The 72089-nt window shown below is 42.0% G+C and overlaps 2 long non-coding RNA genes across 6 annotated transcripts in view; both read right to left on the bottom strand.

Annotated features, from left to right (window-relative positions):
- Positions 1-33909: 33909 nt before the first annotated feature.
- Positions 33910-39169, bottom strand: LOC138809319 (uncharacterized). The gene is made up of 3 exons (XR_011366804.1): positions 39054-39169; positions 35405-35625; positions 33910-34353 (listed from the first exon to the last, which is right to left on the bottom strand). It is a non-coding gene; the product is annotated as an uncharacterized lncRNA (long non-coding RNA).
- Positions 39170-53595: 14426 nt separating this feature from the next.
- Positions 53596-72089, bottom strand: part of LOC138809318 (uncharacterized) — a 21439-nt gene continuing 2945 nt past the window's right edge. Inside the window, exons 4-9 of one of the 5 annotated variants that reach the window (XR_011366801.1) lie at positions 68651-68772; positions 67087-67125; positions 60688-60754; positions 60324-60427; positions 57506-57670; positions 53596-53749 (exon numbers count right to left, since the gene is read on the bottom strand). This is a non-coding gene — a long non-coding RNA (uncharacterized lncRNA). Of the gene's footprint in view, positions 53750-54275; positions 54873-57505; positions 57671-59615; positions 59703-60323; positions 60428-60687; positions 60755-67086; positions 67126-68650; positions 68773-72089 lie in introns of those variants that run through there. The other 4 variants (XR_011366800.1, XR_011366803.1, XR_011366799.1 and 1 more) reach the window with 4 other exon arrangements.

The following is a 72089-nucleotide window of genomic DNA, read 5'->3' as shown; positions in this document are numbered from 1 at the left end:
TTACAGATATGAGGTACCAGAATATAGCTTGAAGACTGTACTTCATATACCCCCTTCCCCCAGTTATGTATTAAAAGCTACTGATCCTGTCTATATTTCTGAAGAAGGGCTGAAGTGCTGTCTTCCCCCCTGTCTACAAGGTAATAAATTTCCTTTCTCTCATCTTCACTGTGTGTCTTTATTTGGTTTATAAGGACAAGAGGCTGCAGCTGGTTTGTGGAATAGCTGGAAATTGGACCTAGGGTCTCCTATGCAGTAGTACACCAGCAATTCCTTCTACCATCAGGCTGTAACTTGAATGATATACCTGAGGGACAACCACATATGTCAAATGTCAGGTTTCTGAATGGAAGATTATTTTGAATTTTCTTTTGCAGGTTTTGTTTGTGGAGATGGCTGTAGTGGCATGCATGACCAGTTAAATTTCCTAGAGGACAAATGGGTAAGAGTGAATGGGGGAGGGGAGACAAGGAAGAGATGGAGGTCACTGGATTCAATTATATGGGAATAGTTTGCAAGATACAGAGAAGCCACATCTTGAGAGGTCAAATTGGGAATCTTTTTTTTTTCTTTTGGTCAGTTGTGGGGCTTGAACTCTGGACCTGAGCACTGTCCCTCAGCTCTTCAACTTAAGATGAGTGCTCTACCACTTGAGCCACAGTGACAGGGTCACGGAATTTCCTGCCTGGGCTAGCTTTGAACTGTGATCTTCAGATCTCAGCCTCCTTAGTAGCTAAGATTATAGGTGTGAGCCATCAGCGCTTGGCTGGGAGTCTTTAGTAAAATATCGGTGACTACAGGTAGACTCCTGTCCCAAAGACCTGCAGCCCAGAACAGAGCTTGCACAAAGCTTTTAAAGGCAAAAACCATGTTGTGGGTGGGGACAAAGCTCACCACAAGCTAACCATATAGGATAACAATCAGGGGTGAGCATTCTCTATAGCAAAACTTTCCTGGGGCTAAACAGGATGACATGTATGTAACCCAAAAAGTGGCCTGTCTCACCTCAAGGCTTTTCAAGAAGGTTCCCCTAACGAGTTCTCTTTTGGTTGTTGTTGTTGTTGTTGTTGTCAGTCATGGGTGCTGTCCCTTGAGCTTTTTTGCTCAAGGGTAGCACTCTACCTCTTTTGGGTTTTTTTGGTCGGGTCATGCGGCCTGAACTCTGGGCCTGGGCGCTGTCCCTCAGCTCTTCAGCTCAAGGCTAGCACTCTACCACTTGAGCCACAATACCACTTCTGGCTTTTTTTTCTTTTAGCTTATATGGTGCTGAGGAATCGAACCCAGGGCCTCATGCATGCAAGGCAAGTGCTCTACCACTGAGCCACCTTCCCAGCCCCCACTCTACCTTTTTGATTCAGTTTTTCTGATTGTTAATTCGAGATGATATAAATCTCACAGACTTTCCTGTTCAGTCTGGTTTTGAACCACAGTTCCCAGATCTCAGCCTCTTGAGTAGCTACATTTGCAGGTGTGAGTCACCAGTGCCCAGCTTGTATCTAACTCTTGAGTGTTTTTTGTCATCTGCTTGTCACTGTATGCTCAAATCAGCCATCAAAATTGAGAACAATAGCATTAGGTGTGCTCAGAAAAAGAGCCTGTTCTCCTGTGAGTGATTTCATGACTTTCCCCAGGGGTGGCCAGACCTGTACTCAGTCCACAGAGACACCATGGCCTTCTTCTGATGGACTCTAAAGCTTGAAGAGGGAGCCCCATCACCGGCTGCACTTTGTGGACATTATTGCCCATGTGTCCAGAGTCACATAGGATACCCTGCTCCCTGGGAAAGAAAGGGAGGGAAACTCCAACACTTGGCAACTAGAAAATTGAGACTCAGAACTGCATTTAGTTGGATATAGAGCAATGAACGGCTTGGCTATTTCTTACACTTAAAGATGGGGAACCAAATCCATATTGATTACACACAAACTAGTCTCTACTCTGTAGTTCAGAATCATTCATCGGATAGCCACACTGCAAGCTCCAAGATTTCTTCTCCCAATTCTCTCTTCAGAGGCCTTGATTGGAAACAGTTCCATGCATATTTGATGTGAACAGAAAGGCAGTGGCTCCCACCTGTAATCCTAGCTACTCAGGAGGCTGAGGTCTAAGTATACTGGTTTGAAGCCAGCCCAGATAGAAAAATCTATGGGATTCTTATCTCCAACTAATGAGCAAAAAGCTAAAAGTAGAGTTTACTCAAGTGGTAAAATGCTAGCCTTGGGGAAAAAAAAACTAAAGGACAGCCAGACCATGGAGTTCAGTCTCTGTACTGGAATAAAAAGAAAAGGAAGGAAGGACAGGGAGGAAGGAAGGAAGTAAAGAAGAGGGAGGAAGTAAAGATGAGGGAGGAAGGAAGAAGGAAAAAGAAAAAGGGTAGGAGGAAAGAAGAGGGGGTTAGAGGGAGAGAAGAAGGGAAGGAAACCTAGTCTCATATGTATCACTATGGTTCTATCTCTAGCCAAGTAATTGCTTCGTTCAGAGACCTGGAGGAAGTTAATACTCTTTAAAGGTCCTGGGAATGTAAATGCTTACACCTTTACAAATGCAATTCCATTCTGCTGAAGAGAAAGAGTCTGTGCAGGAGCTCTGAGTGTAGATGGAATGGATGCAGTCCTTCTCTGCAAACATCATTTCTACTTTGAGGTTCACTGGAGACCTCAGTAGTTACAGCCATTTAAAGTGAGTTGGCAAAGAGAGAAATCCAATAATACAACTGGCATGAGAAAGTAATCTACATGTTAATACTTTCACATCCCAGACTCCTCTGGGCCCAGGGTTTGAAAGAACTGTAGCCGACTGCAATGTTAGCAGAGGGAATTGCTAGTCAAGGGCACCCTGAGAAGAGATGAAGATCTCGTTCCTGATAGGATAGAATTCAATTAGAAACTGGTCACACCCCACCCAAGTTTTTCAAAGCAAACCAGCCTATGGACTTTCCTTGATGCCTATGCCCAACGTCCAACAGAGACAGACATGTGGCATTTTCTGTTTCTTTTTGGAGTCCCAGGTTGGGAAAAGCATGTACTCAGATAGGACAATGGGAGAACTGAGCATCTACATCAGGATACCACTAAAAAAATGTATACCAAAAACTAATGGACAACAAATCAAAAGAGCTGTTTTACTAGTACTCTGCTGCTGCTGCTGCTGTTCTGTTCTGTTCTGTTGCTCTAGCTACTGAGCCAGTATGGTGGAGTGGGGATTTTGCTGATTGGCTGTCTCCCTTTTCATGGACCATGTTGATGGGTTGTCTCTCTTACAGACCATGGTTGGAAAGTTGCATACATGGGGAATATCTTGGGAGCATCTTCCACTTAGTCCATTTCTTGCTCTTGGTGCACCTGGTCATTTTCTCCTGGCTATTGTGATTTCTCTGTCCACCACGTTTCCTTAAATGGGGTCTGCACACTGGCTTCCATCTGACAGCTATAGAAACACATGTTTCTCAATTGGGAATGTTTTCCTAAGTCTACCTGTCCATCAATGGGAACCAGTGAACCTGGTTAGCTCTGAAAGTGAGTCGAAGGAATCTGTACTCAAATACTCATGGCAATGAGAGGAGTTGTTACCATTTGGGAGTGAATTTCATACATGCAATTGCAAAACCCTGTTTTCCCTAACTTCAAGAAACATGTTTAAGCATGATTGCAAATGAGAAACAGTTGTAGTGAAAATCAAATTCAAGAACATATGTTGCTTTTTTTTAATCAAATGTTATTTTATTTAAAGATATAAGTAAAGCAGGTGTTAGTACAATGTCAAGGACACTGAAGACACAGTAGTTTAAAAAGATCCCTTATGAACCCCACACTATGGTGAAAAGATGGATATTAATCAAATTGTACTAATGAAAGTGCACTGAGGGTTCTTCAAAAAATAACCATCTCATTCCTGTCATCCTAGCTAAACAGGAGGCTGAGATCTAAGGATCATGGTTCAAAGCCAGCTACAGCAGGGAAATCTATAATGTTCTTATCTCCAATCAACCAGGAAAGAGCTGGAAGTGGTTCAAGTGACAGAGTACTAGCCTTGAGTAAAAAATGCTAAGAGATAGCACCCGGACCTGAGTTCAAATCTTAGTACCAGCAAAAAAGAAAAGAAAAGAGATGGAGAGAGGGATTGGAGAAAGGAGAAGGAGTGTGGGGAAGGAGGGACGGAGAAAAAAGAGAAAGCGGAGCTTTATTGTGTTTGAGTGATATGTGACCTAAAATGACACATGATAGGAAAGTAGCCCTGTAAAAGAAAGGGAGGGAAAGGGGAGGGGTGTAATAAAGAGTTTTGCCGGACTGGGAAAGTGGCTCAGTGTTAGAGTGCTTGCCTTGCATGCATGAAACCCTGGGTTCAATTCCCCAGCACCACTTAAGCAAAAAGAAAAAGCCGGAAGTGGCACTGTGGCTCAAGTGGTAGAGTGCTAGCCTTGAGCTGAAGAGCTGAGGGACAGCACCCAGGCCCAGAGTTCAGGCCCCATGACCAGATCAAAAAAAAAGAGTTTTGCTGTATTTGAGCCATGTAAATGACTTAGTAATGACCTGGTCAAGGGCCCTTGAAATGGGACAGGAAAAGCAAATGCTTTGTTCTCTGCAGCAGTTTCAGAGCTGATAAGCAGCTAGCTGGACCTAAAGCTATTCTATGAGGTCATAAAAGTACTATAGGCCAGGTGTATGGTGGCTCATGCCTGTAATCCTACCTACTCTGAAGGCTGAGATCTCAGGATCAAAGCCAGCTTGCACAGGAAAATCCTTTAAGACTCTTATCTCCAATAAACTGCTCAGAAAAACCAGGATTTGTGCTGTGGCTCAAGTGGCAGAGCACTAGCCTTGAGCATAAAGAAGCTTAGGGTCAGGGCCCAGGTCCTGAGTTCAAGCCCCGGGACTGGAAAAAAAAAACTATACACAGTGAAAACTGTTCTCAAAGGGAGGCAATAACAGCCTAAACAACCTTGCCTGGAAACAGGGGATAGAACTGGGTGGGCCCAAGTGTATGTTTCTAGAAAATTCTGACACATGATAAACTCAAAGTAAGAGCAATTGCTATTTCAAGAGGGAAATATGCAAGGTACCATAAACATCAAGAAGTTCTCATAGAAGTGTTTTAACCTTAGACTTAAAGCTACAAGGCCAGTTCTAGCCACGTGAATATTGACAGCCTAGAACATTGACTTTTCTTACCTGCTGTTTCCTTCATAGCCAGAGAGGCCCAATTATGTCACCGCCTTCAGTCCAGCAACAAACCATGCCTGCTAATGCTTTCACCCCACCAGTGGCCACCACTAGAGCTGCAGCAAATCCTTATCTTGCTGTGTCACTGCCTGGAGAACTCAAGGAATGAAATCCACAGCAAGGAGTAAGTGTTAAAAGTTTTTAATTTATGCATGTGAGAAGAGGAGAGAGAAAACATTCTTGCTGGGTGAGAGGGGCCATGATAGCGGTTTGCCAACTAACTGGTTTAATCTGTGGTGGGTTCTTTTCTTTTAATCTATATAGGTGTCATTTAACTTTTATGCTAAAGATTTGCTGGAAGGTGACTTGCTCATTGGTCACGACCCATGATATTTTTAATTGGTCATTCCCTTTTAGCTATTGGGGCATGGAATTACCTAACGACATTTAAGACTATCCTACTTTCATTTTATCCAACCTATCTGGGTCAAAGGGAAGTTAGAATGCTTGGGAAGTTTTCTCAGATCATCCTATCTCTCTCTCTCTCTCTCTCTCTCTCTCTCTCTCTCTCTCTCTCTCTCTCTCTCTCTCTCTCTCTCTCTCTCTCTCTCTCTCTCTCTCTCTCTCTCTCTCTCTCTCTCCTTTTTATTTATTTTTTGATGGTTGTGGGGCCTAACTCTGGGCCTGGGTGCTATCCCTCAGCTCTTCAGCTCAAGAGTAGCACTCTACCACTTGAGCCACAGCACCACTTCTGGCCTTTTCTGCTTATGGGTGTTGAGGAATCAAACCCAGAATCTCATGCATGCAAGGCAAGCACTCTACCACTAAGCCACCTTCCCAGCCCTATTTTTCTTTTTTTTTTAAAGAGAAATCTTGCAGGCTTATTCCTGATTTCTTCTGCCTGACTAATCTACCTATTCCAAGATATCTCTTTCTTTCTTTCTTTCTTTCTTTTTTCTTTTTTGTCAGTCCTGGGGCTTGAACTCAGGGCCTCAGGATTGTCCTTGAGCTCTTTTGCTCAATATGAGTGCTCTACCACTTGCAGCGACAGTGCCACTTCCAGTTTTCTGGTGGTTAAATGGAGATAAGCGTCTCACAGAACTGAGCTGGCTTTGAGCATTGATCCTTAGATCTCAATTTCCTGAGTAGCTACGATTACAGGCGTACCAGCTCCCAATACAACAGTTCTTTACATCCACAGCACTTGTGTGAGTGTAACATACTACATACAGTATAGTCTATGTGCTTTCTATTCCTGGGCATAAGGCCTGCTAATGGATTTACTACCTTGGAAATGGCCTACGGTAGACTTTTGTGATTGAATGTTAGGCCCATTTCTCACAAATCCATTTTCTTCCCTTCTTTTTTCAAATATGTAAGCAACACCAAGTTTTTATTTTCTCACATGTTGCTCATCCAGTACGGGCTTTGTAGGTGCCTCCTCTAGTCACCTTCTCCTTTACCCAGTACATCTGAACATCACCCCTGAAAGCTATAAGGTCTGGAAGGAACAGCTGGCTGCTCCTTTATATTTGAGCTTAAGTGAATTAGAATGATTCCATCTCTGATCAGTCAATTCCAGGTGAGGCCTAATGTGGAAGAAAGAGCCTTCCTCCAGGATTTATTTATTTATCTATCTTTAAGTAGTTGTACAAAGAGGTTTCAATTCAACACATCAGTTTAGAAGCACAGGGCATCTTTTGAAAATAAAATTTGGTTTTTGGTTTGAACTCAGAGCCTAGTCGCTGTCCCTAGCTCCTTTACCCAAGGCTAGCCCTCTGCCACTTTGAGCTACAGCTCCCGTGCTGGTTTTTTTGTAGTTATTTGGAGATAATCTCATGGAATTTCCTGCTCAGGCCAGTTTGGAACCTTTATCCTCAAATCTCAGCCTCCTGAGTAGCTAGGATTATGGGCAAGAGCCACCAGCTATCAGCTGTATAATGCATCTTGATCCACGCCATTCCTTCCATCATTCTTCCCATCTCTCAACCCCACCCAAGTTACCTAGTTCCATTTTCACAGATGTACATTGAATATGATGATTGCATTCTCCCACCCTTTCTCTCTCCATCCCGCCACATCATACCACCTCATCCACCTACCCCCACCTCAAGTTCTAGCTTCCTGTTATCCATTTTGTTATAGTTTTTCAAAGAATTCTCCCCTGCATATACCACGTTATTTCCGTTAATGATATACCATATACTTTAGTTAATTCTTTTGTAGTATGTATCTCTCTCTAGTTAATTCTTTTGTAGTATGTATCTCTGTGTGTGTGTGTGTGTGTGTGTGTGTGTGTGTGTGTATGCACATGACCTAGTGTGTGCTTATATATATTTATAAATGAGGTCTGTCTTCCATCTATGAGAAAGAACATGTGATCTTTTGTCTTTCTGGACCAGAGTTACTTCCTTTAACATAATTTTTTAGCCTGACACCAGTGGCTTACACCTGTAATCCTAGCTACTTAGGAGGCTGAGATCTGAGGATCATGGCCCAAAGCCAGCCTAGGCAGGAGGGTCCATGTGACTCTTATCCTCAATGAACCACCAGAAAACTGGAAGTGTCACTATGGCTCAAAGGCTAGCCTTGAGCAGAAAAAGCTCAGGGACAGCACTCAGACCCCAAGTTCAAGCCCTCAATCCAACAGAAACAAAAACAACAATAATTTTCCCCAGGCCCATTCATTTCTAGAGAGCTTCCTTTTCTCCCTGTATAGGCATTTGCAATTGCTGGCTACAGAAAAAGCTATTTTAACTCAAAAAAGTCTGGTACCACACAGGGCTAAGGGGAGGGGTGAAATGATATAGACAGATCTTTCATGATATTATTAAAATGCAGAATCCTGCTAGCCTTGAAATTCATTTAAATGCTATACTTGCCAGGTCTATGAGCCTATAAATCCCCTTTATTGTTTAAATCAATTTGAACTGTACTTTTTTCGATTTGTAACTCTAATGCGCCCCAAATGCTATTGACCATTCCATTAAGGATAGCAATTTGACATGTTCAAAAGTCTTAAAAGTGTGTATTACCCTCCAAGTCAGTACTTCCTTATCTCAGAATTTATCCTAGGTAAACAGTTGAGTGGCTATGAAGATATTTACATGCTTAAGCCCATACATAATGTTTCTCAGAACAGCTAAATACTGAAAGTTATGTAAATTGAAATATAAAGACACTGCCAAACACTGTCCAGCTCATGGATTATGATAAATGAAATAACTACACATAGTTGACAGTGAAAGCTAGACTTCACTGATTAACTGGTTTTGATAATCTACTCTTATTTAAAAATATAGAACAACGATGATGTATTAAAAAAAAAACCTTTTAAGTATGAAGGTCATTACTTCAGAGCTTCTCATCCCTGTCTATATCTAGGAAAAACACTTAAAATTAGGCTCTCTGGGGAGATGCATTTGAGTGGTTCAAGTGTACAGTGAAAGGTAAAAAATATTATTTTTTTAACCAGTAACTGGGCTTGAATTTGCTGCTTATGGCTAGGTGCACTACTGTATGAACCATTTCTCCAGCCTTGCTTTTTGTTGGTTATTTTGGTGATGGATTTTTGCAGACATTTTTGCCCAGTCAGGCCTCAAACTACAATCCTCTCAGTCTTAGTCTCTTGAATAGCTAGGATTTCAGACACAAGCCATTAGTGCCCACCTTACTACTTCTTTAATCCTCAGTTTTGCAGTTTTGACAATTCTTCTAAATATTACTAGTGTCACCTGCCTTGTGAGGATGATCAGATCTCAGATAACTTGTTAGTGGCTTGTTAGGGTCTAGACTGTATGCAGAGAAATTTGATTTTAAAAGCCATCATGTTGACAGTAACATTGAATTGTCTTTTAGTGCATGAGGATCAACATGAGAGGAATTCTGGAGCAAAGAAAAACGACTGAAGCTAGGTACCAGTGGTTCATGCCTGTAATCTTAGCTACTCAGGAGGCTGAGATTTGAAGATTGCAGTTCAAAACAGAAAAGTCAGAAAAGTTCAGAGCAGAAAAGTCCATGAGACTCTGATCTCCAATAAACTACTAAGAAATTGCCAGAAATGGTTCTGTAGCTCAAGAGGTAGAGCACTACCTTTCATCAGAAAAAGCTTTATTTATTCAAGGATGTGGGCTGAATATTGAGCTAGCCAGCAAGAATTAGATTGGCTACAGAAGGAAAGTAAGGTAGTTCAGAACCATTAACGGTAGGAGGATCAACTAGCTTCTAGGTACGGTTACATTTAGAACTCGTGTTTCTTACTGGTCATTATATGGAAAACTCTAGAAAGTGTCAGACAGAAGGTGGTGTTCTGTCTTTGTGTGAAACCCTGAAGAGCCTCAGAAGGAGATGGAATACTTGTGTGTGCGTGTGTGTGTGTGTGCGCATGTGCGCATACATGAACAGACCTAGGGTTTGAACTCTCGGCCTAGATGCAGTGTCTGAGCTTTTTTTTTTTTGCTCAAGGCTGGCACTCTACCACTTGAGCCACAGCTCCATTTCTGCCTTTTTTTCTTGGTAGTTATTTGGAGATGAGAATCTCAGAGGCTTTCCTGCTTGGGCTGACTTTGAACCACAATCCTACCACTACTCAGCCTCCTGAGTAGCTTGGGTGACAGTTGTGAGCCGCTGGCAGCTGGCAAAGGATTGTTTTGAATAGTCTAGAACTTTGGTTGGGAGAGGGGAAATGGTGGTAATTATTGGCTGTAAATACTTGGAGAACTAAGATATGAAAATAGAATAGATACTTTTATGTGCAGCAGAGAAGATAAGACCAGAACCAGTGCAAAACTGGGAACTGGTGGCTCACACCTATAATCCCAGCTACTCACTAGGCTGATATCTGAAGAGAGTGGTTTGTAGATAGCCCAGGTAGGAAAGTCTGTGAGACTCATCTCCAATTAACCGACAAAAAGCTAGAAGTAGTACTGTGGCTCAAAGTGGTTGAGCACCAACATTGAGAAAAAAATTAAAAAAATCAAAAGCTAGGGGACAGTGTCCAGGCCCTGAGTTCTAGCATAATTCCAGTATGCATGTGCACGTGGTCTGTGTGTGTGTGTGTGTGTGTGTGGTGTGCTGTTCGCGTGTGTGCACACACACATGCATATAGACACAATTTTTTAAAAAAAGATCAATGCACAATTAAAGAAAAAAAGATCAAGAAACAGCTTTTAGCTTAATTTAGGTTGGTCCCAAATAGAACGCATACACTTGTATAGAAGGAGGTTGTCCAGTCCTGGGAATGTTCATGTTATTCTGTTTCATAGGATAGAATGCTTTCTAAATGGATTATCTAATTTGATCTCCCTAGGGGGGAAAATACGTTTAGCCCCATTTCGTGGATGAGTGTCCAGACCTCAGGAATCCTACTTTCTCTGCCCAAAACAAAACAGTGGTGTATGGGTCACAGTCATTCACACACTCCTTTTCCAGGTTTTTCATTCATCTTGTTGCTACAGAGATGGGGGATAGGTAGATTCCAGTTTCTTTCTGAGTTTTCTCTTTTCTGAGAGTCCAGGGTATAGCATCTCTGCTTTTCACTTACAGCTTCTACACATGTAGTGCAGTGACTGACCGCCTGCTTCCTGCTGAGTCTTAGGTGGCTAATCTAAGTTTTTGAAAGGCCAATTATACAGTGTGTATACCTGGAAAATTTCAACTTTGTATTTCCTTCCAGTCTACGAGAATCTTCTCTTTCTCCTCCTCCTCCTCTTCCTTCTTTTGTACCAATCCTGGGGCTTAAACTTAGGGCCATGGTGCTGTTCTCGAGCTTTCTGGGGCAAGGCTAGTACTCTAAAACTTGAGCTGCACTTCTGACTTTTTTATTTAGTCGTTTATTGGAGATAAGAGTCTCATAGGCTTTCCTGTTCAGGCTGGTTTTGAACCTTGATCCTTAGATCTTAGCTCCTGAGTAGGTAGGATTATAAGAGTGAACCACTGGTGCCTGGTTTTAGTATTCTCTTTATACACAGTTGTAGTCTGTCTCTCAAGGTGCAGCTCAAATCTCATCACCCCCTAGAGCCTTCTTAGGGAATGAAATTTGGGACTTCTTTGAGCACCTGTAGTATGTATCCTGTGTCCTGTTTGTCTCAAGTCATGGAAATTCTGCTCTCCATGCTTTACATATGCCAGCCATAGCTTCTTGCTTGTGCTGTGGAATCCTCTATGGTGTATTTTCTTCTCTTTTTCTGGGGAACTGCACACCACCCATGGCAAAGCTGGAGTTGACCCAAAAAAGGTAAGCAACTACTTGATGATTTTTTGTTTATCTCCGTGGTGTTTTGATCTTCTTATTAATAACATCTTACAATATGCCCCAAAACATTATAGAACTTCAACTCCAGCACTCAACCATCTTGTGTTTGACTTGTGGCTCTGCTACTTTCTATAAATGTGATCTTTTTTTGTCAGTCATGGGGTTTTAACTCAGGCTCTGGGTCATGTCCCTGAGCTTTTTTGCTCAAGGGTAGCACTCTACCACTCTGAGTCACAGTTCCACTTCCTGTTTTTTGGGGGTATTCTCATGGGAGTTTGGCATAAGACAAAGAACTGTACACCCTGGCTAGTTTCTTAGGACTGGGTCACCAGGGCATTTCATTTTCCTTAGAAGATACTGGAGCCTCAGCAGTTTGCTTACTGAGAGGCTAGGATTACAGGCATGAGCCAGTGGCACCTAACAACGACCCTCACCTAAGTGAGGCCCTATGAAATCACATTTCCCATTAATAAATAAGGGTTCAGTAGCCATCTTGCAGGCCTGTGAAGTAATGTAGGTAGAGGAAAGGCTGCAACTTGAACTTGAATTCAAGGCCTTAGTGATGTCCTTTTGATGCTCAGTGCTAGCACTCTACCCTTTGAGCCACAGGTCCAATTCTGTCCTTTTGCTGATTAATTGAAGATGAGTGGCTTTAGAGTTTACTGACTAGACTGGCTTCCAACTGTGATTCTCAGATATCAGACTCCTGATTAGCTAGGATTACAGGCATTTACTTTGGACAGATGCATACAAGCCTCTTCACAGAATTTTCACAGAATTGTAGAGACATATCTCATCAGTTTCTCCGTCACTTTTATACTACCATGTAGGACTTAGCCAGTCCCATAGGTGTCCTCTTAGTTCAGAAAAGGAGAACCATAGAGTTGACTTCCTTCTCTCTTCCTATTGGTACAGCTCCCTTCACCATAACTGGGAGGAAGATGAACAAGTAAACCAGTAAGTGGATGTTGACACAAAAAGAAGTTCTGTTCCTGAAAACTGGGTATCTTTGAGGCTTCTGAACCAAAGTACAAGTTTGTTTGTCTACCACTTATGAGGGTTGAGGCTTGGCACTTCAGTGAATGCCAAATGACACAGTTGTGAATGTGGTTGCAATTGTGGATTCTAGTGGATGACAGGGAAAGCAGTGTGCAAAAATCAGATCCTGTGCAGAAACAACATTCTCACTGCCTATCACAGGGTGAATTTTGGAGAATTGTCTTTCAGAAGCTCCTGGAAGTGTGTTGTGATGATCATTCTGCTCCCAGGAGTCTCCTTCCTTTCTCAACAGGCAAGTCTGCATATATGATGGACAGCCACAGCATGAGTCCTGGCAGAAAGGGGCTGTGGTAGAAGGCTCAGGATTGGGAGGTCAGGCTCTCACTTTCCTTGTCACCAATCTGCCCACAGCAGCATTTGTTTCATCTTCACTGTGTGGATGGACTTATACAATGATGAATTCTATGAGCGTAAGGACCATGACACCCTGAAAGAACTTACACAGTATGTCAAATTCAACTTGCCTTCTTCAGACTGGTCTTCCCCTTACATATTCTTCTTGACAAGCTGGAGGAGCGTGTGACCAGTGAGTCCAAGAAAAAGGGAAGAAGTCCTTGTTTAGATGCCTCAAAGCCAGTGAATAGGGATGGAACCTGGGTGTCTAGGGATGGGCCTGAATGGCCAAGAGCCCCTAGTACTACCTGGCTTGGCAAAATGTTCTTTTATGGATATTCTCTGCCAGGTAATTTTTCTTTTTGAAAATACATGAACATAGCCACTCATCAGTGTTCAGTCCAAGTTCAAACTATACTGATCCCCCATTAGATCCTCATGGAAGTTTAGTTGCACCTTAACTTCTAGAGTCCACTTTAAAATCCTGTGCCTATTTCCATTCTCAGGTTAGCATTACTGTAGAGAAGCTTCTCTTGAACTCCAGATAAGGAATCTATTAGTGATGTTGGTGATGGTGACCAATGGAGATCTGGAGCCATCCCTGCACTCCAGAAAGCATGTGAACATAGAGGGGTTTGTTCCATTTGTAGCAAAGCCCAAACAGGTTTTGAGTCCTGTGCACATTCCAGTGCTTCTGAACCCCACATGTGATGCAGCTGTACCTGCATGAACCACCAAGGAAGAACTTGATCCAGAATGACTTCCATTGATGTTTAGAATCCACCTAGATCGGCTCCAAACTAGTCAAATCAGCACTTGTTTTGTTGTGCAGGATAAAGTATTACCCATGGGGCTAATGGAAAATGCCCCCAGTCTATGTTCAGGGGAATCAATAAGTGCCCAGCCAGTGATATTTGGAAAAATCTGAGTTTCTACAAAATCATATAACGAGGTCCTAGAAAAGTTTTGAAGCCTGACTTAAATGTGACAAGCAAAGAAATTTGCCAGTTTGAGGCAATTTAATATCCTGGGTGGTATTTATTGTCATTTTGGGAGTAGAAATCAGACATTTATGACCTACCAAAGTAATGTTCAATTGTGCTATAGGCTCTGAGTCCAGAGATTCAAATTTCTTTTTTTTTAATTTATTATGAAAATACTGTACAGAGGGGTTACAATTACATGGGCAAGATTTCTATAACATATTAGCTCTCCATCATCTATACCTCCATTTCCAAGGAACACAAAGTTTTACAGGACTTCTACATTTCTACTTCTGTTTCCACAACTGTTCCATTTATATAATTGTTGGTTTGTAAATCTGGTAGTAGAGCTGCATAGTGATAATCAACCACAGCTTTTGAAAAGGCAAATCTGAATGCCATCCCAGGGCAAAAACTGAACACCTCGTCTGAAAATTAACTGAAAACCACCTGCCTAGGGCAGGGGTCAAGTAATAGAATACTTGCCTAGTCAACTTAAACTTCTGAGCTCTATGCCAGGACAGCTTATTATTTTTTTTCTCTCTCTCAGTGATTCCCAAATTGAGAACACAAAATTCCTTACATCATTGGATATTTTTTCCACAGTGTTTTTGTCCAGGATCAAAACAATCTGAAGATAATTTCTCCTACATCAGAACAAATAATAAAAGTATTACACACCTCTAGCCTCTAGCTTCTTGGCTTCAGCATACCTGCTCACTTGGCTTAGTCTTCCAACTCTTCTAAAACTGAATCTTTCAAACTATTATTCCAGCCAGGTGCTTGTGGTTCACACCTGCAGTCTTAGATACCAGGATGAGCTCTGAAGATTACAATTGAAAGCCAGCCTGGGCAGAAATAATCTGCTCTAACCATCCAAAAAAAAAGCTGGAAGTGGAGCTGTGGTTTAAGGACTAGAGTGCTTGTCTTGAGCAAAAAAGCTAATGGACGGCACACAGGCATTGAGTACAAGTCCTTGGTCCGAAGAAAACACAAAACCCCATTATTCATAAAAATATCTTTTTCTTGTTCAAACTGCTATAATTTTGTTTAAATGTTAATTTCAGATTTTAGTCCTTTATTTTTGTATTATTTCCTTAGCTCCAGTTCTGTCTCAATTTTCCTAATTCAGTCTGTTTACCCTTGAGTCTGGATAAGCATCGTCTGGACTAAATACACATTACCAACTTAGGTTATTAATTGTCAGGACTATTTTGGTAATAGAAAATGGTTTTTGTAGATGTTGTTGCTCTGGTACTGGGATTAGAACTCAAGTCTTGGATGCTCACAAAATGCTCCCAACTCCATAATTGCAGAGGTCAGCATATATTACTTTTCTTATAAGATTCTTCTTCGGTTTACAGTACTTTTTTTTTTTTTTACAATTTGGCTATTGCTCCATTTCCTGTTTTTTGACTGATTAAGTGAATATGATGGAGTTATACAGGCTTTTCTGTCCTGGCTGACTTTGAATCCTAGCATCCTCAGAACTTAGATTACAGGTGAGTCTCCAGCATACATTAAATTGATTTTTTGAAGTTGTCCCTCACTATCATTTCTAAAATAGTTACATTGCATGTCATATCTGTAAAATTTAGGAAAATGAATGATTGATATCAAGAGGTCCACCAGAAAAGCGGTTGGACAGACTCCAGATGGACAAAAGTAGGGAACTAACAGTGAAATCAGAGGTAATGGCAGGTACAGGGCAGGGAGAGGATAGAAAGGGGGATTAAAATGGAAACATTCAATACAATTCACATTTTAAAGGATATGTATGCCTATGTACATATAGACAGACACATATGTACACACACCTACCCAATGGAACATATACATATATTTCTGCCCTTTTTCTTCCTTTCCATTTCTTTATTATGCTTCTGAGTAATGAACTAAGGGTCTTTTACATACTAAACACATCTGAGCTTCCCTTCTGTCATTAAAGAATGACAATCCAAATGTTTTCCTTCCATGTCAGTCTTGAGTAGCTAGGAGTACAGGTGTGAGCCACAAGTACCTACTCTGAACAAATTCTGGTTTATCAAATTGTTAATGGAGAAGATTCATACACATGAATTTTTTTTTTAAAAAGGAGATTGATGATGAATACTTGCTTGTCTGACACAAGGCATGGATTTAGACTAGAATAGCTGAATTCTAAATTCGTGATTGTTTTCTGTTTGGGTAGTGCCTGTAAGTGTTGATTCCAATATATTAAGTCTCTAAAGATTTTGGGGAAAAAAGGCATGGGTTGTTGAGGTTTGGGTTGTGGAGGTTTTTTTCTTTCCACAAGCTCCCATTCTTCCTTTTTCTATTATTTTGTTTTTATCATCATCCTAGTTGTATATTTTAATTATTGAAACTTTGTAACTCACCAATGTGAATTTTGCAAGCCTTATTATAATAATGTATTTCCTGACAACAGTAAAATAGATTTAGATTTAGACAATTATCATTGTCTACATGGTTCCATAATTAATCAGGAAGGAAATCCATAATTAAAATAGTTATATGTAAATACATGTTATATTCTTTACACTATATTATATATAATATATTATATAAGATTGAATATGATTTTTTCAAACTATGAGAGCATTTAACATTTTTAGTCTCAAGGGTATTTTTTCACAAACTAGTGTAAAACATTATTGGGGAAAGTGGTGATATAACTTTGATTATAATTATATAAATATATATTTGTGTGTGTAGATATAACACTGTTTATAAACAGATGAATAAATACATGTGTATATACATTTGTGCATCTATCTATGAAGAGAATATAATTAAGTTGACCACATTATGTACCAAAAAAGGGCTATGAGTTGTATGTACAAGGTCCAGGCCTATAACCCTAGTTGTATAGGAAGGTGGGTTCTGAGTTTTAGCCTCTTTTACCATCATGACATTAGACTTTGAGAGGAAGTCTGGGTCCCTCCAGGATAGCAAACACAGGGATCACCCTCCCTGACCCCAGAGGAAAGTCAGTAGAAATTAGGACAAGCTTCTTATCCTATGACAATCTACTCAATTCCTGTACCAAGATGGCCACCTGTGGATGGAAAGCTAGCATTCCCTCCAAAAGGGTCTCAAAAGAGCCTTCTGAACTATAGTCTCTGACTATGCTGAATTAAAGCTTATTTTTGTTCCCAAGCTGCAAACACATATAAATATGCCAATGGCTCCAGAGATGGACAAAGTCTTACAAATACTCACATAAAATTATATACTATGTTTCAATAATTCTGTGACAAATCACCAAAGGCATGTCTTGAATTTTTCTTTTCTTTTTTTTTTAAAGAATGGAAACACACTGAGTGCATCAGGGGGTGAGGGATGGTTTGGTTGTTGAACTTTTGAATGTACTCCTGGGCATGGGAGATCCCTGTCTGGGTGACCTTTTATGGGGGTGGGTGTCCTCACAGCTTCACAAAACAATGGCCATAACTTCTATGACATCACAGATACTTTTGCCATGGCAGCAGATAAATTTCAGGCACTGATCTGGCCCTGAGGTGGACTCAGCTACACAGAGAGGCACAAAGCATGAGAGGAAATGACTGCTAGACACCAGGCTACAGCTTGATGAGCTGTCCTGACTGGTAACTAGGATTACTTGAGCTGGGTCAGGCTCATTCCCATGCTAAGGCTCCTGAGCACTAAAGACCAGGCACTGTTGCAGGGGTTGGAGAAAAAGAAGTGAATGTGGCTGCCTCCATGCCTATTTCATGCTGAGAAGAAAACCAGAAATCATAATCACAATTTCTATAAATCAGAGGCATGCCATTGGTGGTATTGTGGGTACAACTTCACAGTGGGGATAGGAAGAGACATCCCTGAGGAGGGGACATTTGATCTGAAAGCAGGGCCATCATCCATGCAATTTTCTAGGAGCAGATGTTCCAGGTAGCAAGAACAGCAAGTACATCCCCAATGGTGGGAACGGACCTGACTTGTTTAAGAAAAGGAAGACAGCCCTGACATGCTGAGGTTCATGGAACAAGGAAGGACTGGTACAATGAAGAAGAAAGAGATCAGAGATGAAGGCAGGAATAAATTAGATATTGTGTGCTACTTGTTACAGGAAGAAAAGTTCTGATTTTATTCTAAATCTGTCATGACCCACCAGAACCAATGTTCTCAAATTGTAACCAGACACACCAGACTAACCTAGAGAATACTTTTAAAATGTGACTTTAGCCGGTACTGGTGGCTCATACCTGGAATGGAATCCTAACTACCCCCAAGGCCAATATCTGAGGATGAGGTTTGAAGCAAGCCCAAAGAGGAAATTTGGTAATACTGACTTTCAATTAACCACCAAAAATCTGAAAGTGATGCTGTGGTTCAAGAGGTAGAACATTAGCCTAGAACAAAAAACACTAAGGGACAGTACCCAGGCTCAAAATTTAAATCTTCACAAGAAAAACCAACAAACAAAATGTGCCCCGTTGTTCATCATTGGGCAATCTAGTTCAATATATTTGGTATGAGCCTTGGAAATTATATCCTTAACAAATGCTCTCCTCTGAAATTCTGCTTCATAGCCAGTTTTCAGAGCTCCAGCATCACCACTGTCTCCTCCCAGTTAGCACAGCAGCTTCCCACTGGAAATTTGAAGAAATCTTTTTAGTAATCATAAGAAATCTGATCATTTGTCCACATACATCAAATCAGTAGTTGCCACATTCCACTATTCTGAATGTATTTAATCCCTTTTTGAGTTAATAAGCCTTAAGGATTAAAATCTATAGAATAATTACTAAATTAATTCAACAATCACCATTCTTCCACCCAATCTTATAAGTTTATAAAAGCAGAGACTGCCGGGCACTTGTGGCTCACGCCTGTAATCCTAGCTACTTAGGAGGCTGAGATCTGGGGATCATGGTTTAAAACCAGCCTGGGAAGGTAGCTCCGTGAAACTCTTATCTCCAATAAACCATCAGAAAACTGGAAGTGGTGCTGTAGCTCAAGAGGTGGAGCACTAGCCTTGAGCTGAAGAGCTTCCGGAAAGCGCTTAGGCCCAGAGTTCAAGCCCCATGACTGACCTAAATAAATAAATCAATAAATCAATAAAAAGCATAGACTACACTGAAGTGTGTATATGATAATTTCTAACTATAATACTCTCATGAAATTGGGTTTTACAGAAACATCTCGATTGCTTTGCCAAAGCAAAGGATAAATGATTTAAATAAGCTACCTAACATCTCAGAAGGAAAATGGGTTTAGATCAACTTCATATATCCAGTACTGAGGAAATAAGTTTCAGAAATGGCAGAGGCAAAGTATTATAAAAATCACTTTATCATGAGGTACAACCAGGCTGCCTACATCAACCTTGCAGGAAAAAAGGGATGAATGAAAAGCAACTAAGGCTTCTAAAATGAGCCAGTTGGTGGTGCTTTATGCTTGTAATCCTCAGAAGCCTGAAAGCAGAGGGTATGGATTCAAAGCCTGCCCAGGAAGAAAACCTCTTTCTCTGAAACCAGCAGATTGGAAACATCAGCTCTGTGCTCACAGCCCAGCTGGATGCCTTCTTCACACAGAGCTTCAGACAACCAAGACCCCTCATCTGAAATATTGTCAAATATATTAAAATATTATCTCCTGTTTGGGAGATGATATTTGGAAGATATATCAAAAACATTTCACTGACTTCTAAAGAAAGAGTGAAAGAGGAAATATGTGCTCACTAAAGGATGTTACCTACCAAAATGATATTAATATGGCTAGATGCCCATTTGGAAACGTATCTACTCAGTCATCTTTCCTCACATCTTGTCAGTTAGCCTGAACTGTCAGATTTTTGGATGCAAGGGATGTGTATGAGTATGTAGGCTGTAAAAGTAATAATGAAAAGCTAGACACTGGAGGCTCAGGCCTGTAATCCTAGCTACTCAGAAGGCTGAGATCTTAGGATCCCAGTTTAAAGCCAACCCATGCAAAAAGATCCTTACCTCCAATTAACCAGCAAAAGACAGAAAGCTGAGCTGTGGTTCAAAAGGCAGACTACCAGCCTTGCAACAACAACAAAAGTTAAGGGACAACATCCAGGCCCTGAATCCAAGCCCCGGTAGTGGTGCTCACACACAAAAAATAACCATAATACCACCACAGGATGTGCATATCTTAGGGAAGGATGCAGATGGATGGGATGATGACTGTATTGTAACCCAGTCTGTGAAAAACCCTAGGTGAAATCTTTCCTCAATACATCTTCATTTCCCTCTACACATTTAAAATCACACACACACACACACACACACACACACACACACACACACACACACACACACACACACACACACAAACTTACATGGTTATATTTTTCTATATAATTATGTAAAATACATATCATTCACACTTGCTTCAGAATTTTGTCCATCTTTTGGTTTTATAGGTACTACAATATATCCAGGGTTTGGCTCATACTTGTAATTTCAGCTGCTCATGAAGGTGGGATCTGAAGATCACAGTTTGATGCCAACCCAAGGAAACAAATCCTCAAGATTCTTATTTCAATTAAGTAGCAAAAAGCCAGAAGTGGAAATCTGACTTAAATGACACAGTGACTGCATTGAACAAAATAATCTAAGCAAGATACCAGACCTCCGTTCAAGCCTACATACTGGCCCACTAGCACTCCAAAAGCCAAAATCCCCAAAAGACCAAACCAAAAACATGTCAAAATATTTTATAACTTTTGAAGAAAAATCCAATGAGGCAACGTAGTTTGTTGAAGATTTGGTGGTAAAATGTTGAAAACCCCCAAATTCCACATGTGTTTAAATGATGCAACAGACAAGCAACCAAGTAAAAATTTCCCAATAATGTTCCTTAGTATTCACTGGGACCCTTGACAAAGATTTTTTTCTATGCTTTTCAAAAAATCAGTTAATTTTCAGTAGTATAAATCTTTATTATAAGTTATAGAAGTTTTTTAAAGTTCCAAAGTGAATTGAATGTAAAACAAAAAGCACTTAATATTACCAGTTTCTATGCCTCTGGTAGAAAACGTGTAATACTGTGGCCTTTATGAAGGAGGAGAGGGAAGACTGGTCATGAAAAGTTGGGAAGAAGAGTTTCCATTTGACTGTTTGAAACCCACTCTTCTGCCCCCCACCCCAACAGGCAGAGGCTTGAACTCCGGGACTAGGTGCTGTCCTTGAACTTCTTCTGCTCAAAGCTAGCATTCTACCACCGAGCCATGGCACCACTGCTAGACTTTTCTGAGAAGTTTGTTAGAGCTGAGAGACTTGTGAACTTTTATGTTTGGGATTGGCTTCACACCTCAGTCTCCTGAGTAGCTAGAATTATAGCTGTGAGCTTCCCATGCCTGGCTTACATTCCACACTATTGAACACATAAAATTCAATTAGGAGGCTAAGATCTGGAGAATGGTGATTCAAAGCCAGGCCAGGCAGAAAAGTCTGCAACTCCATCTTCAACAAGCAAAGAGCTGGACTTGAGCAGTGGTTCAAGTAAGGTGAGTATGAGACCCTGATTTCAAATACCATTATGTGTAAAAACAAAACAAAATAAAGCAATGCCCCAAATTAAAATAATAAAATTGCTCAATACCAAAAGAATGGTCATTAAATAATGGTTTGAAAAGTAGAAAACAAATACACCCCTCCATAAATCCACATATAAAAATCTTCCAGCCAGATACCAGTGGCTCAAGCCTGCAATCCTAGCTACTCAAGAGGTTGAGATCTGAGGATCATGGTTCAAAGCCAGCCCAGGCAGGAAAGTCCCTGAGACTCTTATCTCAATAAACTACTCAGAAAACCAGAAGTGGCACTATGGCTCAAGTGGTAGAGTGCTAACCTTGAGCTGAAAAACGAGGGACGGTGCTTAGGCCCAGAATTAAAGTCCCATGACTGACAAAACAAAAAACAAAATCCAAAAAACAAAAAACAATAAACAAAAAAGAAACTTCCACAAAATATTTGAAATGGGTGAATTTTCAATAAGGAAACAACATTTTTCTTTCCTTTTTTTTCTTGCAACAGCAAAAGAGATGGTTTATTGTACATGTGTCACACTTGGCCACAACTGTGAACAGAACTAGTCCAGAATGTCACAGGTCCGGGGCACAGGACCATCAGGGGATGCTTGGTTATGAGCAAGGTGTGTCTTTCAGAGATGATCTTGGCAATGAAAGTTCTGGATCCACTGGGAAATCACAGCGGCATGCAGTCCAACATCTCAGCATCCCAGCCTATGGCATTCCTTATTCGTCCTGCTCCTCTGGCCTCGATGGGTGCACAGACTGATTTACTTAGACCTCTGCCTCATCTTTCTTCTTTTGCCCTTCAGCCTGCGCATTCGCTTCCTCTACTTGGCTCTCATGGTGCTGTTTTTTCTAGGAAGATGGTGCTAAGGCAAAGAGCAGGAAACAACATTTTTCTACCTAAAGATATCTGTGGGGAGAACAGTGGAAGAAATAGATTTATTCCCAGATATTTATACCAACATGCCAATTCTGACATATCTATGATGATAGAGACTAGCTTTAGAATGATAAAAATAAACCAAAGGACTACATCCCAAAGTATTGGACAAGGCTAACAAAGCAGAGTAGGGCATCAGGGTATAGGGTAAGAGCTATGTAGAAAAACTAGTTGTTCCTACAATGAAAAGTATTACCAGGCCTAGCAATTCAAGTTCGCCATACCAAGTAGATTTTGAAAAATAGTCTGTTACTTATTATATTAAAGAAAAATTTAAACTTGTAGGCTCTTCAACTTTATATCAGACAACCTAAACTTTGCTCAGGGGACATGGTACTTAATATTTGGATCATCAAGTGCCAATTACAAATTTAATTATACAAATAATAACTCTACTAATAGTGAATGTTAATGGTTTCTTATAGATGGAGCTGAAGGTAAAACTGCTAGGACTTTTCCCACGGAAGAGACTATTCTTATTACACCTCTTCCCATGGTCTTCCAACTGCCTCAGTTCATTCATTTTTTTTTAACAAAACTCGAATATTTCCACTTTATTCACCCAGATATCTTTTTAACACTTCAAAGGCTGTTTTTGAGAAATAATAAAATTTTCAAAAGCACAAAAAATGCCGCCCAAGTTAAGAAGTTTTGAGATCAAGCAGATGAAAGGGAAAATTTGAGTAAGGAGCAAGTTTAGTGTCCTAGCCATGACAAAATCCTAAGAGTTAGTGAGTGAACACATGACTCTGCACATATCCACAGAATTGAGGTCACATGATGATTCTAGCTCCTGGTCCTCCTCTTTGCCTTCCTGGTCTGACACACCATTCTCTGGGATGCTGAGCTCTTCTTTAGGCTTTCTTCATTCCCCTCAAGTAACTCCTGCCTTATAGGCTTGCACAAGATAGGCTTTTTCTTCATTTTGACATTTTGTTTAGGTTGAGAAAGCCATTTTTTTCTCCAATTCAATGCTGTTTGCCTATAAAAAATCACAATAAGAAAAACCCAACTAAGACAAGCATCCTTGGTTAAAGGCATTCTAGGTTGTAATCTCTGAACTCTTAGGACCTACTTTACTCTTGGCTTTGACTGTCTTTTGTCTTCCTTCTCAATCAAACTCCCCCCATCCCCACTCCTAGGGCTTGAACTCAGGGCTTAGAATCTGTTCTTGTTTGCTCTTTTTCCCCCTCAAGGTTAGTGATTTTCCACTTGAGCTGCAGCTCCACTTCCATCTTTTTGGTGATTAATTGGAGATAACTGAACCATGATGCTCAGATCTCAGCCTTCTGAGTAGCTAGGATTGCTCAATGAATTTTCAGGAAGAGGCATCATGATGTTAAGGGATTTCATGAAGTCATAAATATGATGATACCCAAAACCTTGAACAAGGACATTCTCAACTTCACCCCAGCATAACCATTGAAGTGAGGGATTTTAAACACTTATACATTAGTACTGCTCATACTCCCCTCAGACTTCAGGATCACACATCACTTTTGACTATCAAGCCTCACTGGTTACCTGGAACTCCCAACAACAGTTTCTGCTTTCCTTTTACTTGGAGACCTGAAACTTGAAGATTAGGATTTACTTTGTTCAATTTTGAGTCTCCTCGGTATTTTTCTTTAATTTTTGTTAATCAGTTTTTAACTTGAAGTGATATTCTGCTAAGATCAAGGCAACCTAAGATATACCATATCATTTTTAATTATCTCTTTGCTTAGTTTACTTTAATCAAGGGATTAAGAAAGCTATTATAAGGTTTTTGGTGGGGGTAGCATTGAGGGGAAGGGCAAATGGACAAATGTGGTCGAAGTACTTTATGTGCTCCTACAAAAGTAAACAATGAAGGTGGGGGAAAGTGGCTCACAACTTTAATCCTATCTATTCAGAAGGTTGTAAGCAGGAAAAATCAGTGAGTCTTATCTCCAAAAAACTACCAAAAGAAAGGAAATGGATTGTAGCTCATGTGGTAGCATGCTAAGATTAAGCAAAAGGAGCATAGATATGGTACTCAGGCCCCGAGTTCAAGACCTAGAATAAGCACAAAACAAACTAACAAAACCTGCTGAAATTGCTTTAAGAAGGGTCTATGAGAGAAAAATGGTTAGGGTAGATTTGATTTGGGAACATTTGGTATCTGTCACAGTATATGCGAATAGATCCACTACAGGTTGCTCTGGAAATATTATTCCTTGTTCCATTATGAGCTATTTGGATTCACTATTTCAGTGTGAAGTGATATTTCTTGAGAGAAAATTGTCAGTTGGGAGCCCAGCACTGCTGGATCATGCCTATAGCCTTAGCTGCTCAGGAGGTGGAGATCTGAGGACCAATGTTTGAAGCCAGCCCATGAAAGAAAGTCCATGAGACTCATCTCCAAAAAACTACTAAAACACTCCTGGAAGTGGTGCTGTGACTCAAGTGGCACAGCACTAGTCTTGAGCAAAATTAGCTCAAAGACAGCACCCAAGCCCTCAGTTGTAACCCCAGGATCAGCATATACACAGAAAAATTTTAGTATGACTTCTGAACGAGGTTTTGTACCATTTTTCCATGAGTTCATTTTCAGACAGCACTATGTCCTGGGGGAGGCTTATGTGTTCTGGCTTACATGGCATTTCTATTAGATGATATGTAATAGGCATCTACACAAAATTCCCTCACTCAAATTATATTCTTCAGTTAACAATCTAACAAAAAGAATTGAATTTCCCCATTTGTTTAAGTACTCAATGAATTTAACAGTATAAATTTGTAGATTCTATTTAAGTTAGATTCAATTTCTATTAATTTACTCTTTTAAAGTTCTTATTCTTAGTTTATGTAAGTATGTATGTATGTATGTATGTATGTATGTATGTATGTATGTATGTATTTTGTTGGCCATGGGGTCTGAACAAATGGCCTGGGAGCTGTCCCTCAACTTTTCAGCTCAAGGCTAGTGCTCTACCACTTGAGCCACAGTACCACTTTCTGCTTTTCTGCTTATGTGGTTCTGAGGAATTGAACCCAGGGCCTCATGCATGTGAGGCAAGCACTCTACCATTCAGACACCTTCCCAGCCCCTCGTTGTTTAGTTTTAAAGTGCCTTTAATGACCTTTCTTATTATAAGATGATATAATTCTATAACTATATCTAGTTTTTTTAATAGGTTGATGATTTCCCATAGATTCACAGCCATCAAAAGATACAAAGTATTTCCTTCACCCTTAAAAGAACAGCCAACTTCTGTTTCCTCAGAAGTTGCACAGAGGTTCTTCCTGCAGAGTATCCCATACTTATATCTAACACCATGTGACAGAACAGACAATAACAATGTCTTCTTATTCTGTTATCCTCAGAAAATAAAATGCTATTCAAAAAGACTTTGGACCTTTGTTTCTGTAAGGTCCGCTCCTGGATGGCCAGTGGACTCCACCCTCCTCGCAGCAAAGTCTCCACCCAGTACCTGCGTTACCTAGGCAACTAGGATACCTGGAAGGGGTCACATCTGCATCCACTGAGGTCACATCTGAATTTGATGTGGCCACACCTTTCCCCGCCCATACCCTACATAAGGCCTAACCCAGGCCCAGACGCTCTCTTGCTCCTGCTCCTGCTCCTGCCCCTGCTCCTGCTCCTGCTCCTGCTCCTGCTCCTGCTCCTGCTCCTGCTCCTGCTCCTGCTCCTGCTCTTGCTCTTGCTCTTGCTCTTTTCTTGCTCTCTCTCTTTCCCAGCCACGTGGAGTGCCAACCTTGCCTGGTCCCAGCAGGTCTACCCCTTAACCTGAATACCACGTGAGTGCTCCTGTTCTTACCCCTCTCTCTGCTCTTTTCTGGCTCTTTTCTCTCTCTCTTTCCTCTCTTCCCAGCTCTCTCTCATTCCCAGGCCTTTCCCAGCCACGTGGAGTGCCAACCTTGCCTGGTCCCAGCAGGGCTACTACTATATACCACGTGCGTGCTGGTGCTGTTCTTACTCGGCTTACCTCTTTTTAGAAACCTAACATAAATGGTACCGTGACTCAGATAAAGGCTTATAGTCAGGATAGCTGGGATTTCTCTGTTTTTTGCTTCTTTTTTCATTTTTTTTGTTCTTCCCTTTTTGCTCTGATGGCCTTTTGCAAACCCGTCTGTCTGCGGCGGAATCAATGCATTGATACCATTGCTGCCTTCACATCCACGTCCACACCACTTCTCTACTCTGGTGAGTGGAGCTACTCTCTACGGTTCTCTGTTGCTCTCTCTAGAGGGCTCTGGGGGATGTCGGGACGCCGCTTCTGCCTGGTCAGCTCTCCCTCACTCACCAGACTGACTCTCCTACTCATTAATCGGGTGCTGCGAATCACGCCCAAGCCGTGAAGCCCCTTTGAAATGTCTCCTGCGCTCCCTGGAAAGCCAGAGAGCCTCATTTTTATGCCGTTCTCAGAAGTACACAGTTTTTGCTACTGCAATGGTAAATGATCAGAAGTCTGTTTACTTTCGGGCTCTCTTTGCTCTCTCTCTGCCATTCATGGGCAACTTTCTACCCTTTTTTTTTTTTTATAACTTTTTGGCCTGTGTCTTGAAGAGTGCGACGCAGGCTGGGTCCCAGGGACCCCCCCCCTCTAGGTTCCCTCTCAAACGCTAGCCAATGTAGGCTTAATCTATTCAGGCTTTCTTTGCATTCTTTCAGAGATTCGCCATCTTGAATTCGCCATCTTGGCCATGTGGTGGCTTAAGGGTTTGGCCCCATCTGACCCTTCACCTTCCACTAAGTTTACTACTCCATCTATTCTAAGGTGCCTTGCTAACAAGTTGCTCTTTTCACAGGCCCTGGTAATGGACGCCCAACCAGCTGATATGCTTTGTTAGCAAAGATGTCTAAATGTTGTCGAAATTTTAGGTTTTAAGTTTTGCCTTTTTTGTTTTGTGTTGTGTATTCTACTACTGACTACGTGGTTCTAAAATACTGGGTATAAAATGTCATGTCAAAACCAACTTTACAATGTCGGTGTGGGGGGGAGGGGGGTATAATTGGGTGGGGGGAGGGGGGAGGCTGGGAAGGGAGGTGAAGGGTAAACAAAGGAGGAGGCTGCAATGCTTGGTAAGAAATGTATGCATTATCCTGCCCATGTAATTGTCGCCCCTCTGTACAGTATGTTCTCAAATAAAATAAAATTAAAATTAAATAAAATAAAATACTGGGTATATCTGTGCTAAAATTCTCATCACATCTAATGAGTTTTGTCATTTCAGAATATTTGTTGGCAATTCTTGATAAGAACCAGGTAAGCTCTACTTATTCTACTTGAAATCCTTGTTGCTTTAATTGGAAATAATAAAGGGCTTTTGTGGCAAAGATTTCAGTTCAAAGCCAGCTTGGGCTAAAAAATTCCTAAGACTCTGTCTCCCAGCTAAACTCTGCAAGTGGTACTATAACTCAAAGTGGTTCCCTGCTAGCCTTGAGCAGAAGTGCTCAGGGACAGTGCCCAGGCCTTGAGTTCAAACCTCCTTGAATACTAGTGGTACTATAACTCAAAGTGGTTCAGTGCTAGCCTTGAGCAGAAGTGCTCAGGGACAGTGCCCAGGCCTTGAGTTCAAATCTTGAATACCAACTGGGACAAGCCATCCCAGCAACGAGCACCTAGACTCAGCCAGTCTGGGGAACAAGGGAACGTGGAAAGGAGTAAGAGGAGATGATGTCACATCACCTACTTTGTGCCTGCCCTTTCAAAATTAACCTGAGCCTGGAGGTCAGTAGAAGTAAGAAGCCTACCCAGCCAGTGTCTATACCTGTCTACCTATTAACTGAACAGGAATTTATATTCTTGCCTTTGTCACTTGACTTCTCTACCTAGTCGCCAGATGTCAGAAGTAACTAGGGACATTTCTAACAACATTTTCAGCCCAAGTCCTTCCCCTTGCCATTTATTTGCTCTCTAGTATTTTTTTCCAGCCCCTCAATGCTCATGAGACTTCTCCAGATTTCATCTAAGGACTCACGCCACCAAGGGACAGCTGCTGCTCACTGTCTTCTCTGGGAGGAGACCAAATTCCAGCCTTTTACCCCTATTGTCGACGCCCCTTGTCAGCAGGAAGTAGCCAGAGAGAATCCTCGCCCTATTTCATGATTATTAAAAGGCTGGAATGTAAGGTCCGCTCCTGGATGGCCAGCAGACTCCACTCTCCTCGCAGCAAAGTCTCCACCCAGTACCTGCGTTACCTAGGCAACTGGGATACCTGGAAGAGGTCACATCTGCATCCGCTGAGGTCACATCTGAATTTGATGTGGCCACACCTTTCCCCGCCCATACCCTACATAAGGCCTAACCCAGGCCCAGACGCTCTCTTGCTCTTGCTCTTGCTCTTGCTCTTCTTCTCTTCCTCTTGCTGCTCTTTTCTTGCTCTCTCTCTCTTTCCCAGCCACGTGGATTGCCAACCTTGCCTGGTCCCAGCAGGTCTACCCCTTAACCTGAATACCATGTGAGTGCTACTGTTCTTACCCCTCTCTCTGCTCTTTTCTGGCTCTTTTCTCTCTCTCTTTCCTCTTTTCCCAGCTCTCTCTCATTCCCAGGCCTTTCCCAGCCACGTGGAGTGCCAACCTTGCCTGGTCCCAGCAGGTCTACTACCCCTTACCTGAATACCACGTGCGTGCTGGTGCAGTTCTTACTCGGCTACCTCTTTTTAAAAACCTAACAGTTTCCTCATGTTATTTATAATTTAAGGAAGCTCAATGCCAGACATTACTATTTTCTGTAGTTGTATGTTACAAGATCTACATTCATTCCCATGGAATGTTTTATTTTTGTTGGGTGTGGTGGTCCTTGTACTAGGGCTTCAACTCAGGACCTGGTAATGTCATTTCAGTTTTTTGCTCAAGGCTGGGACCCTTCCACTTGAGCTACCTCACTGCTTCTGGCTTTTTCGTGTTAACTGGAAATAAGACTGGGTAGGTTATGGAGGGGGTATGACTGTGATACATTGTATACATGTATGGGAACTTCACAACCTCCTTCTTGTACAACCAATACTTGCTAATAAAAAGAAAGATAATTAGAGGTCTAATTGTTCACAGTAAGTTTCTTGTAATTTCCCTTCTTAAATCTTTCTCATTTTTTTCATGCTAGCATGTGCTCAGTGCTGACCCTTAGCTCTTTTTCTTATGGCTAGTAAGTACTTCAGCCACAGCTCTAGTTCCAGTTTTTGCTAGTTAATTGGAAGAAAGTAACTATCTGATATTTGTGCCTAGGTTGTCTCTGAACCTCAGTACTCAGATCACAGCATCCTGAGTAGCTAGGATTACAGGTGAGAGCTACTCAGATCCTTGTTGTCTCCTAAATTATCCCATGTCCATTTCACAATGGCAGTCCATTTCCATGGTTCCCAGCTTTGCAGCAAGCGCTTAATTATAATCCAACACCAAGTCTAACCTCCACCACAGATGCTATTTTTTGTGTCATACTCTGACTATAGACACCCTTCTCCTGGCTGATGCATTGCATCAACCTAGATGGCTCTCATACTAGGCCACAAGGATAGAAAGCCAGGAAACACTAGCTTAGAAGCTGTTAAATCAGAGGAGCAAAAAGATATCATAGTGCATTCTGCTGTGATATTATTCTGACTTAAACAGCCTTGTCATCTATTACCGTAGCTTTGACATCACATTCTGAGTAGTGACTGGGTGTAAGCTGGTGTGTCAGAGCTGACTATAGTATTGTCCTGAGCCTGTGCAGACTGAATAGACAAGCCAGTGCCAGTAGCACACACATTGGAATAACAAAGCAACCTATAGTTAGGCATTGCCATTCTTTGTTCTAGAGTAATGAATGAATGACTCTCTAATTTCTTGACAAGAAATTCCTGCAGACCCATATGCAGCTGCCTCATCAGAGCAAGTAAAGAGCCTGGTGCTGCCTGGAGGAAACACTGTGAGAAGCTGCCAGAAAGCATCTGTTTACTGGACTCATGGGGCTCCTCTGTCCTCTAGAATTAATGACAAATAAGGAGCAAACACCTCCCCCTCTAGGCAGACATACACAGGAAGAGCATTGCCACGGCACAACAGGGGACTCCCAAGACATACACCTGATCTGTGCTGTCAGAACTGAGAGGGTTTTTTTTTGGGGGGGGAGGGTCCGGTTGTGGGGCCTGAACTCTGGGCCTGTGCCCTGTCCCTCAGCTCTTCAGCTCAAGGCTAGTGCTCTACCACTTGAGCCAGAGCGCCACTTCCGGCTTATTCTATTTTGCTTATGTGGTGCTGAAGAATCGAACCCAGGGCCTCAGGCATGCAAGGCAAGCGCTCTACCACTGAGCCAACTTCCCAGCCCCAGAGCTGAGAGTTTTTAATGACACTTCATCCCACAGTGCTCTCTAAAACCCTCATCCCAACCCTGCTCATTTCATGTCCCTGACAATGTTTATAGGCATCCCACATCCAGACTGAAGATGTTCCTTCATGTTTGGAGTAAGTCTGATCAGACTTTATATGGATCCACTGCTCAGTCAGGACTCTCGATCCCTCCCATCCCCTTTTTGATACTGTCTGTCTCTTGACCTATTCCTGTCTTCTCTTTTCAAGATTCAGTCAGGGCCGGGTACAGGTGGCTCACACCTGTAATCCTAGCTACTTAGAAGTCTGAGATCTGAGGATCGTGGTTCAAAGCCAGCCCAGGGTGGAAAGTCCGTGAGACTCCTATCTCCAATAAACCAGCAGAAAACCAGAAGTGGCTCTGTGGCTCAAGTCATAGAGTGTTAGCCTTGAGTTGAAAAGCTCAGGGACATCACCCAAGCCAAGCCCAGAGATCAAGGCCCATGACTCAAAATAAATAAATAAATAAATAAAAGAATGCAAAAACATATAAAGCTCAGAATGGCAAGCAGCTGAAAACAGGATGGGATAAACCAACATTATCTATGACAGTTTTCAGATTATGCAGAGAAATGTCTGCATTGTTGGAGCCCAAGCCCATCTGATAGCTGAGTTTTAGCTGGCTGGCATGCCCATGATGCCAGGTAATGGTATTCACAAGTTTTGTGATATTATTGGATGACACCAATAGGCTTCAAGTTGGGAACCTGAAATTTTTCTATTGATCTAAGAGGAGAAATATATCAGGACAAGAAATGGGATTAACACAATGCCAAAAGCAAAAGGCCATCCAATCCAAGGAAGACAGAATAACTCTGTCTCTGAAAAGATGATTCTCTCAAAGGAATCCTGAGCTGAGCATGGTGGTCTATGTTTGCAATCTCTGAATTTAGGAGGCTGAGTCAGAAGTTAGGTCGAGACTAGCCTAAGTTCCATGCCAAGAGAAGAACACAAAACCAAACCTCATCTTACAAAATAAAAGAAGGACTGGGAATGTGGCTTAGTAATGAAGTGCTGGCCTAGCACATACATGAAGTCCTGGGTTTGGTTCCTCAGTACCACATAAAGAGAAAAGGCTGGAAGTGGTACTGAGGCTTGAGTGGCAGAGTGCTAGTCTTGAGCAAAAGAAACTCAAAATGAATGGTGTTAGGAAAAATGTAAAATTAATGAAATAACATCTCTCTCCCTCCCCTATATCCCTTCCTGCTTTCCTCCCTCCCTCCTTTTCTCAGTACTAGGGTTTATACAAAGGATTTCATGCTTAGGCAGGTGTTTAACTCTTAATCCACACCACGGCCTTTTTGTACTTTAGTTTTTAAGTTAGGGCATCCTGTTTTCTTCCCATCCCAGGACCAGCCTCCCATCTAGCTGAGATTATTGGAATCAGCCCAGCTTGATGATTGTGATCAGATCTCACTTTTTGCCTGGGTTGGTCTTGGATTGCAGTCCTCTCAATCTATGCCTCCCAAGTCGATGGTACTACAGGAGTGATCTATCATGCTTAGCCTTTAAAATGATCACTTAGAGCTGGGCGCAAGTGGCTCCTGCCTGTAATCCTAGCCACTCAGGAAGCTGAGATCTGGTTCAAAGCCAACCAGTGCAGGAAAGACCATGAGACTCTTATCTCCAATAAACCACCAAAAAACCTAAGTGGTCCTGTGGCTCAAGTGGTAGAGTGCTAGCTTTTAGCTGAAGAGCTAAGGGACAGCAGCACCCAGGCCCAGAGTTCAAGTCCCAAGACAGACAAAAAAAATCACTTAGGAAGATAAAAAAAAAAACCTCCTGAATTCTCACATTTATTTAAATAGCGGCTGCCAGTCATATTTTATAAAGCACTTATGGGGCCCATGAAGTCTTTTATTTTTAAAATACAATAAAATAGTACTAGAGCAGTTGGGATATTGTTCTGCCAGTAACACTACTGTAAGAGCCTCGGAGGGAGCAAGCAAGCCGGCTACAGGCCAGCGCCGCCACCGCCGCTTCTTCTGAGCAACAGTGAGAAGCAGCAAGCAGCCATGGCTGGGGCACAGGCTCCTCAGGCCAGACCCTGCAGTCAGGGAAGCCCCTCCAAATCCCTCCAGTGGCTGACCTCAGGCCTCAAAGGCTCCAGCGCCGAGCTTCCTGGGCTCATCCCTAGGCTGGAGGTGCAGTGTGAAACAGCAAAGGAGCCAGCGAGACTCCTCCAGTGTCAGGGCAACCAGGCAGGAGTAGAGCCAAATGGCCAAACTTGCAGCAGCGACTGCAGCAGTTGTTGCTGCCTCGTGCAGCATGGGCCAGGGCTCCTGCAGCTGCTCAGGCACAGCCAGAGGCGGAGAAAAACTCCAGGATTGACACAACCCCCTTCCACCCAATCGGCCTAAGATCTGGGAGCTGGATCTGGAGCAAAAGGAGAGGGGTTCAGATGGGTGTTGGAGGCATAGGCCTACAAAACCCCATCTGAGCACCTGTGTGCCCTGAGGGTGCATGCAGGCATGCATTCTTTCCTTCCAATTTATTTATTTTTGTTGGTCGTGGGGCTTGAACTCTGGGCCTGGGCGCTGTCCCTCAGCTTTTCAGCTGAAAGCAAGTGCCCTACCACCTGAGCCACAGGACCACTTCCAATTCTTCTCGGGGAGGAAGGGACACCCCTTCCTCCATGCTGGGCAAAGGTTCTGCCCCCGGTGCAAGACTCAGGTAATGGTTTGCTCAAAGTACCATTCCTGCTTCATCTACTTAACCACGTAGAACAATGCCTGGAGACTCCCCCTATGTGTAATCACCTGTGCTTTACCTACTTTTACAACCTTGATTAGTGGAACTGCTCCACATTTGTTGACAAGGATTAGCTTTTTCTGTTTAAACTCTCATTGCCTGTGCTCCCATAAAACTGTTTATCTCTCTGCCCCTGACTGAAGATTTACTTCTCCTGCTTGTGTGCTGTATATAAGCATGTGATGTTTCAATAAATTTTGTCTATACCCACATGGTGTAGTCCCTTCTTGCCTATACCACACATCGTGTCCCCAGATCCCACTGTGGAAACAGCAACAAATGGGGTTATGCCAGTCGATGCCTCTGACATCTCCTCCCTTTTTTGTTTTTTAAGTACAACTGTAAGCAAGAGATCCTTTGCAGGAGGGATTTGCAGAAACTATTTTGGAATGTAGACAGCAATATCTTGACAAGACATAATGCAATCGATCTGTAGAAACACTATGTTTAAAACTGTGCCACCAGGTACGAGGGTCCAATTGGTTTAGCACAGATGCAATTCCCTCAGCCAGACCTTCATATCCCACCCCAGGGAGTTGTGCCAAGAAAGTCTGAATGACTTCCTGCTGTAACTAGTGGATGTCCCAAGTCAAATTTCCTTGCAAGACTGGCAGGTGGTAGTGAAGTCCCTGCCAAGTAATGTTAGAAGTGTTGAATCAAGTAGGAGTGATGCACAGTTTATTGAGCTCTAATCACACTTGAAGGTTAGCTGTTTCTGCAGATCAATTATCTAGTCTCCCATCCACTGCACCCTGTGTTGCAGTGTGTTCAGACGGGAATCAATGTCCTGTTTAATATTGTGCTGATGAGTCCATAGCTGGTGACAGTCCAGCCACTTCTCTACAAAGTCCTTGGTTTGGATGGAGGAATGCAGGGCCACTCCAGCAGTCGCAGCAGTCATGGTGATAGCAATCATTTCAAGGATCACAGCTACACTCAGACCCAGGAATCTCCTAGTTCTCTTCAGCAGTTGCTGGAAGACTCCTTTCAACAAACCAACAGTGGGGCTCTCCTGCCAAGGTCGGGTGAGGTTAACAGGCACCCAGACCCCTAAGCGAGATCTTAATATCAGGAGAGACTGAGAAGGCATATTAAAAGAAATAGTATGATTTAAGCATGTAAAGAGTCCTGGCTGCGTGGGTTCTCATTGATTGACACTGTCCCTGTGGGCTAGTACATAGGAAAGTTTAATACAACCCTGTACAGTAGAAGAATGGTTCCTGTAAAATGTATAATTTGCCTCATGGGCCCTAGTAAAGTGACCAATCCAATTCTGAGTTGTATAAAATTGGGTGGCAAGTTTTATAAATGCCACTGCTCAGGCCCTAAGTGTCCCCTGAAATTTATATGTGGCCTACGAGGCACAAGGCCTCCATCATGTCAGGTGAGCAAGCCAATGGGTTCTACATGATTTATAACTCCATTGTATAGACGTCACCGTCAGAAGAATTATTAGTATACCAATCACCAACATGCTTTTCAGAATAATTGGCAATGAAACATCCATGAGGACCTCAATCTATAAATGAGATGTTATCATTATGCTGTATAATCTTTCCTCTAGGGTTTTGACACTGAGACCACTGAATAGAAACATAAACCCAATTCAATAATTAATGTCCTGGCATACTAGGTTAGGTGGTTGCCCAGTCTTATTTGTATAAGAATGATCCTGACCAATAAAATTTAAGGAACTTGTTCTGAATAGCCCCATATGATTGTTGATCTTATCATCAGGCAAGATGTATGCCCATACCTGTTTTCTGGTTGGTAAGCAAGGTGATGTCCCTAAACACAGTGGTAAAGACTCAAATCCTAAGGAAATAATATAAGGTATTCCTTCCTCACCTGGATGAGTAGGGTCTGCATGATCCCATGGTGGCGGAAAATACGTGCTGTCATTTGTATACGCCACCGGACCTTGGTCTAGCTAATCCACTAATTTTAACAATGGTGGGTGAGGGACATAGGCCCAATATGCATGTTCACTGCAGATGTATTCACAAGCAGTGCAATCACGGCCAAAACAGATATTCAGGTATTCTAGGGGTTTTTGTACTGACCAGGGTGGCTTCGGTCTTGTGTCAACACCTTATTCTGACCCCATGTTGGTGGGGTCAAGCTGGTTTTCTTAAGATAAGGATGATGGCTTCCTCGGGACTTAAAGCTTAGGTCTGCGAAGCTGCGTACTAGATCTTCTTCCTCAGGGTTGTGTTGTGTTGTTTTTGCTTCTCTGGAGGTCGGATGAGTCAAAAAGGGACCCAGATGTTGCCAGTGGATCCATCTGGAATGATAGAAACACTGTTTTCCCTTATGGGGCATTACTCTTAGTCTTCATTGATTAAATTTTTTAAACCATATGGGAATAGATAGTGAGGTGGTGCTAGAGGGATAAAATGCTTTTCAGCTTTAGTGAAAGGATCACTTTGAGTGAAATTTTAAAAATTTAAATAAGGTGAAGGCAAAAGTTTCCCTTGGGGATTCCCCTTTTTCGTTTTTTTTTTTTTTTATAATTGAAGCTTAAATGTTTTATGGGTGTGTAAACAGTTGGCATTAGTCTACACAGGTTGATTAAAGAAGTTTTCCTAGGGACTAACTTTAGTAAACTCCCCTAATATTTTTCTGGTTGTACACTGGCTTTTATAATATGGTGTGGGGTAGTTTGTCAAGATGACAACTTTTTACTAATTACATTTTATTCCAAACTAGAGTTTAGACATAATTTTTTAACTTTTAATAGCTGTATGGACCCTGTTGGGGGGGGGGGCTATAGCAGCATAGCCTGTTTAGTACTTTGGTTTGTAAAAGATTTAAATAGTCTAGGATGTTTAAAGGTAAGATCCATAAGAAGTTCCACTTGTAGGTGTTCAGTGGCAGTTTTGTAATTGACAAACAAGTTATAAAAGCAGAACTAACAGTTAGTGATTACAAATTGCATTAAGGCAAATAGGGTGGTTGAGTCCAAACAACTGCCTGTAGACATCCTGGTATCTAGGCTGGAGATGGGGGCATTGTACCCAGCTTCAAGGCCTGGAGGTGGGACAAGTCTTACCTTGAAATTCTAGGAAAACATTACCTCCCCAAATGGGCGAAAGCATTGTTTAGCTCCTCAAATAGCCTAGGTGGGACAGCCCATCCTTTGGCATACAGATGTTTAGTGTAGCTCCTGGTGCTTAACTCTCTACTTAAGCCCTTATCTTTGAAAATTTAACATTTGGTCTAAATCCTGATATAAATGATCTTTTTAGTAATTATCAGACCACAATTTTGTTTTATTTTGGTGTTTATACCAATGTTTCTCTGCTTACCTGGGACTTATTTGTCTCAGTTAAATTTGAATTTTCTCCTTCCTTGTTCTAATTAATACCCTATCTGTTTACTTTCGATCTGGTCCTAACAATTTCATATTTTATTCTTAAACAAATTTATTTGGTTAGTGTCAGCCCAGAATTTACTGCCAATTAGGGTCTTAAGCACATACAGAGCAGTTTGGATTTAAGCTATTCCCCACATTTCACAAACTCAGCCTTTTACAGCCAACTATTACAAATGGTTGACAAGTTTTTGCCCAGTTATGCATGCTTATAAACTAGCTTGCCATGACCTCCAGCTCTGATCAATTTTAGAAGAGCCAAACATTATTGCCAAAGTCCCAGCAGTGCCTCTTTCTATGTTAGGGTAAATGCAACCTTGACATTTCCCTTGGTCACTGGACTTGAACTTAGTGCCTGAGTGCTGTTTTTCAGCTCTCCAGTACAAGGATTGCGCTTTGCCACTTCGGACTCCAAAGCAACTCTGCCCACTTTTTTGGCACTCTGCTGGCTAGTTAGAGATGATAATCTTTCTCTGCCTGGACTGGCTTTGAACTGCAGTTTGTAGATTGCTCACCTTTGGTCCTCAGCTCCACCCACATCTGGGCCCCCTCCCATTTCTGGAGTTCCCTCCATACAACTGGCCTCTCCCTCTCTCCACCCAGACCCACCAGAACTCCTATCTACCTCACTTCCTTTTCTCTCAGATACTTCTGCTACCAGGATGGTGATGGAGGTCATATGCTCCCTCTTGGGGGAAATATGGCTCCTCTAATAAACCTTGTAATCTTTCTCCTTTGCCTGCCTGCCTCTGCATGGTCCCATAGGATGGATGTGTCTGATCCTCTTTCATTGGTGGCTCCATACTGGGATAGGTTCCCCAGTGCATTTGCTCCCCCTGCACCTCAGAAGGGAGTTCAACCAGCTTCCCTGGGACCTATTCTGAGATCCTTCACTCCAGTCACCAGAGGACCATCAAGGTAACTTCCTCCTGACTGAGCGCTCTACCAGCCCATCCAGCCCCACTAATTAATTCCCACTCCAGGGTAAGTGACAAGTTTGTCCGAGGTCGGGGTTTCTGATTCCAATATCAGTGGTAAGGCCACCTGAGCCTTTCTGGGCTAACTGAGCCCCACCCTCACCATCTGACCAAAAACTTGGCCAAGTGCTAGAATTAGCCACTAGGGGCCTACCATGGCCCAAGGACCCACCTTGGACCAACATAAGGACAGTCTCCACTGGTGGGGCCACCACCTATTCAGGAGCCAACCTGCACTGTAGAGGACACTCTACTGTAGGCAAATGGCTTCAGGTCACTTACCATGGGAAGGACACTAAATTTCTTTACATTAAGGCCACCTGGCCTTGGAGGGCTGTTGGTTCCCCATCAGTTAAATTTGGCCCAGATTTAAAACTCCACTTCTGAGAGTGCTTGAGCAAGTAGCTCTCTCTCTCTCTCTCCCCCTCCCCTTAAACTCTCCCTCTTGCCAAAATTACCTGCTTGTAACCTCTTTCACAAGTATTTCATATGCTAAACGCGTTGGTTAAGCCCTGGAAGAATGTAACCAGTAATTGCTTGTTTCTACTCATTAGATAGAAAATGGGTGAGTTTAAGTCTAAACTCACCGAAATAAAGGCCAACAAGTTTGGATATTACCAAAAGTGTATTAATCTTCTCTCTAGCACTGAGCAAGTGGTGGATGTGCCAAATTGTCATCTTGGTACTTCAGCTTGGTACTACCCCTTCCCCCTCCCCTGTCCTGTGGTGCCATTATGCTAGGCCAAGTGTATGTTCCTATTGCCTCCTGTTCATTTGGTTTCTTGTTGGCAAAGTTTTGTATTTTAAACTGACCACATGGTTCCTTCATAATTAGAAAAGTAGTTCCACTAAAATTTCAAAACTTTAAAAGTCTATTTTAAAATCTAAGCATGCTCTATAATCTGTGCACAAACATGTCTGTCTGTGTCTTATTTGACTATATGTAAGTGATTATGGTTTCAAGGTTACTCTGCCTACTAAAAATCTTTGTCAATGGAAGCTGTGAATTAATCTAAATTGCTTTAAAACTTTGTGACCTGACTAAGCCAAAGAAAAAACAGGCAGTTTTAAAAGACCTTGGAAAAGGACTTAAAAAAGACAATGTCCTTTACAAAGTAAATGAAATTGGTAACTAAGTTGGCTGTGAATTATGTCATTCCTATGTCCATCTATGCTAAGAGTTAACTATTGTACACTGACCATGGCTAGTAAACTAAAGCTAAGGGTTTCATTCTCTGTTTTCTCCCCTGTGTGCCGATCAACTTCAATTAAGATCAAGGGAGCAGAGTGACTATGCCCAGGCACAGCTGCCTAAACCAGTGGCACCAGCCTGCAAAAGCCAATGTAAACCAGGTCTCTAACCAGTATATGTAGAAATATTGCAGGTTACCAACAGGAGGTGCAACAGTCCATACATGCTGGGAGATGCCACAGTCTCTCTCAGACTCTGGCCTTGCTTCATCTCACATGACCAAAAGCCTGTTAATTAAGGGTAAAACACAAGCCACATTAGATATTTGGTTCTGTAAATGTTAATCGCCAGAAGTTAGACCATACAGGGTGTATGAGCAAAGGATAGAAATTGATTTCTATACTATTTTACAATTGGAGGTAAATTCCTAAAGGTAACTCAGACTGCAGAAAAAAAATATGGCCACTCTTTCTATTCACTGCCCACAGGACAGCCTACAGGCAAAGAATATACAGCCCAGTGTTTCAATGATGCATTTAAATGCAAATTAACATAACTTCACAAAAAGGATTTAAAATGACATCCCCCTTGTAAAAATTTGAGAAGTTGTGGGGAGTGGCTGACCTCCCAGACAAGTTTAAAAGATAAAATTTTCCTAAAGGTTTATTTCAAAGTAAAAAAAAAAAAAATAGGATTATTCAGGTTTGCCCCTAAAGTTTTTTGTAACAGTTGCCGGAAGGCCCACAGTAAAAGATAGGACACGTTTGTCAAATGTAATTTAATAAGTAAAACCATGCTTATAAAACTACTTCCAATGACCATCTTTGTTGCTTTTAATTGGAGTAAAAGTTGAAAGACCCCCGGCGTGGGGTGTCCTTCAATCAGAAGAGACCCTTCCCCAAGGAACAACGAGACCACTTGTGCGGATGCAATCAGCAAGAGGTTTATTTGGGCAAGCCCTCGGCTCCCAGGTGCACTCAACCTCGAGATCCACAAGGTTCGGGTTGAATGTCTGAGAACCGGTTACACGGGTACCCGGGGCGACATAGTCTATCGGGAGACTTGCGCGCCGAGTGCTTGAAAGCACCCTCTTTTTATGGACAGCAGAAGCAAGGTTACAGAAGCAAGATGCTTGGTTACAGAGTATTGATTGGTTAATTTCAAATTACGCTCAGGGTGGGGATTGGTCAGGTTAAGCTGGCCAGATGGGGCAGGTGGGGTTGGGGGAAAGCTGACGTGTCGGTACTTGCCCCGGCAAGTCTGTGCTGGTCGTCATGCACCGAAACTGTTCGTTCCCTAATTTTGACAAGTGATTTATTACCTCCTGACCTACCCTGCCATTATAGCTAAGTTTTACAGGAAGGGACGGGAGGGTCGGCTATTTTTCAGGAATGCCTGGTTTTAGGGCATGTGTTAGAGTCATGCTGAGGTCTGCAGGCGGTGACTCAGTGGTTAATGACTTGCCTGCGTCCTGCTTGCTCTCTTAGCTATGTAGGGGAAGGGGCAGTGGTTTTTCTTAAAGAGCTCAATGGATGAACGTATTCTGGGGTCTGGGGTCTTTTCATTTCCCCATTTTCTTTTTGCCTGAATGAAATCCTTCATTCAACTGGAGATTCCTCCGTTAATTTAAGTTGATGATATTGTTGGGTTAATACTAGGGCCTGCACGACCGATAGGCGGTCCTGATTACCACTCCTGTTTTGTTAGCATAAAAACAACATTCTTCCTTTAAGGCTACACATAGACCCCCTTCCTTCTTTCTTTACAATTCCTTTCCCAAGGCTTTCATTACCACCCTCTTTCTTTACAATCTCTTGACCATCTTTGTGGCTGTAGTTTAAAACTGCCCAATTTTCCTTTGGCTTGAGGAACCTTTATCTTAGAACAGCCTTAAGGCACCACCGTGATGCAGAAGCTTGCTAGATTTTAAGGCTAAGAGTATTACCTCTATTGATAACACACTCAGGTTATTACCATATCAGAGTCAAACTAGGCTGTGAACATAGAGTGGATTTCCAGTTACTATGCACTGGAGTGCCTAAGACAAGCAAGCCAGTGATATCCTTGTCCCCAATATCCACTGTGGGAAGAGAGGGTTTCTGGATATCACCCAAAAGAATGTCCCACAAGATCTTAGATTTAGCAGCAGTCAACCATGAAGCAGACTTAGGTGATGGAATCAAGCAGGAGTTCCTCCAAGTGACTGTCAGGCCGTCAGGCAGCAGCAGCAGCAACCGGAACAGCAGGGTCTCTCAGTGGCTCCAAGGGACTGTCGTCACACCTCATGCTGGGCTGTAAATTCCTACACAGACTGGTTAAAGATACATTGCCTAGGCTTGGCAGGCTTTGATCCTGCTGGTTTTTAAGATCTTTTAAACAATAGCTCAGGACAATTTACCAAAATCACAACTTTTTACTAACCAGATATTTTTGTAAATAGACACAGAAGGCAGTTAACACTATTTTTTATGCCCTTATTAAAAATTATTTTATCTATTTCGCCTCATTTTTCCAAAACTGACTCTGGACTCTTGATCTTAAAATGGGGGTAGAAGGGCGAAGGTCCATCTTCTGTAACTTCTTCAAGCTGACTTTAGGGGCGTTGATCTTACCTAGCCAGGAGCCTATAACCTTAGCCTATTTTACAAAGAGGCCATCAGGGTTAGAAGTCATTAAGAACAATATTTAACTTTTGACAACTGCACAGACCTTTTTTCCAGCTATAGCAGTATAGCTTGTTTAGCACTCTGGTTTGTAAAAGCATCTTTCTGGATGACTTAGGAATGTGATCTTTAGTAACCCTAACACAATGCCTGAGTTACCTTTGCAGGCCTTTAGACAGATATCAATAGAAACACACTCTCAGGTTTACAAACTTTTTCCTGAGAAGATGAATTTCATGTAACTGGTGTCAGCTCAATATTATTGCCAATTAGAGCTTTTGGCACATAAAGGGGTTAAGATTTAAACTACCCCCCACATTTTATAACATTAGCTTTTTACTATCACAGAGGACTGGCAAGTTCCTGTCCCTTACAAGGTAGTCATGAACATTAGGCATGCTTCCAAACTATCTTCCTATGACCTCCCGGCTCTGATCAGTTTTGAAGGGCCACGCACAAATGACTCTAGGATCTGACATTTCTGCCATCCAAGCAGTGGCTTACTGCCTCTGGATGCTCCACCATTGCTTTTTGTCCCAGGAGTGTCTTCTCTACATTGGGATAAATGCCTCATTGGCATTTTCCTTAGCTGGTTGCTGGACTTGAACTCAGGGCCTGAGCACTGTCTCTCAGCTCTACAGCTCAAGGCTAGCACTCTGCCACTTTGAGTCCCAGACTCGGGGCTTGAATGCTGTCCCTTAACTCTTCAGTCCAGGGCTAGTACTCTGCCACTGTGAGTCCCAAAGCATTTCTGCTTGCTCTTTCAGCACTCTGCTGGCTGAGTAGAGGTGACAGTCTCACAGGGACCTTTTTGTGCCCGGGCTGGCTTTGAACCGGTTTGCAGATCAATGAGTCTTACAAAAGGCCATTTTACTCCAATTAAAAGCAACAAGGTGGTCAACATAGAAGTAGCTTTTAAACATGCTCTTACCTGAAACTTATTAAGAGTCAAAGTTACATCTGACAACTTGTAAGAATCCTCTGTGCTTTGCTTTGGGCTTGCTGGAAACTTAAAAAACCTAGAAGAGCAAACTAGAATAGCAATTATTTTGATAATCCTAATTTTTTCTTTTTTCCTTTTTTTTTTTTTTTTTTTTGCACATTGAGGCCAATGTCAAGAATGATTTTACATTTAAACTTTATATCCAAAAATCCATTCCCTATTTTTTTAAACCTCTTATTAATCACCTTTAATATTTTATACTTTAGTTTTTATTTGCATTTTGAAAAGATCCCTTGAAATCTTGAGGCCAAGTGTCACTCATTGTCTCTTGGCTGCTTGTTTTAAAACAGACACACATTAAGATTTTTAAACTCAAATGACAATTTTCCTTAATGCAAGAATTACAGTCACCTTTACTATACCACAAAGCTAGATTTAACATCTTTATAACTTTTTTAAAACATCCTAATTGCAGAACATAATTGAAAGTAAGCCACATTATACAAATAACTTTTTACCCTCTTTTTAAGGCCTTCCTAATTTTAATGTTAACACATCCAAGGGAAAATTTTAGCAATACTAATCAGATCATCACATCATTCATTTTAACCATCATGTTTTCAGTGCCTATCTGCAGGGAAAAGAGACAGAACAATGATGGGCCACTTGGCCCCTCCTATGGAATAGGCAGGCACACACCCAATCTGACTCTTTAGGGTTAGATGAACTGCGTTTGTGCCAGTTTGCCTCATCATGCTTGGACTCCTCCCAGGGCCTGTCCCACTGCATGACCAGCTGAACTGCACTTCTGCTTGTTCACCCTTCACCCCTAAAGATAGGTCTTCTGTTGGTTTCTAAGTTTTTCCCCGTCTCTTCTCTTGGTTCTCAAATGAAATACAGTTTTAGATAGAACAGGTAACATCTTTGACAGTGTTAAACTAACCTTTACATTTAAATTTCTAATTTTTTTTTTTTAAATTGTATTTTATTTTATTTGAGAACATACTGTACAAAGGGGCTACAATTACATGGGCAGGATAATGGATACATTTCTTACCAAGCATTGCAGCCTCCTCCTTTGTTTACCCTTCACTTCCCTTCCCCGCCTCCCCCCTCCCCCCACCCAATTTTACCCCCCTCCCCCCACCCAATTATACCCCCCTCCCCCCCCACACCGGCATTGTAAAGCTGGTTTTGACATGACATTTTGTACTTCTCATTGTTGCAACAGGTCCACCTGAATCCTTAAACTACTTGTTTGTCCCCATCTCCTCCACATGTTATACTGACATCAAATATAGTGAAAACGGGGGTTACACTGTGGGGGAGGGACATACAAAGCAACAAAGAAATAATCTTATAAATGCATTAGAAATACATGCATGAAAGAAACGAAAACATTAAAATACATATTTAAGGGTTCATTTTCCTAGCATCACATTATCTGACCTTTTCCGCTTGACTCATACCTATACTAGTAAATTTCTAATTTTTATCCCCAAATTTTAGCCAAGGGAATTAGACCCCAAACAGCCAATGCATTTTTGTTAAGCCAGATAACTTGATTACAGTATAAACAGACTTATGCATTTTAAAATATTAGTTTTTAAAATACCAGATTTTCTAATTTGCAAGTTAAAGAACCTTTTAAAAAGCCATTTAAAACAATGTGAAGATTTTTAAAAATTTTGGTAATGTCCAAACCTCATAACCTTTTGAAATTTAAATTTAAATCACCCAATTGTTACAGCATGCTGACAATTTTTTTTTTTATCTTTGAACACGTTCACAGACACACACAAAACACACAGATCTTAAAGCGCGCAAAAATCAAAATCAGTTGTACGTACACTTTCTAAAGGTTTTAAACAAAAAAATTTAAGACAGTATTTCTTTTAGAACTAGGTACCTTTGTTGTGCTTCATTTTCACAGAGCTTGCTTGTTAGCAAGGCTTATGAATCTCTTCTGAGTTGGAGGAGGGCTGAGGGAGGGAGTCACCTAAGACTAAACTGGCCTGATTTTTTTTTAACCCAATTTTAGACAGAACTAGCTGAAAAGTCCAATCCAGGTACACAGCCTTCTACGCCCTCACCTGTCCTCCAGCAGCCTCCACTGGGAGAAGGTGCAGCCTGAGGCTTGAAGGGAACCAAACTAGCCCAGTAACCCTTCATGCCTCGCGGGGAGGGTGGACATAGCAGGTCTGTGACTAGGCCCAGCTGGAACTTTTATTCCCTCAGAGATGTTTAAATAAATAAATAACAAAAACACAGATAAACACAAAAACCAAGGATCCACATTTAAAACTGGTACCAATTCTAAAAACAGAACTAGACAAGAACTGAAGGCTGAGTTGGGGACTAATGGGCCCCAGTTTATCCCTACCGGAACTCTGTGCTGTTCCCACTCAGCAAGCTGAATCCAGAGTCTGCTGGGTGAGCCTGCCACACTCACCCAGAACTTTCCTACCCCATAAAACAAACACACTAAAGTTAACAAGACAAACATGTGGCCACAAAGACAGAATCAAGTCTCAGTGAATAGGGCGACATCTCACCACCATTCACTTACCAGGGGACTCAACCCCCCTACTCACCTCCAGAGGATTTTTCTCTTAGAGTCCTGCAGACGTTGACCCGGGGGTCTTCCAAGGCAGAGGCGAATTCCCAGTCATCTTGGGGCAAGGGAAGGAAGTCCCTAGCGGCCGTTCCCTCAGACTGACAGGTTCTCCCCCACGCTCAGACCCCCCCGAGCCAAGGCCCGAGGCTGAGATCTAACTGAGGCCACCTGCAGATGGTCAGTGGCAATTTCATAATTGACAAACAAGCAAGTTCCCAAAACCTGACAATCTCGGCTCAGGCTGTGACTTCCAGTGATCTATAGTCAGACTTAAGGGGGTTGTTAGTTGCTGCCCCATCCCTTTAAGGACAACAAAACAGACAACAGAAACAATTAACACTAAACAGAAACACAAAAACAGACAGGCGCCAAACAGAAAAAGCGACTTCAGATGGGAGTGGCCGACCATGGCTAAACTCCCGGGAAGGAGAGAAAGCTGAGGTTGGGAAATTGGAGAGGGAAGGAGTGGGGGAGAGAGCTGAGGGGCAGATGGAAGGGTTAAGGGGGTAGGGATTTGGGGGGCCGGGGTAGATAAGAAGGGTTTCATCCACGGGGGAGGTTCTAGAATAAGAGCTTCCCAAGTAACAATATAAGGGACCTGGTCTGGGTGTCCGTGTGGTCCCGGGTCCATAACTTTGGCCTTGATCTGTAAGGCAATGGTTAGGTTAAAGGTTCCTTCACGTGGCCAGCCACAGTTGAAAGTGGGCCATTCTGATGAACAAAAAGTTATCCATTTTCTTTTTTTTTTTTTTTTAACTTCTACTGAAAGATTGTGAGCTGATGTTTGCACATCCCTCCAGTTCTGTAAAGTAAGGTTAAGTGGTGTCGCGACAGTTTGTCCCATTTTAAAACTATTAACGAACACAAGAACAACAATACAATACAGGCAACACTTAGCTTCGCTGCGCGCTGTTGCTAGTAAACCGAAAGCAAAACCTGGCAGAGACCTGTGTGGTTTTGAGGAATGTTACAAAACTATTCACAGTAGCACACTCTCCCAAAGTTTCCACAACGAAGGCAAAGACAGCAGATCAACAGGAAAACAAACCACAAAGGCAAGAGCAGTGCGAGCAACCAAACTTCTACAACAAACATCACAATTATACTGGTCACGCTACTTTTTCACTACGCTGTTTTGACAATAAGCCAAAGGCAAAAACCAGGCGGAGACTGTTTTGAGAGTCTCCCAGAGAAATCACGCGTCTAAAGAGGACTGAGTTCCAGAAAGCAGATGGGTCACTGTTTCAGACCCCGGATGGGCCACTGTTTCAGGCCCCGGATGGGTCACTGTTTCAGACCCCGGATGGGCCACTGTTTCAGGCCCCGGATGGGTCACTGTTTCAGACCCCGGATGGGCCACTGTTTCAGGCCCCGGACACCTCCAGGACGTCTCCTGGGGGCTGCGGTCGGGAGTATGAGCTCGTCAGCTCCTCCACGGGTCCGCCAGATGCAGACGAGAACGGCCGAACTCACCAGATTCGCAAGCGCACACACAGATTGACTTTAGACAGTACACAGACAACACACAGACAACACAGAGACGCTGGCCAGCTTACCTCCCGAAAATGGGTCGGTGGTCCCTGGGTGGGGGTCTCTATCCCGGACGAGCCCCCAGATGAAAGACCCCCGGCGTGGGGTGTCCTTCAATCAGAAGAGACCCTTCCCCAAGGAACAACGAGACCACTTGTGCGGATGCAATCAGCAAGAGGTTTATTTGGGCAAGCCCTCGGCTCCCAGGTGCACTCAACCTCGAGATCCACAAGGTTCGGGTTGAATGTCTGAGAACCGGTTACACGGGTACCCGGGGCGACATAGTCTATCGGGAGACTTGCGCGCCGAGTGCTTGAAAGCACCCTCTTTTTATGGACAGCAGAAGCAAGGTTACAGAAGCAAGATGCTTGGTTACAGAGTATTGATTGGTTAATTTCAAATTACGCTCAGGGTGGGGATTGGTCAGGTTAAGCTGGCCAGATGGGGCAGGTGGGGTTGGGGGAAAGCTGACGTGTCGGTACTTGCCCCGGCAAGTCTGTGCTGGTCGTCATGCACCGAAACTGTTCGTTCCCTAATTTTGACAAGTGATTTATTACCTCCTGACCTACCCTGCCATTATAGCTAAGTTTTACAGGAAGGGACGGGAGGGTCGGCTATTTTTCAGGAATGCCTGGTTTTAGGGCATGTGTTAGAGTCATGCTGAGGTCTGCAGGCGGTGACTCAGTGGTTAATGACTTGCCTGCGTCCTGCTTGCTCTCTTAGCTATGTAGGGGAAGGGGCAGTGGTTTTTCTTAAAGAGCTCAATGGATGAACGTATTCTGGGGTCTGGGGTCTTTTCAAAGTGACTGTTTGTAAAAAAAAAAAAAAAAACAACTCATTGATCTGTCGTTCGAAGCCAGTCCAGGCACAGGCAGACTAAAGTCCCTGTGAGATTGTCATCTCTAATCTGCCAACAGAGTGCTCAAAGCTGAGTTGTTTTGGAGTTTAAAGTGGCCAAGTGCTAGTCCTGAGCTGGAGAGCTGAGGGACAGTACTCAAACCCTGAGTTCAAGTCCAGCGACTGACCAAGGAAAGTGCCAAAGATGTATTTATCCCAACATAAGAAAGGCACTCCAGGGACCCTGACAATGTTAAAACATTCAGAGGCAATTACAAACAAATGTTTGGATGACAAAAGTGGTATCAGGTCCTGAGTTACTTGAGCTTTGTCTTCCAAAAAATTGATCAAGCCAGAAAGTCATGGAAAGATAAGTTTTTAAACATTCCTATCACCCATGTTGGTGTAACTGGGCAAAACTTTCCAGAGATCTGTGATAGTGGGTAGTAAAAGCTAAGATTGTAGAATGTAAATCCCAAAACCCCTGTATCTGCTCAAAGTCCTAATTGGCAGTAACTTTTGAGCTGGTTAAATTCATCTGTTGAAAAGCTTGTAAAGCTGAGATTATGTTCCTATTGAGATCTGTCTAAAGGCCTACATAGGTAGGCATTCCTCTGCCAGACAGAAAATGCTTTTATAAACCAGGGTGTTAAACAGGCTATGCTGCTGTAGCCCAAGAAAAGGCCTGTACATTTGTTATAGGTTAAATGTTGTCTATAAGCCACTTTAAACAGGCTACCCAGAGGCAGTGGGCTGTACTTAGAGTGCCAATCAGTCTCAGGTTAAAAGCATCGACTGGGCTTTCTTTTAAAAATCTCTGACAAGTAATTGTTAGTCAATTGTTAACAAGTTATAGGTAACCTCCATCTCATTGATCTCCTTGTTGCTTTAGCTGGAAATAAAAAGAGCTTTTGTAAGAAAGTTCAAAGCCATCTTGGGCACAAAAAAAATCCTTCTAAAACTCCATCTCCCTACTAATCAGCACAGAACCAGGACTATCCAGCCAAAGGCTGAAAGTGGCATTGTGACTCTAAGTAGTAGAGCATTAGCCTGGAACAGAAGGACTCAGGGACAGTGCCCAGGCCTTGAGTCCAAACCGTAAATGCCAACCGGGACAAGCTATCCCAGCAATGGATGTTGAGACAATGGCCAGGACAAAGTCAGTCCTGACCATGGAAAACCATGGAAAAGAATAAGAGATGATACCCTAAATGGAGTCACTTTATGCTTTATGCATTGTTTCTGGCAAAACTGGAGCTTCAGCTTCCACCCCCACTACAAAGGCAGAGGAGGGGTCCCGCAGAGCAGTGGGGACCTCACAGATGAAGTCCTTCAGGGGTGGGGGCCTCACAGAAGAGGCTGCAAAAAGGAGTATACCTCACTGGGAGGCCGCAGAAGTGAGGGTGCCTCGTGGGGAAGGGCAAAGAAGTGAGGGTGCCTTGTGGGGGAGGCCGCAAAAGAGGGGAGGGCCTCACAGGGGAGACTGCAGAGGAGGGGAAACTGCAAAAGCAGTACACAGAGGAGGAGTTTAAACTTAAACTCATCCATACTTTTACCTTCAGTTGCAAGGGAGAGGGAAAGAGGGAGAGGGAGAGAGGAAGAGAGGGAGAGAGGGAGAGAGAGAGAGCCAGAGCTATCTGCCCAAGCACTCGCAGAAGTGGAGTTTTAAATTTGGGGCAAAATTTGATTGAAGGGGCTCAGAAGCCCTCCAAGGCCCAGGTGGCCTTAATGTAAAGAAATTTAGTGTCCTTCCCATGGTAACGGACCTGATGCCATGGGCCTATATTAGAGTGTTCTCCACAGTACAGGTTGGCTCCTAAAGGGGGTGGTGGCCCTGCCAGTGGAGAATGTCTTCATGTTTGTCCATTTGCATTCCTTGGGCCATGGAGGAGGGGTCCTTGGGCCAAGGTAGGCCCCTGGCACTTGGCCAAGGTTTGGCTCTGATGAGGGGAAGGGGGGCTCGGTAAGTCACAGAGGCCCAGGTACCCTTACCACTGAGATATCAGAATCAGAAACGCAGACCTCAGATAAACTTTTCACTTACCCTGGAGTGGGACTTAATTAGCAGTGTTGGATGGGCTGGTAGAGCGCTCAGTCAGGAGAAAGTTACCTTGGTGGTCCTCTGGTGGCTGGCGTATAGGATCTCAGCATAGGTCCCAGGGAAGCTGGTTGAACCTCCTTCCGAAGTGGAGGGAGGATCAAACCCACTGGGGAGCCTATCCCCACAGGGGCGACCAATGTAAGAGGATTAGACAAAAATCCATGCAAGGGGACCATGCAGAAGCAGGAAGGCAAAGGAGAAAGATTATTACAAGGTTTATTAGAGAAGCGATATTTCCCCCAAGAGGGAGCACATGACCTCCATCACTATCCTGGTAGCAGGAGGATCTGAGGGAAAAGGAAGTGAGGTAGATGGGAGTCCAGGTGGGTCTGGGCAGAGAGAGGGAGGGGCCAGTTGTATGGAGGGAACTCCAGAAATGGGAGGGGACCCAGGTGTAGGTGCTCATACTTCGAGCTCATGACTCTACCTGATTCTGGGGCCTGGATGAGTTGCCTTGATCTCTTCTAAGTCACTTTACCACATGAGGCTTTTCTGAACTCATACATCACTGCAAATTGCTAACATTCCTCCCTAGCACATCACTCAATATATTTTTTCCATCATATATTTAAACATATTTATGTGTATACATTCCCTACCCTCTCCCAACCCCACACACAAAGGCATAGACCTTCAAAACAAAGCTTTTCTTTTTTTCCTTGCTACAGTGTCTAGAACCTAATAAACTCAATAGATACAAAAGAGTGAGTTGGGTACTAGTGTCACACCTGTTATGCTAGCTATTCAGGAAACTGAGATCTAGAATCACTTTTTCCATTTATTTCCCGTTTTCATTAAAATTTAAGCATTAAAGGAACTTTTAAAGAGAATCAAGACTTCCTTCTTTCTGGAGGTTTCCTTCACTCCCTTTCACCTAGTCCAGCTCAACCTATGTCCCCCTGGGAGTTTTGGCATCCCAGAAAATCCACAGTCCCTCAGACCCCAGTTAAATTCAGACAGAATCCAGCATTGCCTTTACTCATGTGGTGGGCAGAGCAGAAAGCATACACCACGTGTGCTATCCAACACCTCAAATCCACACCTGTGCCACTTCCATACTCCCAGCCACATGAGCAGAATTGTGTCACCAACGCTTGCACTGGCATAGGCTTCCATGGTCATCAGGACAGATGTCCTGAGAGTTATTTCATCTGCATAAGGTGACATTTCCTGGGTCCAGGTATATTGCTGATCTGTGAAATCACTGGCATTGGAGCAAGCCAGGGCTGCTGCAACCGCACTGTAGGATGCATCTCTCTGCAGCAAAACCTGAGGCCCTTCCTTCCTAGACACAATGGAGATCCTAGAAAATTCCCTGCTTGTCCCTAGGTGAGTCCATGAATTTATCCACAGCCCTCATCTGTCAGAAATGAACAAAGAGTACAGAATTGTTCAAGTCATTTTCCTTCTTCACAGAAGGGTGCACTATCATCCTGGCCCCCCAGAGCGAGGCAGCACACCAAATGGGGGGATCCACTTGGTTTTCATCCCAACCTAGGAATGATATTGTCCCTTCTCATGTTGCTAAGGTGTCAGGATCACATCTTTGTAAACAATCGGTTACCAGGGTAATAGGGTCATAGAAGGAAGACAAGTCATTCTAACCATCAGTGGACCATCCCTAGTCAGGAGGCAGTGTACTTTGGGAAGCTATTGCTCAAAAGCAAACATCCTTTTTACCTGTTAATGAAACTGCAACTCCACTGCACCTCACCTTTGTCATTACAACAACAACAACAAAAAGAAAAAGAAAAGGGTGTTTTGGACTTTCTTGTCAGGACTGGCTTGAAAACACAATCCTCAGATTTCAACCTTCTGAGTAGTGCCAAGGTTTTTTATGAGACAATTCTCTCAAATTAACCACCAAGAAAGAAGCAAAAAGAAATAAAGAAAAGTCCAGGACTTGAGCTGAGGCTCAACTGGAAGATCATGGACAGCACCCATGCCCTGATTTCAAACCTATGACCAGCACATCATCATCATCATCATCATCATCATCATCATCATCATCATCATCATCATCATCATCATCATCATCATGTGAATAAAAAGACTGTAAGAGCCTATTAAGAATATTAAAATTGAGGGCTGGGAAGTTGGCTCAGTGGTAGAGCTCTTGCCTTGCATGCATGAGGCCCTGGGTTTGATTCCTCAGCACCATATAGCAAAAAAGAAAAAAGCTGGAAGTGGCTCTGTGGCTCAAGTGGTCGAGCGCTAGCTTTGAACTGAAGAGCTGAGGGACAGAGCCCAGACCCAGAGTTCAAGCCCCATGACCAACCACAAAAAAAAAGAATATTAAAATTGAGTGAGCCAGGCACTTTTTGGTGGCTGACATGTAATCCCAGTTAGGAGCATGAAATCTCAGGATGGTGGTTAAAAGCCCACCTGGGCAGGAAATTCCATGAGGCTCTAATCTCCAACTAACCAGCAAAAATGCCAGAAGTAGAGCTGTGGTTCAAGTGGTAAAGCAACAGCCTTGAATGAAAAAGCAAAATAACAGTGACCAGGCCCAGATACATAGGGTAGGACTACTAATAATTAATCAATTAAATACAAAACACAAATAAAAATCAGAGTGGAAGATGAGCACAAAAGCCAAGAGAATTGGTGGTTTACACCTGGAGCTCAAGCTACACAAAAGACAGAATTTGAAGATCTGGGTTCCAAGGCATCCCAGGCAGAAAAGTCCCTTAGGAGTTTGTGAGTATGTATCAGGTAGGGGTCTTGAACCCAGGGCTTGAAATAGAAATTCTTTTTTCTTAAAGGTAGCATTCTACCACTTCCTTTCTTTGGGGGATGAAATGGAGATAAGTTTTACGGACTTACCTGCCCGGGCTTTCAACCCCAATCCTCAGATTTCAGTTGCTGATACAGTACTCTTATATTCTAAGAGATTTTTATCTTCCATGAACTGCCAAAAAGTAAAAGAATCCAGAAGTTGATCTGTGTGGCTCAAGCCACAGAGACTGCTTGCTTTGAGGGAAAACGAACAACAAAACCCCTCATACACAGTGGACCTGCCCTGGTTTCAAACCCAGGAAGTGACCAGGCCCTATGTTCAAGCCCTAGGACCACCACCACCAGCAACAAAAGAATGACTCAGGGACAGGGACTAGGCCCTGAATACAAAGCCTAGAAACAGCATTAAAAATAAAAGTAAAACAAATTCAGAGACTGTGGCTAGGCTCCAGAGTTCAAGGTCTAGAACAAGCACCAGGACACACACACACACACACACACACACACACACACACACACACACACACACACACACACACACACACACACACGAAATGAACAATATAATAAGAAGGCAAAAGAAGAAGAGAGAAGTCAATGAAATATTTTTAAGTAGTGGCTCATGCCTATAATCCTAGCTACTTTGGAAGCTGAAATTTTAGGATTGTGGTTCATAGTCAACCTGGGCAGGAAGCTCCATGACACTAGGTTTTATGTGTGCTAGTCCTGGGGCCTGAACTTGTGCTGTTTTGCACAAGACTAGAACTATTCTACTTCCATGCTCTTGGTGATTAATTGGAGATGAGAGTCTCAAAAACTTTCCTGCCCTGGCTGGCTTCGAATCACCATACTCTGATTTTAGAACCTGGCTAATGTCCCTGTCTTCCCATGAGAATCTTTCTTTTTTTTTGGTTGGTCATGGGGCTTGAACTCGGCGTGCACACTGTCCCTAAGCTCTTCAGCTCAAGGCTAGTGCTCTACCACTTGAGCCACAGGGCCACTTCTGGTTTTCTGGTGATTTAGTGGAGATAATTGTCTCATGGACTTTCCTTCCCAGTCTGGCTTTGAACTGCAATCCTCAGATCTCACCCTCCTGAGTAGCTAGGATTACAGGTGTAAGCCACTGGCACTCAGCTTTTTTTTTCTTTTCTTTTTTCGTTTTTGTGGGTTGTGGGGCATGAACTCCAGCTCTGGATGGTGTCCCTTAGCTCTTCAGCTCAAGGCAAATACTTTACCACTGAGCCACTTCCCAGCTCCTCCATAAGAAACTTACCCCTTATGAATCACCAAATTTGTTTTACAAAGCCAGATGTTGAAATGTGGCTTAAGTTTTGGAGCCTGCCAGCCTTGCTCAGGACACGGGAGAGAGACTCCAGCACAGTGACCTTGCCCTGATTTCAGGTTTAGGAAGAGTCACCACTCCCTGTGTTCCAGCCCTAGGACCAGAACCAAATAAATAAATAACTCCCACATTTTCACTGTATTTGATGTTGGGGTAATTTGTGAAGGTGAAGGGAAAAAACAAATTGTTTAAATAGGGTTACAGCTAGACCTATTGCAACAATGAGATGTACAAGAAATTATTTCAAAAATGAATTTTACAACTTTTGCCTGGTGGGGGTGGTAGAGAACATTATATAAACAAAGCCATTCATGCAGCTGTTGCTCAAGCTGTTAAAGTATGCTAACCTTGAGAATAAACAATACAAAAAATGCTTCATTCACAATGGCCCTGCCCTGACTTCAAGCCTCAGGAGAGTGGCCATGTCATGAGTTGAAGCCCTAGCAACAAAAATGAAAATAAATAAATAAATAAATAAAGCCAGAACTTTATCTGTGGCTCAAGCCATAGACACTGCTAGTCTTGAGAAAGAAAAGGGAAAAACCTCAGACACAGTGGCTCTGCCCTGATTTTATGACTAGCAAAAGCTAAGGCCCTATGTTCAAGCCCTAGGACCAGCAATGAAGAAAAAAAAAATACAGCAACAACAAAAACTCAAAAAAAAATGCCCAAGTCCTGAGTACAAACCATAAGAGCATCACCTAAAATAAATGCAGAAAGAAAGAAAAATACATAAAGAGCCACAATTTGAACTGTCTTGAGGTGGGAAGCCTACTAGTCTTGAGAAAAAATTAGGAATAATGACCAGGCCTGGAGTTCAAGTACTATAACAAGCTCAAAAAAAAAATCTGTTGAGATCCAAAAGGAGTCTCTCAACATGAAGATAGGCTTGACTATCTCACTGGAACATCTTGTGGCTGAGTTTACAGAACCACTCTCAGAAATCCGACCCTTTCATCCTGCCTTATGCAAACATCCTGCAGCTGCTAATGACCACCCTTTCACCCTGCCCTACGCAAACATCCTGCAGCTGCTATGGCCAATGAAAAAGCTTCCTTAATGGCCAATTTAAAAGCTTCCTTATTCCAAGCATATAAATACCCCTGTGTGAAAAATAAAAATTTGCAGCTTGATCAGAATCCCTGTCTTGCTGTCATTCTTCATGTCTCTTGTCCCTTCATTCCTTCTCGTTTAGGTTCATCGCCCTCATTGACGTCCTGCAGGTTGGGACAAAAATCCACAAAAAAAAACTTCAAAACAAAAACCTCAGAAACAGTGGCCAGCCCTAATAATAAGCTGGATGACCCAAACTTATGAAAAAGTGAAAAAGAATAATAAATTAATGAAAAGAAGGACAAAAATATTAGAGCCAATTCAAGATTTTAAAAATATGGTTCACACCTATAATCCTACCTGCTCAAATAGCTGAAATCTGAGCATTTGTGGTTTGAATCCAGCCTGGGCAGGAAAGTAAATGAGAATTCTTTTCATTTATGCTACTCCTGGGCTAAAACTTGAGTTTTACTCAAGGGTAGAGCTCTACTGCTTCCTACCTGTTGCTGGTTAATTGGTGAAAAACGTCTCATTGATTTTCATGCCTAGAATGGCTTTGAACCTTGGCTCTCAACTTTCTTTTTTTTCCTTATTTATTTATTTTATTTTATTTTTATTTTTTTGTGAACACACTGTACAGATGGGTTACAATTACATGGGCAGGTTAATGTGTACATTTCTTATCAAGCATTGCAGCCTCCTCCTTTGTTTACACTTAACATCCCTTCCCAGCCTCCCCCCCATCTGCCCACCCAATCCTCCCCGCTAGCCCCCCCACCAACATTGTAAAGCTCGTTTTCGACATGACAATTTGTACTTCTCATTGTTGCAACAGGTCTACCTGTATCCTTAAACGACTTGTTTTTTCCCATCTCCTACACAAGTTATACTGACATCAAATATAGTAAAAGCAGGGTTATACTGTGGGGGAGGGACATACAAAGCTACAAAGAGATAATCTTATAAATGCGTTAGAAACAAATGCATGAAAGGAAAAAAAACATTTGAATACATATCTAAGGATTCATTTTCCTAACATCACATTATCTGACCTTTTCCGCTTGACTCATACATATACTAGATATTGCAAATAAGGGAAACCATGGGACCTATGTTTCTTTGGGCCTGGCTTACTTCACTTAATATAATGTTTTCCACGTTTTTCCATTTCCTAACAAATGGGGCAATGTCATTCTTTCTGATGGAGGCATAGAATTCCATTGTGTATATATACGACATTTTCTTGATCCATTCATCTACTGAGGGGCATCTGGGTTGGTTGCATATCTTAGCTATGGTAAATAATGCTGCAATAAACATAGTTGTGCTAGTAGCTTTAGTGTGGTCTTGTTTGTAAACATTTGGGTAAATGCCCAAAAATGGGATTGCTGGGTCATAGGGGATCTCTATGTGAAGTCTTTTGAGGAACCTCCATACTGCTTTCCAAAGTGGTTGAACAAGTTTACATTCCCACCAACAATGAAGTAAGGTTTCCTTCTGTCCACATCCCCTCCAGCATCTGTTGTTGTTAGAGTTCTTGATTTTAGCCATTCTAACTAGAGTGAGGTTGTATCTCAATGTTGTTTTGATTTGCATTTCTTTTATGGCTAGGGAGGTTGAGCATTTCTTCATGTGTCTATTGGCCATCCTTCTTTCTTCTTCAGAGAAGTTTCTCTTTAAGTCTTTAGCCCACTTATTTATTGGGCAGTTGTTTCTTTGAGGATTTGTTGTTGGGGGATTTAATTTTTTGAGTTCCAAGTATATTTTAGATATGAGACCCTTGTCTGTTGTATGGCTAGTGAAGATCTTCTCCCAATCCGTGGGCTTTCTATTGATCTTGCTAGCTATGTCCTTTGCCATGCAGAAGCTCTGCAACTTCATGCAATCCCATTTGTCCCACCTTTCTTTGATTTGTTGTGTTTCCGGGTCTCTATTCAGAAAATTTTGGCCTGAGCCGAGGAGACCTAGGGTTTCTCCTATTCCATCCTGTAATGTTTTCAAAGTGTGTACTTTGACTTCGAGGTCTTTGATCCATTTGGAGTTGATTCTGGTGCAAGGTGATATATAAGGATCTAGCTTTAGTTTTCTACAAGTAGTTAACCAATTTTAGCAGCACCATTTACTGAAGAGGCTGTCTTTCTTCCATTCTATTGTTTTAGCTCCCTTATCGAAGATTAGATGTCTATAGGTCTGTAGGTTCATTTCTGGGTTTTCAATTCTATTCCATTGGTCCTGATGTCTGTTCTTATGCCAATACCAAGCTGTCTGGATAGTCATCTTGGCTTCCTGTAGTACTTTTTTTCTTTCTGTATTTTTTGACTGTTGTGGGGCTTGAACTCAGGACTTTTGTGCTGTCCCTGAGCCTCTTTGTACTCAAGCCTTGTGCTCTACCATTTGTGCCATAGCGCCACTTCTGGGTTTTGAGTGCTTAATTGGACATAAGAGTCTCACAAGGACTTTTCTGTCTGGGCTGGCTTCCAACTGAGGTCCTCAGATCTCAGCCTCCTGAGTAGTTAGAGCCATAGGACACTTATCTCACTTGTTAGGTTTTAAAAAAAGAGATAGCCGAGTAAGAACAGCACCATGCATGTGCTATTCAGGTAAGGGACTAGTTTTATTCAGTAGACCTGCTGGGACCAGGCAAGGTTGGCACTCCACCTGGCTGGGAAAAGCCTTCGAATGAGAGAGAGTTGGGAAAGAGAGGAATGAGAGAGGAAAGAGCTAGAAAAGAGCAGAGAGAGCAGAGAGAGCAGAGAGAGAGCAGAGAGAGAGTGTCTGGGCCTGGGCTAGGCCTTACCTAGGGTACGTGCAGAGAAAGGTGTGGCCACATCAAATTCAGATATGACCTCAGTGGATGCAAATGTGACTTCTTCCAGGTGTCCCAGTTCCCAAGGTAATGCAGTTACTGGATGGAGACTTTGCTGTGAGGAGGGTGGAGTCTGCTTGCCATCCAGGAGCGGACCTTACAATATTAACCACCAAAAAAAAAAAAAAAAAGATGAGCTATGGCTCAACTTGTAAAACTTCCATCCTAGAGGGGGGAAAAAGCCCAACACCTCAAGAAGACTGGCAGGTCAAGCCCTAGGATCACCATAAAAAATGAAAACCAGGGCTGGGAAGGTGGCTCAGTGGTAGAGGGCTTGCTTGCTTTGGATGCATGAGGCCCTGGTTCGATTTCTCAACATCACATAAGCAGAAAAAAAAGCTGCAAGTGGTGTTGTGGCTCAAATGGTAGAGGACCTGGAGCTGAAATGCTGAGGGATAGCACCCAGGCCCAGAGTTCAAGCCCAATGACCAGCCAAAATAAATAAATAAATAAAAGCCAAATACAAAGAAATAAAAACAACAACCAAAAATAAAAAGGAAGAGTTGTGCACTGGCTAAAGATGTAGTGCTTGCTAACTTGGGGGGGGGGGGCGGAGGGGAAGAAAGCATGGAGACTGGAGACTGGCCAGGCCACTTTGAAGCCCTGGGATTAACACAAAGAATAAAAACAACAACAAAAAGGCAGAAAGTGAGCTTTGGCTCAAATAGACTATCAGCTTTAAATAAAAAACAAAAACTAAACAACACTGACCAGGCCCTGTGTTCAAGCCCTAGGTCCAGAACCAAAACATAAGAAAAACCTAGCCAGGTGCCAAAGGGTCACACCAGTAATCCTAGCTACTCATACTCAGGAGGCTGAGTTCTATGGATCACAGTTTGATGCAAGGAAGGAAAGTCCGAGAAACATAATAGACTACTTAGAAAAAGCTGGAAGTGCTGCTGTGGCTGAAGTGGTAGAGTGTTAGCTTTGAGCAAAAGAAGCTCAGGGACAGGGCCCAGGCAGAAGAGTTCAAGCCCCAAGGTCGGCAAAAAGGAACAAAGAAAAAAGAAAGTGAGTAATTAAGCTGTGGCTCAAGGTATGAAGCCTGCTAGCCTGGAGAAAAAAGGTAAAAAATGTAAACAAAAGTATTAAAAAATTATTCCCAGAACCACATGCTCCAGTGCACATTTCCCTACATCCTTAGTGTGCAGACAACCAGGCCAATGCCCCTGCTATATCCTGTATCTCTATTTCAATTTGAAATTATTTGAAATTTCAATTATTTGAAAACTGCCTTCTGAGAATTGCCACATAGGGACCACATTGAGAATTATTGACCTCAAAAATATTTATTAACATGATTTCTTTTATTCTTGTGATTTTTCTATGTCCTCATCATTACTTCCCTAGCACCTAGCAAATTACCTAGTATAAAAATATAGAGACATATCTGCTTATTGAACATCTACATGTATATTTGGGATAATAAGCTAGTTTATATAGGGTCATCAACACTGAGCAATTTTTACAATGGGCCTCATACTTTGTAAAAAACAAAAACAAAAACAAATAACACAATTTAACCCTCAAGAACTCTACATTTGCTAGTCAGCAGTCACTCATACCTCTAATCCTAGCTACTAAATGGAAGCAGGTGCTTGTGTTGTTAAAAATAGTAATGTTATAAAGGAAAAGCAGAGAATTATTATAGACTATAGGAGATCAAGTATACACAACTATATATAATTCATGATCATGTACTGGTATTAGTACTGGAGAAAAAAATGAGAGGGCAGAATTGAGCCAATTGTCAAGACTGAAATATAGACAAAGATTAAGCAAAAGTATGGCATTGTGATTAATTTACTGAAGCCGGTAACTACTGTGGCTATGTAATAACAGGACATTTTTATCCTGAGGAGAGCAAGATTAAAATATGTAGGAATAGAGGACTATGATATATACAAGATAATCTCAAATGTATGTCCACAAAGAGAACATACACACAAATAAGTGATTAAGCGAAAGAAGGAAAATGTTAACTATAGTGAATTTTCATAAAAAGCACACAAATACTGTTTATATTCTTTTTATGACTTTTCTTAAATTTGACCATTTTTAAACAATACTAGATTGAATAGTGAAGAGATGCACTTGAACTGCAGAAGATGAGTTCCCGAGGAGTGTTCTGAGAGGGTTTCATGGAGAAAGCAAACATTAGGGGATAAGAATAAAAGATCAAGTGTTACCATATGAAAAATTATGGAAATCCAAACATTCAGACTACAACAATAAAGTACCAAGAGTAAGAAAGTTCACAGACACAGAAAATAACTCAGGGCTACTGTGGGTTGAGGTAAGGAAAGAGGCATGAATGGTTTAATGGCCCAAAATTTCTGTCGAGGGTGATGGATATGTTTGGGATAAGATAAAGGTGATGGTTCTACAATACTGGAAATGTACTGAATGTCACTGAATTGTGGTTATAATAATAAATGTTATTACTATTTCCCTATAAAGAAAAAAATCATCCCATTTTAGAGGCTACTGTTTCCAGGAAACTCTCTGACATTATATACTCACAGGAAACTGTACTCTTTTTTTCTTACATTCAGTAGATTTTAAACATGTATTTCTTTATGTTTTTTTTTTTCTTTTTGAGTTATAACCCTGCTAGAACAGGCTGGCCTGGAACTTTCTGCTACTTTGTTGCTTGAGGAATGTCTTTCTTTTACCCAAGACATTCCATAACAAAATTTATTTTCTAATAACAACAACAACCAAAAAGATCAAGTATTAGGGTCCTTACCCTAGGACTTAGGAGCAAACAGGACATCCTGATTATATCAGTTCCCTCTGTCCAGAGAGCATTGTGTGCCTGGGGCGTACTGGTTTACAGAATGTCTCCTGAGCCTGGGAAAGATAGGGATAAAAGGAAAAAGCATCCCATGTCCTGTGCATGAGCAGGCAATGGAATATATGTTGTATTAAATATTTCTCTGGATATAGCACCTCCCTGCCCACTCTGACCTTGGATATGCACATAGCTCACAAGTCACCAACAAAGAGCAAGGCTTTCGCTCTTACTTCCATATCGTAAATGGTTACTATCTCAGTTTTTATTCACTGAAGTGTCACAAATGAATCTCAATCACCAAGAAGTAATAACTTACCCTGGCCAGTTTGTCTGATTTGCAGGAGATGTGTTGGTAAAAACATCTGTTATCTCTTCAGAAAAATCTTCATCCCATGAAAAAAAATAAAGTTTTACATGAAAAACATTCCAGAAAAACTGCTGAGGATCACAAGAAAGGTGAGAAGGAAGAGGAGTGAATGCAGCAGAAGTATGCATAACAATTTAATGAGCATGGAATATGAGTGCTTATAGAATTTTTTCCTTTCCTTCTCAAGTTTTTATGATGCATTGTTATCATTATCCAGTCTTTTACTATTAAACTTAAATGCCCAATTAAGACAAACATTTCTGAGACTTTTCTTCCACCACTGGTTAAGCTGAAGCTACAGGCGTTAGGGATAATAATAATCACTCGGCCTTCTGAGATTTCTGGGCAGACTTTGTGGCCTTGCCAGCTCCAGCAGACTTCTTGTCCACAGCTTTGATGCCACACAGCAACTGTCTCCTATCACAAACAGCAAGATGACCCAAAGGAGGATAGTCAGAGAAGCTCTCCACATACACAAGGCTTGCTGGAACCATATGAACCATGACAGCATCACTAGACTTCAGGAATTTAGGACTAGCTTCCAACTTCTTACAAGATCTCTGTTCAAGTTTCTCTTTCCACTCAGGAAACTTGCAAGCAATTTAAGCTGAATGACAATCCAGGACAGAGGCATAGTTAGCACTGATTTGGCCTGGATGGTTCAGGAAGGTCACCTGAGCAGTGAAGCTAAATGCTTCCTTGGGATCATTCCTGTTGTCATCACCCACGTTGCCACACCAAACATCTTTGGCTGACATGCTTATAGAATTTTTTTGTGTATAGTATGTCGATAGATGTTCTTAATGGGCTTATAAGAGAGGTGGGCATTATCACACGTTGGCAATAAAGATAATGAAGGCTGGAAGAGGTCAAGAATTTCCACAAGATTTCTTAGCAAAGGTTAGGAGTTAAACCTTGGCCTCCACTCTCAATGCTCTTTGCGTCACATTACAGAATAATGAATGGAGAGTATGAAGCAGATATTGTATAAAGTAAATGGAATTCAGGGCTGGGAATGTGGCTTAGTAGTAGAGTGTTTGCCTAGCATGCATGAAGCCCTGGGTTTGATTCCTCAGTACCACACAAACAGAAAGAGACAGAAGTGACCCTGTGGCACAAATGGTAGAGCACTAGCCTTCAGCACAAAGAGGCTCAGGAACAGAACCCAGGCCCTGAGTTCAAGCCCCAGGACCAGAAAAAAAGAAAAGAAAAAGAATTTAAAAAATGGAATTCAAGTTATGGGAAGAGTTTCAGGCAGAGAAAATGAGTGCCAAGATTAGGGGGTGAAAGCATAGCAGGAAGTTTAGTATGATCACAGCATTTAATGTAAACAAAGGAAAAAAACAACAAAGTAGGATCCAGCAAAGACTGGGCCTTTACACCCTAGTAAGATTTCAAAGATTCTAACGAAGAGATGAGGAACCACTGAATGATTTTTAGAACAGAGACAAGTAAGATCAAATTTAAATCAAAGGAAGATAATTTTAGTGGCTGAGTAGAGAACTGATCAGCACTAATCTAGGAACAAAAAAGGAAGTAAAATTGAGGGAATAATCCATGATCCAAGTGAGCAAGGTGATGTTTAAATCAGCGGGAGAAAGGATTAATGTTGGAAGGGTGCTAAGGAAAATGTTATCTTGATGATGGGAAAACAGAACACCTCACTGAAGAAACATGCAAACATATGGGTAAGTCAAGAGCAAACTATAATCAAGACAGCCAAACATACTGTCAGGAAATATTCCTTCTCTCTTTACACAAATAAATCCTATCCATTCACTCACTTTGAGACCAGCCTAAGGTTTTAGCCTTTAGAATCTATATATTTTTTAATCAGCAGTCTATAGCTTAAAGGGCAAATTGTTACTGCTTTATCTGACCATTGTCCCCAAAATTTCCCGGGATTGGCGGGAAGAATGTATCATAGCTCATTTGTGCCTCTCCCTTGGCATTTAAGAGAAAGAATTAAAATGACTTAGCAATCCCAAGTATAAGATGGATTGTGAAGCTGATCTCATTAATACCATCCTTACCAATGTAACTCATTTAAACAACATTTAACTATATCCTAATATGAATAAAAATCTAAAACCTGACTCGTAGGTTGTCATCCAACTAAATCCTACTGGGTGCAAGAAATTAATCTGAAAATATAATGACATACCTATATCACAAAATATTGACAAAATGATCCAATAGCATGCAGAATTTTTTTTCACTTATATTTATCTCATTCTGTTCTAAAAAATTATTTAGTGTGTACTTAGAATGTAAATAATATTCCAATATATACATTTAATTTACAATGTTCAGATATACAATGTATTATGTTTGAGTGTTAATAAACTTATTTTTTGGTAAGTGTTGTGAACAAAATGAGGCAGGTCACTGCTGTGGCTCATGCCTGTAAACCTAGCTATTTGAGAGGTTGAGAATGGAGGATTATAATTTGAGGTCAGCCTTGGCAGCACAGTTTGTGAGATCCCTTCTCAGCCATAGCCTGTTATATTAGTATGTGCTCATCCTCCAACACTAATGTGAGAGTCCAAAATTAAGAGGATCTCAGTTCCAGCCCAGCATGGGCAGAAAATTTTAGGAGATTCCATCTCAACAGAGAGGCTGGACACAGTGGCAAGTGTCTGTGATCCTAACAATGACAGGAAGATGAAATCGGTAATTGTAGTTCAGGCATGCATCTTCCGATTTTGGGAGAGTCCTTCCTTTTTCCAAAGTCCCTCCAAAGCCCACACTTTATTCCTTTATTTATTTATTTTGTTATTGTTGTTTTTGGTGCCAGGACCACAGCTTGAACTCAGCTGATGTCTTACTAATCTGAACCACAACACCAGTCTGTCTTTTTCTTGCTAAGTGGAGATAGATCTAAACAGAATTTTCTGCCTGGCTGGCTTTAAACGTCCATCCTCCAGGTCTCAGCCTCCTGAGTAGCTGATTATAGTCGTGAGCCACCAGCACCATCCTACATAATTTCGATGCAACTTCTCCTCATCTCAATGCCAGTCACCAAATGCAAAGCCTCAGGCAAGTACTGTACCATGGAGTTACACCCCTAGCCTAATACTGGGCCACAATCCTGCCCAATATATACTTAATTCTGTGGAAAGTATTTGGTAGTGATCTTCCACCATTGTTTTACTTTGTTATGATGGTACTGGGGTTTGAGCTCAGCTCACTCAAACTTAGTAAGCAGACACTCTACCACTGAGCCATGCCTTGGGCCCTGCTTTCCCTTGACTATTTTCAGGGAGAGTATGGTTTCCTGCCTGGATGCATGCCTGAACTACAATTACCGATTTCATCTTCCTGTCATTGTTAGGATCACAGACACTTGCCACTGTGTCCAAAAATGCTGATAGAAAAAGATGACCAACACTACCGCAACAGCAGGTTCCTACATTTATCCCCCGTCAGCTACATCCGTTTTTATAGTACTTCATTGAGATATCATTAAATGCCAACATCACTGCTGAATTCTCAACAAATATCACTGAGGAGGGCTGGCACAGAGTGAGAGGAGTTGGGCAGGAGTCTCTTTTCAGAGTCATTTCTGGTGAATATATTAGACAAAAATCCAACTGTTTAGAAAATCCTTCAGAGTCCTCTGAATGGTATTTAAAGTTCAGGATTCCCATTCCTACACCAAACAGATGCTGATTACATGAACAAATGCAGTTAATTGCACAAAAAAAGTTTATAAATAACACAACTGTCATATTGAGGACTAATTAGAAAGAATGCAACTATCTAAACACATCACAATGGCTTTATGTGTTTCCTAAGTTAAGACTTCTAAAAAGCAGATTTTTTAATCTATTATATCTTTGGAATCATTAAAATAATTACCATCCCTTGCTTATGACTATTATGCCACTTATTGAATACATTATTTCATTTTTGTTTTGTTTTGTTTTGTTTTTGCCAGTCTCGGGGTCTGAACTCTGGGCCTGGGCACTGTCCCTCAGCTCTTCAGCTCTTCAGCTCAAGGCTAGTGCTCTACCACTTGAGCCACAGTGCCACTTCTGGCTTTTTCTGCTTATGTGGTACTGAGGAATCGAACCCAAGGCCTCATGCATGCAAGGCAAGCACTCTACCACTGAGACACCTTCCCAGCCTCTGAATAAAGTATTTCATTTAGTACTTATTTTAACAACCTGTAAGGAATTAGATTGGGTTACCTTACAGATGAGAAAAGAGCTCAGTATCACAGGTCACATGGCTTTAGTAAAAGACAGATCTTTATTTTGACTCAGTGGATAACTCCAAAGCCCATCATAGTTAACTGCCATCTCAATACTTCAGAAGAACATTAAGAACTTATGTTCAAAAAATCTTTTTTTCTTTTTTTGTGCAAGTCCTAGGGCATGAACTCAGGGTGTGGGTGCTGTCCCTGAGCTTCTTCAGCTCAAATCTAACACTCTATCACTTGAGCTACAGCTCCATTTTGGGCTTTTGGTAGTTACCTGGGGATGAGTCTCACAGACTTTGCTGGTGAGCTGGCTTTAAACCCATCCGGGGTCTCAGTTTCCTGAGTATCTAGGTTTACAGGTGTGAGCCACCAGTACCTGGTCAGAAAACATTTTCTAATCAGGAATCAAGCTTTTACATAGACTAAGGAATCATTTATTAGTAAGATGTTATACAATTGTCTAGTCTGACTTCTTAAACACGATGCTGAAGACAACAAACAAAAAAGAAAATGTCCCAGTCTGCATAAAATCCATACTAAAGGAGTAAGAAAAGTTTCTCACTGAGAAATATTTGCTTTGTAGAAAACTTGAAGACTAGTTATTTTACAGTTGATGAGAAATAGAAAAAAATCAAATGAGGTTTAGAGATATCAGTGGCAAGCACACTGACAGTTCAAAGAAGTAAAACAGAGAGCCATCTTTAAAAGCACTGACATTTGGAAAATTTTAATCTGGCAGCTCTCAAACATGCTCGTCTCAGGACCTCTTAATACTCTTAAATTTTGAGAGCTCCCAAAGAGCTAATTAAAAAGGTAAGGTGGCTCAGTGGTAGAGTGCTTGCCTTGCATGCATGAGGTCCTGGGTTCGATTCCTCGGCACCACATAAGTAGAAAAAGCCAGAGGTGGCACTGTGGCTCAAGTGAGAGAGCGCTAGCCTTGAGCTGAAGAGCTGAGGGACAGTGCCCAGACCCAGAGTTTAGGCCCCGCAACCGACAAAAAAAAATGTAAGTAGAGCCAGGAACTGGTGCCTCTCACCAGTAATCCTGGCTACACACTCAGGAGACTGAGATCTATAGATTGCTATTAAAAGGTAGCTGGAGCAGGAAAGTCAATGAGATTCTTATCTCCAATAAACCACTCAGAAAACAAAACAAAACAAACCCAGAAGTACAACTATAACTCAAGTGGTAGACTGCAGCTCCGGATCAATGCCTAAGTGCTGAATTCAAGCCCCAGGACTGGCACAAAAATAAATAAATTAAATAAAAAATAGGGGATACACATGCATTAGCATGTGCACGCACACACACAAGAGAAACAGACAGATATGTTAAAAAGTAGAACTCAGGTAATGAGCAAAGCATCAGGTATTGAGTCCTAGTTTCACAACCCAAACAAAAGAAAATTTAGAACTCAAGTGCTTATGGTAGTTTTGTAAATTTAAGAACAAAAACACTGGGGATGGGAAGGTGGCTCAGTGGTAGAGTGTTTGTCTTGTATGCATGAGGCCTTGAGTTCAATTACTGAGCACCACATAAGCAGAAAAAGTTGTAAGTGGCGCTGTGGCTCAAGTGGTAGAATACTAGCACTGAGCTAAAGAGCTGAGGGTCAGCACCCAAGCCCAGAGTTTACTCCCCACAACTCACCAAAAAGAAAGAAAAGAAACACTACTTATTAATATACGCTTATTGAAAAACACTGTATTTTCCAAAAAAGGTAAAATTTCAGCAGAATAGTCCCATTGTTTTACATCTTTAATAAATCTCTTCATCCTTTAGCCTAATGAAAGACACCTGTATTCTCTCATCTGCTTTTATACTGTCTGTTGGGTTATGTTGTTTCAAGTATATGCAGAAAAACTACCTTACAAAGTCACTTAGTTAGAAAAGGAAGAAGTATTTTAGTTGCCTTCTCAGATTATCAATAAAGCTAATGCTGGCATACTCCTTAATATTACACTAAAACTCAACTAGTGGTCATCTCTTAAAATTTAGTTGTAATGAGATACATAGCAATGAGCCTGAAGCTATACCATAAGATTTTCTGCTTGGATGTATTAAATTAAAATCAGTTAGTCTTTTCTTTTCTTTTGCCTGTACATGATTTGCTAACATCACACATTAAATAATGGGAAAATACTCACACCGAGTGACACAAATCTTCCAAATGCTGACCAACTGTCCTGAAATCAATGAATATAGCTGTTATTATCAACACAGATTTCATCAGCATAGTCTGTAAACAGCACTGGGAAGCTACAAAGCTCAACAGAGCAATAAATACATTCTACAAAATTGAAACTTAGTTTGAATGTGTATCATGACTCATACATCGTTGCTTTTCTCATTGAAAAGGCTCATTTCATTCACTTTTAAGAAATGTTCACCAAATAAAATTCTAGTCTCTATGACCACTTGTATACTTCAGAGTGAAAATGTCATTCCATGGCAAAGTAAATAGTTCATTTAAACACTACAAATGGGCTAGGCACTGGTGGCTCATGCTTGTAATCCTAGCTACTGAGGAAATTAAGATCTAAGGATCATGGGTCAAAGCCAGTCCAGACAGAAAAGTCTGTGAGACTCTTATCTCCAATAAACTACTCAGAAGAAGCCAGAAGTGGTGCAGTGGTTCAAGTGGTAGAGCACTACCCATGAGCAAAAAAGCTTAGGGCAACATCCAAGCCCTGAGTTCAAATCCTAGGACCAGCTTTAAAAAAAAGACAAAACTTAGTTCATTGGATTCCACTTTCTTAAAATAGCCAATTAGCAGAGAATATGTCTTAGAAATATATCTAATTAAATGTTAAAATTAAACAACCCTTAAGATTCATTTGTCCAGAAATTACATTTTATACTAACTGCCACATTACCTAATTACTATAAAAAATGAGCAGCTTCAACATTCATATTTTCTAAGAGATACAGGCTTTAAATTGTGGAGGCAGGGAGGGGGAAGAGTGCCACTCACGTTTTAGGTACTACCAACTTTTCTGCCTCAATTCAAGATGGAATTAAGGATCCCACAAGTCATGAGGCACAGATGAAGTATCCAGAGATATAAAGAAACATCAGCCAAACTGAGGACAAACTCTGAAAAAGCAATCTTTAACTGTAATCACTGGCAGGGGTGTATGAACAATATCAGTATGAGGGATGATAAGAGAAGTCTGACAGGGAAAAAAAAAAGAAGACATAAGCAAGAGGCTGACGTGTTTGAACACCTAGATGGGGGAAAGTTGCAAAAAAAATTCTACATGAAAATTCTTACTGCAAAAAAGAGAGAGATGCAGGGTACCAGTGGCTATCGCTGTCAGACTGCTACTAAGGCAGCTGAGATCTGGGGATCATAGTTGGAAGCCAGCGTAGGAAGAAAACTCCGTGAGAGTCCTATCTCTAATCACACACAAAAAAAAGCTGGAAGTAGAGGTGTGGCTCAAGTCCTTAAAGGTCTAACTTTAAGCAAAGAAGGTCAGGGACAGCAAGCAGACCTTGAGTTCAAGCCCCAGGACCAGCACAGGTGTTGTGCGTGCACACACACAAACACACAAATCACTCTAGTAATAATAAATAATCTAGTAATAATAATAATAATAATAATAATAATAATAATAATAATAATAATAATAATACCCTAGTAATAATAAATACTCTAGTAATAATAAATACATTGCATCTTCCCACTCCGATTCTGAATTTTCATATTACCTTTTTTCTCTTCTTCCTCTTCCTCAAAAAATTCTGCTAGGGAAAATGCTTCTGAGTTGTTCTAATTCAAATATTAGAGCCTCTAATTCTTCTCCACTCAGAGAGTTAAGGAAAGATTTCACCTGAATGAAAATAATAAAATATTGTGTAAATATTAATGAAAAAAATCTCATAAGGAGAAAAGACTGAAGAGCTCATGCCAGCACAGCTCTGTGTGTGTGTGTGTGAGTGTGTGTGTGTGTATGTGTGTGTGTGTTTGTGTTGGTCCTAGGGCTTGAACTCAAGGCCTGGGTGCTTACCTTTTGTGCTCAAGTCTAGCACTCCATTATTTGAACCACAGCACAACTTCCAGGTTTTTGGTGTTTAATTGGAGATAAAAGTCTCACAGACACTCTTATCTGAGCTGGCTTCCCACCATAATCATCAGATTTCAGTCTCCTAAGTAGCTAGGATTGCAGTACCCAGTTCTAATTTTTTTTTATTTTTTACAGATCCTGGAGCTTGACCCGGGAGCTATCCCTGAGGCTCTTTGTTCTCAAGGATAGCGATATACACTTGGAGCTACAAGACTACTTCCAGCTTTCTGAGTTGTTTATCAAAAATAACCTGTCTGGTCTGGCTTTCAATTAACCTCAGATCTCAGCCTCCTGAGCTAGGATTAGAGCCAGAACTAATTTTTTTAATAACCGTAACACTAGGATAGTGTTTATTACTAGGATACGGTTTAGTAACAGTAGCACAGAAGACGCTAACAGAGCTAAAAACAAGAAACCAACATCCCTGGCTCTTTCTCCCTCCTTTCTTCTCCAACCCTTCACTTCTGAGCTAAACCAGCAGCTGCCCACAGAGGCTGATTCTCTAGAGAGATGTATGCATTCTACGGCTGTATCTAAAAAATGCCCCCGGTTGTTTCATTTCTCCTATCTCTGCATGGTGAGTGGGGAGCCCAAGGCCAGACAGTTCTTTGCTTCCCAAAGTAACATGCTCTGCTACACTGGATTTGCCCACCAGGGGTGCTGTTCGCTGAGAGCCCTGCCCACAGAAATTCCACAGGCCACTCAAGTCCCCTCCCTGGGCCTTTGGCTTCCCTACCCCAAAAACTCAGGTTGAAGGAATGATTGTCAGTCCACATTCCCTACAACCACATGCTTTCACCATTATTCACCATATTCCACCCATCTCATCTATTAGGATCCCTTCCATCTTTCTACCGTTTCTCTCACATTTCTTTTTTTCTTTTTTGGCCTCGGTCGTGGGGCTTGTACTCTGGGCCTGGACGCTGTCCCTCAGCTCTTCAGGTCAAGGCTAGCGCTCTAACACTTGAGCCACAGTGCCACTTTCGGCTTTTTCTTTTTGCTTATGTGGTGCTGAGGGCCTCAGGCATGCAAGGCAAGCACTCTACCACTGAGTCACCTTCTCAGCCCCACACATTTCTATGACCTTTTTAATTACAAAGAAATCAATAGAAGAAAAATAGAGCCAAAAGAAAGCATTACGAAACTCTGAATACTTTCCATCTCTTTTCCACTTGGAGGAGAAACTGTTGGTGTTCAGGAGAAAGGAATTGAGGTTCTCAGGAAACTACAAGAAGGCAAGAGGGCTGACAAGAGAAAGAAAACCATCCTTAAACATGAATGCAAGGGTAGGAATGTCGCTTAGTGGTAGAGTGCTTGCCTAGCATGCATGAAGCCATGGGTTGGATTCCTCTGGACCATATACACAGAAAAAACTGGATATGGGGCTGTGGCTCAAGTGGTAGAGTGCTAGCCTTGAGCAAAAGGATCTCAGGGACAGTGCCCAGGTCCTGAGTTCAACCCCCAAGTCTGACAAAAAAAAAAAAAAAAAAGAATGCAGCCAGGTGTCAGTGATACACACCTGTAATCCTAGCTACTTGGGAGGCTGAACGGATCTGAAAATCACTGTGCAAAGTTTGATCCCTTTTGCCCAGAGACACCGGCACCCATTTATCTCAAGGAAAAGCAACAAAGGCCCTTCAGGGATGCTATAGGTCTCTAAGATTGAAGCCTCCCCGCCCCCACTTCTGAAGGACATGAAGGAGACACAAAGCTATTGTGCAGATGGCATTATCTCTGAAGAACACCTGGCTATTGTGGGAAGGAGATGCACAGGGGGTCAAGGATGGAGATGATCTACAAAGTGCGTTCTGTTGGAGATCAAAGAAGGATCGCTTCAGAGGAACTTCACACGTGGAGAATCCAAAAAGGAACTTATGTCAAGATGGAGGAAACCCACACTTTCCTTCTGTGGCCATCAAAGAGATGCCAAGGTCTCTGCTGTGTGCTTTCCCATTTTCTCACATACTGCCTGGGTCCTATAATAGCCCACACTATGTAATCCTCACCACTAAATGCCCATGAGAATTCACCTCAAGTGAAGGTAAAGTCTACTTTGTACTGTGTGGGCTATGGCCCTAAGCAGGATATAAATCCATCCAAGACATGTTTACAATCTGGATCTGAAGCAAAAACAAAACAAAACAAAACAAAACAAAAAACCCATGGCCTGAATCTGGATGCTAGTGGCTCATGCCTATAATCCTAGCTCTTCAGAAAGGCAGAGACCTTGGTTTGAAGCCAGCCTAGGCAGAAAAGTCTGTGAGAGCCTGATCTCCAATGAATCAGCAAAGAATTGGGAACAGGAGCTGGGAAGGTGGCTTAGTGGTAGAGTGCTTGCCTACCATGGCTGAATCCCTGGGTTCAATTCCTCAGGGCCACATACACAGAAAAGCCAGAAATAGCGCTGTGGTTCAAGTGGTAGAATACTAGCCTTGACCAAAAGAAGCTTAGGAACAGTGCCCAGGACCTGAATTCAAGCTCCACGACTGGCAAAAAAGGGTTGGAAATGGAGCTGTGGTTGATATGGTAAAGTACCAGTCTTAAGCAATAAAAGCCAAATGAGAGCTCCAGGCCCTGAGTCCAAGCCCTAGTACTAGCACAATTATAAATGCACACGCACACACACACACACACACACACACACACACACACACACACACACACACACACACACACACACACACACAGAGTTTAGAAGGGGGAAGAAATGAATTAGAAAGGGTTGAGAGAAGGTTGAGACGATATGAATTCTTGCTGATCTTGTCACCACAGTGAGTCAGGCAAAAGTTCTGTTTCCTTTCCAGCTATGCTGACTCACTCCTCTAGAGGTAGAGATAGGAGAACCATAGTGGAAGGCTAGCCAAGACAAAATTTAGTGAGAATCTACCGAAAAAGGAGGAAGAGGAGGACGAGGAGGACGAGGAGGAGGAGAAGGAGGAGGAGGAGGAGGAACAGGAGGAGGAAGAGGGGGAGGGGAGGAGGAGCAGGAGGAGGAGGAGGAAGAGGAGGAGGAGAGAAGGAGGAGGAAGAAGAGGAGGAGGAGGAGGAAAAGACACTGGTGGCTCACATATGTACTACTAGCT

Source organism: Dipodomys merriami, unplaced genomic scaffold, assembly GCF_024711535.1.
Source record: "Dipodomys merriami isolate MVZ:Mamm:240054 unplaced genomic scaffold, mDipMer1.0.p SCAF_490, whole genome shotgun sequence".
NCBI classification, from domain to species: domain Eukaryota; kingdom Metazoa; phylum Chordata; class Mammalia; order Rodentia; family Heteromyidae; genus Dipodomys; species Dipodomys merriami.
Note: the sequence above shows the minus strand (reverse complement) of the source record. Positions and strands in the feature narration are given on the sequence as shown.